Source organism: Euleptes europaea, chromosome 3 (assembly GCF_029931775.1).
Source record: "Euleptes europaea isolate rEulEur1 chromosome 3, rEulEur1.hap1, whole genome shotgun sequence".
Taxonomy (NCBI): domain Eukaryota; kingdom Metazoa; phylum Chordata; class Lepidosauria; order Squamata; family Sphaerodactylidae; genus Euleptes; species Euleptes europaea.
In genome coordinates, this window is record NC_079314.1 from 7515089 (window position 1) to 7568412 (window position 53324).

General features: G+C 50.2%; 2 protein-coding genes across 3 annotated transcripts; one reads left to right on the top strand and one right to left on the bottom strand.

Annotated features, from left to right (window-relative positions):
• Positions 1–7239: 7239 nt before the first annotated feature.
• On the bottom strand, positions 7240–29510 carry STRN4 (striatin 4). Of its 2 annotated transcripts, XM_056846149.1 has the most exons (17): positions 29359–29510; positions 22817–22920; positions 22415–22488; positions 21831–21909; positions 21459–21659; positions 19900–20056; positions 17366–17516; positions 16135–16248; positions 15894–16009; positions 15545–15720; positions 14931–14978; positions 14300–14421; positions 13090–13257; positions 9766–9906; positions 8270–8368; positions 7826–7912; positions 7240–7426 (listed from the first exon to the last, which is right to left on the bottom strand). In XM_056846149.1, exons 2-17 carry the CDS (start codon positions 22843–22845, stop codon positions 7257–7259), a joined length of 1932 nt encoding a protein of 643 aa, XP_056702127.1. In that variant the 5' UTR covers positions 22846–22920; positions 29359–29510; the 3' UTR covers positions 7240–7256. The 2 variants fall into 2 exon arrangements, with proteins under 2 accessions (XP_056702127.1, XP_056702126.1); XM_056846148.1 differs by lacking the exon at positions 16135–16248 and having other exon boundaries at positions 29359–29473.
• Positions 29511–37326: 7816 nt separating this feature from the next.
• FKRP (fukutin related protein) lies at positions 37327–38924 on the top strand. The gene has a single exon (XM_056847070.1). It carries the CDS (start codon positions 37356–37358, stop codon positions 38865–38867), a length of 1512 nt encoding a protein of 503 aa, XP_056703048.1. The 5' UTR covers positions 37327–37355; the 3' UTR covers positions 38868–38924.
• The last annotated feature ends 14400 nt before the right edge of the window (positions 38925–53324 follow it).

Consider the following 53324-nt stretch of genomic DNA (forward strand, 5'->3'; position numbering starts at 1 on the left):
TCCCCAAGGTGTCAGTATGGGCCAACATAGTGAGGAACACTTGGCCCTGGCTTATAAAAAATTTGGAGCAGGCAAAGGAGAGATACAAGGCGCAGGCAGACAAACACAGGGTGCCCCAATGGGAATTAAAGGTCGGAGGGAAGGTTTACCTCTCCACCAAGAATCTCAGGTCTACGGCCGTGCAAGAAACTGAGTCAAACATTTGTGGGGCCGTTTCCAATCTCCCGGGTTATCAATGAGGTTACTGTGGAGTTGGAACTGCCGAAACCTTACAGGGGGTGCACCTAGTATTCTATGTGAGTCTGTTAAAACCCTTTATACTGGCACCGGAATGGCATCCTCAACCCGCAGCTGCGACCTCAATTATGGTACAAGGGAAACAGCACTTTGAGATCTCCAAGGTGTTAGATTCTCGGGTGCGAAGGGGCCAGCTGGAGTATCATGTGCATTGGGAACACCTGAACTCCAGCCACGATGAATGGGTGTCCGCTATGCACGTAAAGGCCCCCACCCTGGTGGCGGAATTTCATCGGCACTACCCCGCCAAACCGAGAAAACCCAGGGAGGGGGTCTTTGGGGAGGCGGAGTGTCAGCGAGGGCACCCAGTCGGGCCCTGGATAAGCAAGTTCCGTGTTCTCCCCACCCCCGCTCTCGTGGGAAAGTTCTCTTCAGTTTGGGAAGAAGGGACGAAGGCTGGAGGCAGTAATACTTCCACTTCAAAGCCTTCCTATTGTAAATCAACTATCTGTTCTCAAGGTGTCAATTCTGCCAGAAACCTGGCACCTCTAGAAGCTTGAAAGAACCCTGATGTTTTGCATTTCAAAGACTACGTGTAATCAATTCTAGTGTGTGTTCTCTATATAGCCTGTATCCTCCCCATCGGAATTCTGACCTTAAGTTAAGACCGTCTGACCCGTTTGCTTTTCTTAATAAAACTTTTAAAACTCTGCAACGTCTGGAGTGGAGTTTACTATTGCTGAAATGCAATGAGGTACTGAAGTCTGACAGGGTCCTGGCTGAGAAGTTCTGGTGGGGTTCAGAACTGAGAGAGGTCAGCCACAGTGTGTGCTCTCCCAGTTAGGTGTTTGTGCAAAGTCCCCCCCCCGCAGAACTAAGTGCCCTCTTGGTGCTTTTCCTGCCCCCACAGGCAGAGGTCTCTTTTCTGAAAAGAAAGGGGTCAGGCTTAGCCCCTCATTTGGCCCTCTCGGTTATTCCCACTCAGACAAATTGCATTTGGGAGGAGGGGGACAGATACTAATATTACAAGGAGAAAACAAGTTTTTTCCGAGAAAGGGGCAGCTGTGGGGCTTATCCAAAGAATCTTGGGCCACGTAAGGCATAGGGGACAACGGCTCTCCCCTCAAGCGGCTTTTCCTGGGCTGAATGTGAGAATTCTCACCCTGCTGGGTCCTCACATTCGCCATCCCCGCCCCACCCAGCTTTTTCCTCCTTGAAAGGAGGCCCGGCAGGTCTGACAACATTTCAGTTGCTCAGTTACGAAACACCTGGGGTGCCACCCTGGTTCTTCTCTGCTTATAGCCAGATGTCCACACAAGAAGGACATGATGTCCCCCTCACTCCTCAGGCAGTCAATGCTACATTATGAGTCCCTTTTTAAGGAGGAAAGCAGCCTACACATAAACAAAGAAGATGGTCACTGTTAGTTAAAAGAATGCTAGCTGGCAGGTAGCTGGATCTGCCAGGGGACGGGAGAGGCATCTTGCAGCCTGCAGATGCTACCAGGCCCTGGGGACTTCCTCTGTCCCAACCAAGGACACCCCCCTCTACAAACACACATTATAGGTCTCAACCCCCTTTCTTCTGCACAGGCCAACACCACCACCTCTCACAAATAAAGAGCTGAAATTCTCCACCAGTCAGGAGTCAACCTGAAAAGGGACAACCCAGGCCAAGCCCTCTTTCTGTCCCTAGTGGAGGAGACAGGTTTATAAGGACAGCAAAGGTCTCTGCAAGCAGCAGGCAAAACCACCCCCCTGGACCCTTCAGGCTTGCTTGCATTCAAAACATGGACTGCTTCAAAAGCAGATGCTGATAAAAAGAAATGGACCTCATCCCCCTGCGGCCCTCAAGTTTTTTATTTCCTCACCTGGGGCTACCTGCATCTCCCTTTGTTCCCCCAAGAACATGCACTAAACTGCCTTATACTGAATCAGACCCTGGTTCATCGAGCCAGTGTGGTGTACTGGTTAAGACTGGCGGACTCTAATGTGAAGAACCAGGTTTGATTCCCTGCTCCTCATGAGTGGCGGACTCTAATTTGGTGAACCGGGTTCAATTCCCCATTCCTCCACTTGAAGCCTGCTGGGTGACTTTGGCCTAGTCAGTTCTCTTAGAGCTCTCTCAGCCCTACCTACCTTACAGGGTGTCTATTGTGGGGAGGGGAAGGTGATTGTAAGCCAGTTTGTGATTCCTTAAGGTAGAGAAAATCAGGGTATAAAAACCAACTTTTTTAAAAAAAAGCTCAGTATTGTCTACTCATCAGCAGCTCTCTATGGTCTCAGGTGGAGGTTTTTTATGCCACCTACTGCCTGGTCCTATTTAATGGGAGATGCTGGGGATTGAACCTGGGACCTTCTGCATGAGCCACAGCCCCTCTGCTTAAGATTACCATCACAGAGGGGAAAGGCATACGTGAAAATAAGCCATACAGGGACGTGAACAGAAGTGATTGGGAGACTTTGAGGGGGCAGAAGGCGGTTTTAAGGGCTTCTCCTCCAGCCAGTGCCAAGAAACAGGCTGGGACCGGCCAAGGAAGAAAGGCTGGGTCTCACACACAGAACAGGCCCAAGTGTGGCCGGCCGTGCCCTCCGTTTGCAAGCTCAGAGCTGACATTGCTCTTCGTTGCAAACTGAGGGAGGGATGCACCTGCCTTTTGCTGTGTGCGGCCTAATTCTGGCTCCTCTCACCACAGAGGAGGAAAGCATGAAAGACTCTCCCTTCAGGACTAGAAACTTAAAACAGAGAGCCTGAGGCAGGACTGAAACTGCCTGGCCTTGGATGGGAATGTCAGGCAAAGTTAACCCCGCTTGCCTTGACTGTTAAAAAGACATGCCACTGCTAATGGCGGCTACAAAACATCTGCATGGGAGAAGCTAGCCCTCTTCCGTGGCTGCGGTGACGGGGTCCCCTCCCCCCGAATCCTGCAGCAAAGGTTGTGACAACCAGCCTCACCTCACAGCAGGCCTCCAGGATCAGACCTGGGGCTGGTGCCCTCCACACCATGTGGCACATGAACTGAAAAGCCCCCTTGTCTCTCTGCACAAGAACAGCCTTGTTTGAGCCCAGGACTGCAGGTGCTTCCCCCAGCAGCCTCCCCCCACCCCGACCAAGATTTCTCTCCAGCTGCTCCCTGAAGGCGTTTGGCTTGCAGAAGAAAGGAAAGCAAGTGGTGAGCGGCCAGCAGGAAACCAGTCTTCCTGGTTGGAGAGGTCCCCAAACTGTTTATTCTACACACACACACACACACACACACACACACACCTGAATCCTTCAGTTAAGCCTTCTGAGCGTGAAGCTGGCTGATCACGAAAGGCTGAAACAGAAGCTCACCTGCCTAGGGGCCCTTACACACTCCTTGGATTCCCCTACCCCATGAAGAAACCACCAGCAAGTTTACCAAGGGCCCCCCATAACCCAACAAGGAATGCAAAGAGCATAAAGGGGACAGACAGACAAAGGTGAAGTTCCCCTGATCAAGCCCCCAAAAGCCCTGCAAGAGATGGGGGCGAGGCGGGGGAAGTATTTCCCAGTCATCTGTCTTCTCCTGGCCCTCTCCCCCACCCCGGCCCCTTTCCTCTATTTGCATGCTTGAAATGAGAGCTTTCTGTTCATTACTCTGGGGACTCTGGTGGAAGCCTTGCTCCGTCACCCGGCCCTACTAACCTGCCCTGTACACTTGACGTGGGGGAGGGGGAGAGACACGCTGGAACAGCCAGCCCTTGCCTTGGAACAGAGCCAGCCCAAAAGACTGGGACAGCAGAGATGAGGGGGAATCAGTGGCACCTGGACACCCCCTACCCTTAAGAGAAGGCACAGGCCGGGAGAGAACAAGTTCAATGGTGCACAAACAGAATGTTTCTGCAGGAAAATACTGCTGCTTTTGGAAGACCCCTCCCCAGGCACAGCCCTTCCCCCTTTAAAAAAATAGGTATGAATCTAAGAAAAGCACTTCTGAGTCTAGGCACCATGTTCCTCCATCCCCAGTGAGAAAGGACAACTCGTTCCCCCCCCCCCAATCATTAAAGCTGTTGGCTTTTATTTCTAGGTAGATGTCCTGAGACTCCTTCTCCTCAAAACGTAAACCCTGTTGTCCTTGATGGCATTCCCATAACAATTTCAAATCAACAAGCCCAGTTTCCATTGTTGAAACAAACACGTTCACAGTCCCGCTGGGGTCCCCAGCTGGGGCTCCAAAGCCCTCTCTAGCTCTGCTGCCCCTTCGCCACCAGACCCCCCCCCTGCAAAGACCCCCCCGCTGAGAAGAGCTTCCACTCACCCTTCCTCAGGACCATCGCTGGGACAGGAAAACGCTGCCAAAACCCAACTCTTATTGCAAAGGGTTTTTAAAAATTATTATTATGAGACAATACCCCTCCCCCTTCAACATACAATTCAGTCTTGTGATTAAACAGGACAAATAAAAGAGAAAGGGGGGAGAAAGGAAGCTCAAATAAATATACAATAAAAAGCTAACTCTGGGTTGTTGTTTTTTCTTGAAGGCAAGAGTGCTCTTAAGTCGGGATAAATACAGCACACAAATACGGATGGGGACACAGGGAATAGGTGGGGGGAGTAGGGTGAAGTTTTAGAAGTGGTTGGTGGCGTTTGAGCCCCAAGACTTGGAAGGGGTGGAAAGAGGGAGGGAAAGAGAGAGAGAGAATCTAAGAATCCTGGCTGGGGGGCTCCCAAGAGCCAGAAAGAGCAGAAATGAGTGGGGGGGGGCTCTCTCCCTCCCCTGCTTCACCCCACCCCCTGCTTTAGCTCTGCTCAGCCCTGTTTTAAGAAAAAGAGGGAGGAAAAAAAGACCGTGGCTTGTAGAAACTATCACACAGTGATAACGTGATTGTGATTACTTCAGCAACAGCTCTTCAGGTGTGTGTGTGGGGTGTGTGTGTTTTTGTTTTGCAAATCCGAGTTCCCCTACTATACAAAATGTACAAAAAAAAGAGAAAGGGTCTTTTTGTCTCCAGCAGCAAAGCAAAAAAAAAGGGAGGGGGAGAAGAGAGGAAAAAGAAGGTGCTGGCAAAGGGAGAGAGGGCCCACGTTTGGCTTTTTAAAAACAGGAAGCCCACCTGGCCAGGAGACCGAGAAGAAACAGCTGTCTTTGCAAGCTGCCTCTCCTCGGTATGTCGTGTAACCGGCTCAGCTTTGTGTGAGGGTAGCCTGCTGTGGGGCTCCCCCTCCCCCCCAGCTCCTGCTGCCCTTTGCTTACAGGTACCACCAGAATGGCCCCAAAGAGTCCCCTGGCCACGAGGGCAGGAAGGCAGAAGCCTGAGAAGTCTGGCATTGCTGGGGTAGCAGAAACCAAACAAAGCCAGTGCCTCTGGCCAAAAGAGAGGGAAATTATGTAGGCCCCAAGCTGCAGTTGTGATTCAGGAATGGCGCAAGGTGCCCTTTGGCAGAGAGGGGAATCAAGTTATGGGGTGGTGGGGAGCAGGGAAGAGAGAGATTAATGCTGGTGGAGGCACCCAGAGGGAGGCTTGGAGCCAGAAGGGACTGATGTGATCAATGGCTTGAGAGGGGAAGAAGCCAGCCACTCCCCGCCCCAAAGGACTGCATGGCATGTGGGGCTCAGGCATTCCTACCTCCCCCCGTCCCCCATCAAAGCAAGAAGATCTGACTGCCATTATAGGCCCCCCTCTGGGCACAAGACTCTTGGAAGTAGGAGTGGGGGCAGAACTTCTTGACACACACACACACACACACCCGCAAAACATTCTGCCCCAGCAGAAGCTGGCCAAGATGGTCTGCATCCGCAAGTGAACCCTAAGTTCACCAGGAACGAGTTCCGTCTGATGATTCTGGCTCCTGCCCCGCTTCCCAATCCTTCCCACGCTCTCCGACATCTTCCTGCTCACTTTGAATAGCTGTCAGCGACTGGGGAGGCTGAAGGCTCAGACCAGGCTTGCGACGGGCTACTAACTTGCTTGCCGGTCAAGGCTGGCTCTCCCATCCACTTGCTAATGGTGCCGTCTCCTTCTCCCTCCCCCCTTCCCTGAGGGTGAAAGAGGAACAGAGGCAGGAGGAAGCTTTCCCACCTGACAGAAGTAAAGGGGGGGGAGATGCCAACACACCCATGCTGGTGGTCATGCATGCTGCAGCCATTGGGTGGGGGAGGAGAGAGATTCCTCAAGAGGGATGCATGTGGAGTGGGCAGAAGAGGCATGAACACAAAACAGAGGAGGGAAACAGACATGGTAGCCCTTTGGCCTCCAAAGCGGCACCAGGTTCCCCCACCATCCCAAGAAATCCAGGTTGGTCCCCACCGACCCTCGGTGGCTGCAGCCTGCTGGTCCTGGAACACGGGAGAGGGGCTGTCTTGCTCGCATCTTGTCCCTCCTTCGGCTCGGGTGAGGGAATTTTGCCAGGAGACAGAGTTCTGGATTGCAGCTTGACAAGGGACATGCACCGGCCAGGCGTCCTTCTGCGCTAGACCTACAGGGTATTCCTTCCACAACACACTATGTCACCCGCCCTTCCCAACCAGCTGCAATTGGTGATTTAAAAAATACAAAATAGTCACAGGCCCAAGAGGCGGTAGGGGGAATGCGGGGGTTTCCAACACCTTTGCCTGAGGCAGTACATGAAAGCGAGCATTCAGGAAGCTTGCCGCAAGCCCTTCCCAGACATCCCAGCCCCTGCAACAATCCAGGAGGATTTTCCGCTCTGCTTCCCAAGCTGGGAAATAAAAACCAGGCAACCTTGAAATGAGCGGAAAATATTTTCAGTGCTGGTTGGAAAGGTGAGCCCGAGACCAAGGAGGGGCTGCCTTTCCCATCCTAGCCACCGCTGTCCAGCAGGGGTCAGTCCTGAGCTCAGACGGAGATGGCGCAAGGTGCCCTTTGGCAGAGAGAGGAAGCGTTAGCACCACTGGCTGGGCCAGAGAACAAGGGAGAGGCGTATCAGCGACACACCTATGGGGAGGAGAGAAAGAGACCGTGAGGGACCCCCCCAAGATGCCCCGAAAGCCACACGCCACCCCAGCACATGGCTCACCTGCGGGCCATGGCCCCTTCTCATATGAAGACCTTGGCGAGGGCGTCAGCCCCAGCACTGGCGATCAGGGCCTTGCTGGGGTGGAAGGCCACATCGTGGATGGCTTCCTCGTGCTTCTTGCGGTGGGCTGTGATCTCCTGCATGCAGGTCTTGTTGTCCAGGTTCCACAGTCGAAGGGAGCAGTCGTGGCCTGGCAAAGAGGGAGGGAATGGCGGAGTTAGCGGGCGGGTGGGCACAAAGTTCCCCTAACAGCTCCGTGGCAGCCCTTTCGGGGGTATTTGCATAAGTGGTCCCAAGGAGTGCTCAACCTACTTGGGAGCTAGGAGAGAAGCAAGCGCTACAGAGCAACTGGCGATGAAGGGGGGGGGGAAGGAATTTCCAGCCTCTCCCCAAGAGAATCAGAGGGTAGCCACCAAATTCCACCGCAAGTGTCATTAATTCATTTGTTCATTCATTCACACACAAACCCCTTTGTCTGCCCCTGGACCCTGAAATTTGGGGCCCAAACTGTGCCACAAGGGGACGGATTCAGCCCAGGGGCTTCCGGTTGCTGACAGAAAAATTCCCAGTGAACAGGAAAGGGACTTACTCCCTGACATAAGAAAGACTCCGTTGGGATCCGCAGCAAGACAGGTGACGGCGTCTAGGTGAGCCACCATGGAGTGTACAACTTTTCCTGAATAGGGAGAGAATTTTAAATATTTATATATTTTTATATTTTTATATATATATATATATCTCATAGTAGTCACAACAGTTCAACACATTGCGCAACTCCTGGCAAGTTATTTTGGGAGAAGCCCATTGGAGGGGGGTCCTGTTGTCATCATCCGGGAAGGCAGGACATTAAATTTATAACAAAATAAATAAGGCTACCCACACAGCTTCAGGCAAAGGAGCAAAGCAATGGTGGTAAGATGTGGGGGGCTCCTTCTTGCAAAGAAAACCAAGGCTGCTCCTTTTCCCCCACAGATGAATAAGAGAAAGGCCACACAACTGCAAAGCCCCTCCCTGACCCCAATTCAGGTCTCACCTGTCCGATTGTCTAGGAAGCGGATGCCTCGGTCATCATGGGCTGTGATCGTGACCGGCTGGGTCGGGTGGCTCACGACTTGGTTGATCTGACTGACTCCTGTTTTGAGGGGAGGAGGAGAGGGGTTTGAACGCAAGTCCCAGAGAAGCTCACGTTTGCTGGAAGCCTGCTTTCAGATGTCGGTGATGATTGACAGAATCAGATGTAACGCAAGAGGGAGATTCAAGAGAACTCGAAAGCACCCCCTTAGGGTGACTCCTACCCGCTGTGATGCAGCTTCCAGCTGGGGGTGCTTTCGAGTTCTCTCGAATCTCCCTCTTGCGTTACATCTGATTCTGCGATCGTCACCGACATCCCAAGCCCAACTCCGCCTCCCATAATGCTTCTACCCTCTGCCAACAAGATTCAGCCTCTTCCCGAGTTCGCAAGTGACAAAGTGCATTCTTCACTCTTGCCCACACCGGCTCCCCTGTCCTCCCCCCACTTGATCCTACAACAGGGAACCCCATTCAAGCAGGGGCTTCTTTCCCATTTCATTATCTCTATCTATGGCAGCGACATTAATGGAGTCTGGAAAGATAACTAGCAAACAAAGAGCTGCACAGCAGGGGGCCCCTTTCCGAGCCCTGGTGGTAGAGAAAACAGCACCACTTAATTTGTAGTTATCAATGACCACCTGGGGAATATAAGCCTGGCCTTCCAAACTCCAAGCATGCCCCCAGGGTCACTCCCCATCACTCCTCTCTTAAAATCAGGGCTGCAGAAAGACCCTACAGACCCCTGGAAAACGTTCCCCCCACCTCCATTTAATGGAAGGGGCGGGAGAGGGCAGAATTTAATGAACGAAGTCCTCTCTAGGAATCCAGTTACTCACGGGCAGCTCATTCCTGAGCTTTGCGGCGGCAAGAGACAGTGTAGCCGAGGAGCCTCCGTGGCACCTCCAAAGAGGTATGCCAGCTACCAAAAGGCTAGAAAAAGCCTTTTATAATTTAAAATGTTTTAAAATGGGGCATTTTTCCCAATGGAGAACAGTGAGGCTGCACCAGGAAAAATCTTGCGCAGCAACGCTGTTTTGGAGGGGGGCGTTCCCGGGCTGGAAAGGGTTAATAGGTAGCCTACCAACAGCCCCACCCCTGGAACGCCCCAGGAATGCCTCCCAGGACGCTGGCACGAGCACTTACACCAACAGGATGCCAGCAGGAGGCTGAGCCAGTATCCCTGGGCCGCGCCAGTCCTGGGGCACTGCCGAAAGTGGCACTATGCTGGCATCTGTGCCACTTTGCACAGCACAAGTGGCACAAACACCAGTGTAGGGGGGTGGTTGCCTCTTAAGCCCGTTTGGCCCCCAAGCTCAGGAATGAGCTCTTCAACTCTCACCAGAAAGTATTGCAAATACTCTTGGCCAGTGCTGTGAGTTCAGGAGCAGAGAACCTGGCCCGGGGCTGCGGCCACCTCCTCCCGCTCTTATGCTCGGCGTTTCCTAAGCCCCAACTCACCACTGGCTGGTCTAGATTCCAAGGTCAGGATGGGACAGGTGGCCTCCATGTCGTAGAGAATGGCATCACCCGTCTGGAAGGCAGCCACAGCATGCGCAGGGTCGGTGCTGGAGAACGTGACAGAGGTCGGGATTCCGTTGTCTGCAGAAGGGAATGATGGAGACGAGTATCTGGACAAGGGCTCTGGCTGTGTCCCAATGCTCACACGGTGCCGCCCTCACTGTGGCGGTAAGTAGTGCTTTGAGAGAGCCAGTGGGCTGTAATGGTTAGAGTGTCGACTAGAATCTGGGAGACCCAGGTTCGAATCCCCACTTTGCTGTGGAAGCTTGCTGGGTGACGTACTCTCAGCCTAGCCTACTTCACAGGGTAGTTGTGAGGATAAAATGGAGAGAACACTGTGTAAGCTGCTTTGAGTCATCACTGGGGAGGAAAATGGGGTATAAATGAAGTAAAATCAATGAACGGATGACTTTCTCTTATGTTCTCTCCATACCACTTCTTTCCATACCACTTGTGATGCTGAAAAAAGCCTCCATTTTAATCTGGAGGATTTACAGACACCTCTGCCCCATTTTGCTCCATCTCCTGAATAAGGTACCTCTTGTTACATCACAGGAAAAGATCCAGGGCAGGAAAATAAAGAGGCCCCATCTCCGGGTCGGGTCACACTGCCATGAGATCTTAGCCCAACCACATTTTTCGGTCTTACTAGGAACTGTTGCTGTTGGACTGAAAGGCTATTATCCTGTATTGTACTCACGGGAAAGTTTTTTATCATAATTTTAATCTGCTTTGGATCCCTGTAAGAAAGGCCAACTACAAATGAAAAATGATAATAATACTGCTGGCACAGTTCAGGTGGCGAATGCCTCACTGCATTTGTTAGCGTGCGGCTTGGCTCACCCACTCGAGTCATCTGGGCTCATCTTAAGCACTTTCTAGAGAATAGTCACCGTGGCCATCAGCAACGTCCCTCTGTGGCCTCTTCCTGTGGCACACCAGATTTCTGATGAGAAAGGAGAGCAACCCCCCCTTGAGCAACTAGCAGGGCACGAGCCCCAAAACATCAGAAATGTAATGGGGGGGGCAGCAAACTGCCACATGAACAGCTACTGAATAAGAATTGTATTTGGATGACCTTAAAAAAATACCTTTTTATTCCTGGCAGATTGCTACCAGGGCTTAAATTTAATAAATTGCCTGAGCGGCATATTTTGATAAAGTTGCTGTCTGCAATTATGAGCGCATGTTTTTAGAAATTTTTTTTTGGGGGTGTGTGTGTGGGAGGAACAAATAAGGAACAATTGCTTGAAATAAAGACACAGGTGGCAAGCCAAGATAGAGGAAGAGGAGTATCCTGTGAAAACTGCAGCCCTCTCTCCTGGCCTAGAAAGTCAAGATTAGAGTGAAACTGAGTACTCCAGGCAGCAAGCGGCTTCCGGTATGATCAACTGTACTCCGAGGGGGTGGGGAGAGGGAGACAAAAGCATTTCTCCATGGCAGGGTACTACACAACAGGAGACAGAACCTAGTGCTGGGTTGGGGGTTTTTTGTGGGGAGGGCAGATAATGTGAGCAAGAACCTTTCTTTTCCAAGAGAAAAAATTAAATAGCTCCAAATATTGTCTCTGGACAAGGAAACAGAGTGCCTGATTTCCAACAGGAACTATTCAATAGTGAAAAAGTTGTAACCAGCCATGGTGGCCCACGCAACATCCAAAACAAAAACTTTTATTATTCGGGAACACCGAAACGACACAGAACATAGCATAATCTTATTGGAAACTTCAATTTCAGCTGAGAGAGAGAGAGAGACAGAGAGGCCATTTACGCATGGGAGGTTTTGCCTTGGATTTGCCGCTGTCTAGATGCACATTTTCCCCATCCAAATTCTCAAAACTCTGCATGGGGGCTTAGTTTTGAGAATTCAGATGGGAAAAATGTGCATCTATTGAGCGGCAAATCAAAACCTCCCATGCGTAAATGGACAGAGAGAAGGATTTGGTCAAGAGGATGGAAAAAGGCCCCAGGAAACAACTGCTTGCAGCACAGATGGTAAAACTGTTCAGTTTGGCTTCAAGTGACACCAGCTCCAGTTTATCTCAGTAACAGAAAAAGTCTACCGGGGGCTCCCTTCGGCTCCCAGCCTTCAAAGAGAACAGTACTACTTGCCTAGGTTGCTGACTGACATTTGGGTTTTTTTTTTCCAACAGGAAGACGCCCTCCCCAGTATTTAGTTCCTCTGCGCAGGAGGAGAGTGCTGTAATCTAAATGATGGTTTTATTTATTCATTTATTTAATTCCTTTGATTACGTTACCAGCAGTCCCAAATTGTGATTCTAAATTTTGGGTTTTAAAATTATTTTATGTATTTTATTCTATGAACTGTATGTATATCATAAGCTAATTAATAAATAATAAGAAAGGCAGCTAATTAATAAATAAATGCCAACAGCCATTCAAAACACCATGCTGGCATTGCACAACCAGCTCTTTTAAGTTCGTTACTTAAAAATTTTGCTTCCCCACAACAATTAAAAAAATTAAACTTTTTTTGCAACAGCTGGCCTAATGAAGAGTTCCAGCAAGCTCTAAAGCTTGCACAATGTTTTGTGTCATTTTGGTTACTCCCCCCTCCCACCCCCGCAAAAAACCCACCCCACACTAGCCTGTGCTGGCCGACCTGCTGAGCGCCAGGTTTGGTTTCTCACTCTGCACCTCTCCGTTACTGCTTGGGAAATCAGCAGAGTTGCTTTGGCCAGAGGTGGGGGGGAGGAGTGGGGGGGAGATGGATACAACTACAACGCTGCCTCCAGCTCTGGGGGGGAAAGCTACATTTGAGAGAAGTCACCAGATCAAAAGGCACGTGCCCCCTCTACTGTTCATACCAAAGAGCCACAGCCAGGTAATGGCTCTTTGGTATTAAAACAAATGGAAACACCACAGAACAGCAAGCAAGCTTTGGAGTAACATGGAACTGTTCATCAGGCCAGATGTCTGGGTCAAACAAGGGTGAAGGGGTGTTTCAGTGCAGACATAGGACTTTTCCATCATTCTGTTTGTATGGTCTTAAGAATATAGGTGCAGCGGACCAATAGTGCAAACCTTCGCAGGGTTATACCAGTCTCAGCCCACTGAAATCAGTGGGCTTAGACTGGTGACCACACTGCTGAATTGGATAAAGGTGGCACTCAATCCCACCCCCACCCCTTTTGTCGTTCTTTGTACTCTGGCCTGATGACAAGGTCTGGGAAACTTAAAACGCTGCCTCAAGCCGCAGCCAGCCACTGGACCAATTGGAGGTGGCTTCTCCAGCCTAACTCACCACTCCCCGTGCTGTAGGTGCTGAGGCAGGAAGCGCTGCTGCTTGGGTCCCAGATCCTGACGGTGCCATCAGCCGAGCAGGACGCCAGACGGTTCTTGGAGGGGCTGAACGCCAGGCCCCAGACGGCATCCGTGTGGCCATCCAGGACATTGCTGAGCACGCTCGGATCTACTCCAGAAACAAACCCACACAAAGAGACAAAATCAGTGCCTAGGACTGCCAACCTCCGGGGGGGGGGGGGCTGGAGCTCTCCCAGAATTACATGTAATCTCCAGGCTATAGAGATCAGTTCCCCTGGAAGAAATGGCAGCTTCAAAGTGCGAACTCTAGATCCTCGCTGAGCTTCCGTCCCTCCACAAACTCCCCTCTCTCCAGGTTCTGCGCCCAAATCTCCAGGAATTTCTCATCTGAGTCAGCAACCATAACATCGCCTAGACCTCTCGTTTATTCTTCCTTTTAAAACATTTACAGTCCATCTGCCTTCCCTTTAAAAAGAAGCCCGAGGCAAAATTACATCCCCTGTAGGTGATACAATTACATGGTGCGCAGGAGGCATCAATCCCTCAGTGCTAACACTCAAGAGAAGTAGCCAAACACTCTGAGAATTGGCCAAAAATCACTGTGGCTCTTTGTGAAATTAAACGCATGGGCTGTGAAGGGGTCCGCCACTGGCTGGGTGGGGGGTAAATACTGGAAGCCAGCACAGGGGGCGATGCCACTGCTACACTGACTACTATCTCAGAAACCACGTTAAAATCCAAGCGGTTGGATGGCAGCAAGTTACCTCCTCTCTGGGCCCTTCCTCCCAAGGAAGCTGTGATGATGAAGGCGGCAGTATTTAAAATACCAGCCATTACAAACTCTGCCCCCCCCATCCTACACTCAGGCATTCCTTCCCCATTCCTCTCAGTGCTTGACCTAACATTCTTCCCTGGGATTAGAAAGAGTCTAAACCAGATCTGGAGAGACCAGGCTAGCCTGACCTCATCAGATCTCAGCAGTTAAGCAAGGTCAGCCCTGGTTAGACCACCAAGGAAGTTCAGGGTCGGTATGCGGAGGCAGGCAATGGGCAAACCACCTCCAAACGTCTCTTGCCTTGAAACCCCTATGGGGTCGCCATAAATTGGCTGTGACTTGATGGCACTTTCCACCACCGCCACCCAGGATGACAAGTCATGGCTGCTGCAGAATGCCCGTCCATCTTGCCTACCGTAACCGTCGTACGGGTCCATGCCCAGATCCGGGATCCTCCAGCAACGGATCCTCGTGTCTGTTCCTCCGCTGTAGCAGTATTCGCTGTTGCTGCCCATGGCAACCGACAGCACCGGGCCCCTAATGGGGAACAACGACAAGTGCAGGAGAAGCATTTACTTCCGTGCTTAACAAGGAGCTCCTTCCAGCTGCAGCAGTGGCTTTCAAGTCATGTCCCGGGCAAGCTCAGAACTCTTTGGAAGCACATAAGAAGTCCCTCGGAGATAAACATCCCCGAAAGGCAGCTGACTGACCTCAGCCCCCGCCCCAAGCGCAGGAGAGTCCCTGCTGTGCTCCAGGCCATGTGCTCGATTCAAGCCAGCCCAACAAGCAAGGCACGCTTCAGAACGTGACCTGGAATCCCCTGTAAATACGCAGGGCTTCCTGTGGCAGGCTAGTCAACCGGGAAAGGGTTTCTTCAACACAAGAACTCGGGAAAGCTGTGCTACAGAAAGCAAACTGTGGTCATGGCCCAGGGGACCAATCCGCCACACTCTCCTTGATGGCCAAGTTCCTGCCGCTCGTCTAAGCTCCTCTGGGCCAGGGAGGAATTAATGCGGTCCACTCTCAACACCCTTTCCTATACACACCTGTGAGCCCTGAATGCATAGACGGGTTCCACGTCCAGTGCTGCATTCCTGTAACAACAGAGAAGGAAAAGGAATAAGGAAAACCGAAATGGGCAACTGGACTTTTTTTTTTTATGTGATCTGCACACATACAAACATCCCACTCTCACACGGGCCTTCAGGAAGCCCGCAAAATGAAGGCCGTGGCCCCCACGTCTGTCACAGTCCTAAGTGGTACTCAAGAGGCACACTGCCTCTGGTCAGGGCCATGGCTTGACCTGCCTTCCGTGGCTTTCTCTAGATGGCTTTTTTTTAAATGCTAAAGCTACATGTTGTGGCATTTCCATCTTCCTTCCTCTATGGTATGAATACATTTATCTAACTGGTGATGCCAAGGGTCAACCCTGGGACTTACTGAATGGCAAGTCACATGTTCTGCTGCCAAGCCAGCCACCCTCCTCTACCTCAGATGTGCACACCACACACTAGAGATTTCAACCAATCTGTCACTCCTCGCAAACCCAGGGGCATGCAGTTCTGCAGGAGTCGTCTGGATCATTTTCAGGCTGGCTGTTCCAGCCACCGTGACTGCCTGGCCAAACCGCATCTAAAGACAGGAAGTGCTCAAGACTCACTTTTTGGCAGCAACCGTCTTCTGGAGGTTCCACAGCTTCAGCGTGCCATCCTCCGAGGCAGTGATGAGGGCAGACTCCACATGGTGGAACACCAGGGCTCGGATGCCGTCGTAATGGCTCCGTAGGGTGAATTTGGGGTTCCAGGTCTTTTTAAAGGAATCTTTGCTGTCAGAAAGCTGGGGGGGGGATTAGAATGATGAACCATTTTGGGGTGCTCCATGTGAACCCTCCCCTCCGTCTGCCCTGTGGGCTCATGAACTTTCCCCTCCCTTCATCGGTTACCACCACTGCAACTGGACGAGCAGGTGGAAAGAAGTGACTGACAGCTCTCAAAGCCACGGCTACTCACATCACAGCTGAGTTCGTTGTCGTTGGTGACGGTCAAGTCAGCAAGGTCGCCCAAGCTGACCTCTCCTCCGCCGATGGTGTCCATGATGAACACGTCCGAGGAAAAGCCCAGGGACCCTGCGACAGGGAGAGGAAAGAGCCGTTCAGGAGGGTAGCAGCCGTGCAGGCTGGAGGGTGTGCAGAGGGGATTCTGACTACAGCCCAAGGGGCACAAAGCAAAAAAGGCAAAGCCAAGCCGTCACCTTCATGAGACCTAGGCTGGCTGGAGATGGCCGACGGCATGGATGGCTTAGGAGGAAGCCCATCAACATCTCTGAGGTCAGCAAGCATCCCTTGCAGCTTCACCCGGCGGGTTTCTGCAGGAAAGAAGCAGCGGGTTTGGGGGGAAATTAGATCAAATCTTGCCAGGTACAAATTCGCAAAGCAGGTTAGGGACAAAACACAGAACTCTTAACACATGACAAGTTGTAAGCTCCTGCTGAGAAGTGACACACATCCACTGTGTGTAGTAGCTAAGGGTGTAGTAGCTAAGGGTGTTTGGACTCAGATCTGGAAGAACCAGGTTCGAATACTCGCCCGTCCAATGGAAGCTCACTGGGTGACCTTGGACCAGTCACACTCTCTCAATCTAACCTACTTCACAGGGTTGTTGTGAGGATAATACACAGGAGAGGAGAATGATGTGAGCCGCTTTGGGGGAAAGGCAGGGTAGAAATAAATTAAATAAATACAATGGACTCTGGAAATTTTTCATGACAGTGTTCCAAAAGTGTTCTAATAGCCATCTTCAAGTACTTGAAGGGCTGTCATATAGAGGATGGTGCTGAGTTGTTTTCTGTTACCCCAGAAGGCCGGACCAGAACCAACGGGTTGAAACTGAGTCAAAAGACTTTCCGGCTAAACATTAGGAAGAACTTTCTAACAGTTAGAGCGGTTCCTCAGTGGAACAGGCTTCCTCAGGAGGTGGTAAGCTCTCCTTCCCTGGAGGTTTTTAAGCAGAGGCTAGATGGCCATCTGTCAGCAATGCTGATTCTATGACCTTAGGCAGATCATGAGAGGGAGGGCAGGAAGGTTTGCATCAGTGTTTGGCTCTCGTGGACCTCTCTTGCATGCTCAGGGTAATGCCGATTGCCACTTTGGGGTTAGGAAGCAATTTTCCTCCAGGCCAGATTGGCCAGAGATCCTACAGGGTTGGGGTTTTTGTTTTGTTTTTTGCCATCTTCTGGGCGTGGAGTAGGGGTCACTGGGAGTGTGGGGGGGGAGTGAGTTGTGAATTTCCTGCATTGTGCAGGGGGTTGGACTAGATGACCCTGGTGGTCCCTTCCAACTCTATGATTCTAGAGTTCCCCACCCCCAACCCCCTCACAGCTCCCTGGGACACGAGCAAGAGAAATCCCCACATAGGGCAATGGGAAAGTTTCGGGGGGGGGGGGTGAAGCACAGAGGAAGACCCAACTCCTGCCCTGTTGTTACCAAGCTCTTTTCCATCTCCAGCATGCCGCGTATCCCCGGACCCATCGCTGTTCTCCCCGGAGCCCAAGAAGTCAAACTCGCTCAGGGCATCCTCGGAGTCCTCGTCCTCATCTTCGTCCTCCACTTCTGGCATGAGGGGCTTGTTAGTGAGCTGGAGAAAGGGAGAACGGCAGAGCCTGGCTGAATGTCCCTCATGCGTCCAGAAGGACAGCACCTCCCTGCAGCTACAGGAAATGAGCTCTCTCACCATGTGGCTCAGCAGAACGATGGACCTGCAGGTAGCAGGAAGCGACCTGCGGTCCAACATGTCCGAAAAACAACAGTGCAAGGAAAAAGAACCAGGATCTCTAACCCACTGGACTCCACGGCTTCCAGAGTTCAGATTAGAAGCTACAAGTGCACTGTGCTCAGATGTCCTGAGCAAACTGGAGTTTGTTCATCACAGGCACAAGCCCGGCCTCATTAAGACCTTCTACCCAGGCTTTTAACTTAAAAGACTTCTATTTGTTTTGCTGTGTTACAGCCTGCTTCTTGCCTGAGGTCTGTTTTATAAATATTTTAATGGAGTTTTTAAATGGGTTTGTTTTCATATTGTGGAAGAAAAAAGGAGGGGAATAAAACCCAATCTAAAAACAAAAGCTGGGTACCAAGGTTGGGTGAAAGGAAAATATATATAAGTCTATGTATAAATACTGAAAGTATAATTTATTAGAAGTGCTATATTAAAGTTAAAATTATTTAAAAGCATTAAAACAGCACAATGGCATTTCCTGAGGTTGATAACTATAACCACATACAAAACGCGTTTCGGCCTCTGGGGCCTTCATCAGTGGTTAATTAAAACCCTTTGTAAACCTGCACACATTTACAGAAATACATTAATGAATACAAATACAAACAGTTTAAGCCCAACCAGGCATGTGTATATGTTATAAATTCTATTCTCAATTACTCAAACATCTGGTATAATGGGTTCTTGTTGTAATACTGGTTAGTATGTCTCTCAAATACTGTGTGTGCAGGTATCAACCTAGTTTACTATACTTTCAGTATTTATACATAGACTTATATATATATTTTCCTTTCACCCAACCTTGGGTACCCAGCTTTTGTTTTCATATTGAACACACGAAGCTGCCTTATACTGCATCAGATCCCTGGTCCATCAAAGTCAGTCTTGTCTACTCAGACCAGCTGTGGATCTCCAGGGTCCCAGGTAGAGGTCGTTCCCATCACCTACTTGCCTAGTCCCTTTAACTAGAGATGCTAAGGATTGAACCTGGGACCTTCTGCATGCCAAGCAGATGCTCTACAACTTAGCCACGGCCCCTCCCCTAATATTGATAATTCATGACTATTTTTTATGGTACCGTTTTTACTTGTAAGCTGTCTTGAGCAAGACTCTGCAGGTGGCATCAAAATTGCCAAAGTAAGTGACTGGAGAAAATAATGTTAATGTGTTTTGTTATGTCTGTTTCCATTTTTTAAATGATCTTATTCTTTTTCTCTCTCTTTATTATTAATATTATATTATTATTGCTTATTGAAATGTATTAAATAAGGGGAAAGTAGAATATTAAAATAATGACTTATAAGGATTAGAAAATATTAATACAAAGGAGAGACCAGATATTTGTAGGGATGGAAGAAGTCGGTGAGGAAGTCAATTATAATTAATTATATTTAATACTGAAGACATACACCTAATAATTCTTTAATTTTTTATCGATTCAAAGATTGGTACATAGATTGGTACATGTCAAATGAGATGTATAGCAATTATTGAAAAATAATAAAAATATATATTAAAAAAAATTGCCCAAGTAAGACAGAAGTCTCAAACCTGTTAGTGATGATGGCCACATGCAGATGCCTTCACAAGGTGGTGGTTCATTCACTTTAACAAAAAAAGCCTGATTGCTGGGAAAGAAACAGACTTCAAGCTGCCTGCATTTAGATCAGTGGTTCCCAACTTTTTTTGACCAGGGACCACTAGGACTTTTTTGTTCGGTGCAGGGACCCCAAGGTTCAAAATAAAAATTCCGAGAATTTGAAAATAAACTTTAATCATAACTGTTAGTTAAACATTAAACTTTGAATAATATTTGAATATATATATTTTATAATAGAGAACTTTTAATTGAAAATATTAATTTATTATGGGTTTATAACTTTGTTTCGTGGACCTTAATTTAGTTCTCGCGGACCCCTGGGGGTCCACGGACCCCTGGTTGGGAACCAGTGATTTAGATGCTGTGCCAGACAGCGCTTTAGATTCTCTCCCCTAGTGTGATACTACAATACGAAACCGGACAATTAACCCGGTTTGTGCTGGTCATGAGCAAACTCCAGTTAGTTGGTCATGTCTGAACTGAGACACAGACTCCAAAACCCACCGCTTTAAGCCACTATCTACAAATTCTTTTCAGGAAACTGAGTGTCTCCCAATGGCCTGGACCTCTGCCTCTGGATTCCCTGTGTCAGGCATGTTTTCTCAGTTTGTGAGGAGGGGGAATGGGGGAGGGAGGGGGCACCTTGACTCTCTGCTTCTTGTGTTGCCGCTGCGTCTCAAGGGGCATGCTTTCCAAATCTTCCTCTTCATCACTGTCATCTTCTTCGCAGCCTTGCAAGAAGGGGATCTTCTCCATCACCGTGTTGCTAAGCCGGTTCTTTGCCTCCTTCCCAGCGTTCCTGCCGGTGGGAAAATTAAGACTAGTTGACCCTCTGGAGCCCCACTGTGGGGCCCATGGGTCTCTTGTGAAGAAAAGGGAAGGAAAAGCACCCTTGCTGATCAGAGACTGAACAGAAATGAAGGGACATGAACTTAAGTTAGAGGGGCTGAAAAGAAATCCCCAAGAAGTGGGAGGGAGGTCTAATCCAACATGGCTATTCCTGAGCCTAGAGCTCCTCAACAACAGACATCAGGGGTTTGTGGAGCTCATTCATGAAGCTACCTTATCCTGCATCAGACCCTTGGTCGATTATGGTCAGCACTGTTTACTCAGACGGGCAGCAGCTCTCCAGTCAGAGGTCTTGCCCATCACCTACTACCACTTAATCCTTTTAACTGGAGACACTGGGGGCTGATCTTTTCATGGCAAGCAGATTCTCTACCACTGAGCTGCGGCCCCTCCATGAAGCGTCCAGCACAAAGTCCCAAAGCCTTCCCTGGTCAAAGAGAGGACCCCACCCTGCCCAGTATTGCTCACTCTATTACTAGCCAGAAACCACAAAGGTCTAAGTAGCATGTTACACAGCCTGAACACCTCGTCCAAAACTTAGAACTGCTATTGGTCATGAAACACTATGAGAAGCTTTTCGATAATTATAAAAAAACCCTTCTCAGACAGGATCGGGACCTTTTGCTTACAGACTCTGGAAGGAAATGTATCCCACTTTATGCAAGAATCAAACTCCCAGCTGAATTTGAACTTCTGCACTATTTTTGTATGCTGATGGTTCCCAAACTGAGGTGGTCTCATATGACAGCACACTGCAAAGTACTGCCTCCAGCTCAGATGAAAGGTAGTCTCCTTCAGACACCTCCAGAACAGCGTCTTTGCGACTGTCCCTTACTGGTGGCTGGTTCATGATCACAAATCTTTTTTTACTGCCCAAAACATGCCACAGCCAGGGAGAAATTTCTGGTGGCTGCTAAAATACTCAGCTACTGAGGATGCTCACAAATTAAGGTTATTTTTAAGTGGCTATAGCAAGGACTGCACAGCTGACATGGCTAAATTTAGTTTTACCATTGTTTCTGTTTCTTAAATTCTTATGGTGTATGGCCTAGGAGCTATTAAACCTTAATAAAGATGCACTATGAATGCAAGTGGGTGTTGCTCTTTCCTTGTAACCTTCTGGTGGAAGCCCTGTGTACCTGGTACAGGAATGTAAAGCAGAAACGTGTTCGATGCAACACTAGGAGCACAAGTGAAGACTGCCTTGCGGGCTGCACTGCCTCTTTCCCCAGAGAATGGGCCAGGAAGCGCGAGGAGGTCTGCAGGAAGCGCAGGACTAGGCCGGCCAGAAGGAAGAGCCCCTCCCTCCCTCCACAGATAGAAAGAGGAAGTGCACAGGGAAAGCCACTCACCTTTTGATCTGCTCCTCTATCTGCTTGACAAGGAGGGATTCACCCCCGTTGAGCCCAGCAGGACCAGAGGCGGGGCTGGTGCCCAAGCTGCTGGGTTCAGCAGCGCCGTTCAACTCCATGGAGCAGCGGCCCAGCAGGGAGCGAACTCGCTTGGAGCGCATGTCCAGGATGGTGTCCGTGTAGCCCACTTCTTCCAGGTACCTGGGGAGACCACGCACAAGACTCAGACTTTCAATTCCATGTAAGGGTCAGCAACTAGCAAACCCAGGGCCAAATCCATCCCAAGGGCCACCAGCTCATTGCTCATGGCCGCCACCCTCTTCCCGCACCACTCGCCCACCGGATTTCAGCCCTGAAAATTTCTGTACTTACTGGCGGAGGAGCTGGCGCCCCTCTTTCCACATGAACTGGTTGCTTTCCAAGGACATGGGCTCTGCTGGCCCATTGGACACTAAGGGAAAAAGAAACGGCTTTCTAGTGGGCTGGGTGGACTGGTGAGAGGACCTTGTGAGCCTCAAGTCTCAGAGAAAAGCAAACCCTGCTTTTGCAAAACAATGGAGGGCCTAGAAAAGCTCCAGAAGTAACTTCCAGTTACATTATATAGGAAGATAAGAGTCAGGCAACTGACCCATCTAGGCCAGTATCGTCTGCTTTGTCAGATAGTCCCCCGCCCCCAAGCTCTGGCCTCCAAATCCCTTTTTAACGAGAGATGCCATAGACTGAACGTGGGACCTTCTCTGTATAAAGCAAAGCACGTGCTCTACCCACAAACTCTAACCCCATCCCTAGGCTCAAGCCAAAGCCTTCCTATCCCTGCCTCCCTCCCTCTTCCAGTGGTTCACTGCTCTTCACTGCCAAATGGGGCCCAATGCTCATGTACCCAGCACCACACTTCTCGCCATCCCAGTTGAACCACCAGGACCTCAGGGGAGTCTGGCACATCACAAGTCCCATACCTGGTTCTAACACGTCTGGCTTCTTTTCCCCTTGGTTTGGTTCAGTCCCAAATTTCAGCTTGTGATACTTTGACCTGGAATGAGAGAGCAAACCTTACCGACTATTGACAGAAACAAATGCAGCAGTGAACCTTTGGCATTTTTACAGCAGAAGACCTCAAAGAACGTGGCCATGTCTAGACGGCCCTCGGAAACGAGAGGGAAGTACAGAGGCTCTCTCTATCACGCCCCGAATTCTATCCCCCTTCGGAATATGGATCTTGGCTCCCAGTCCTAACGATCCAGGTACAGTCACGAAGAGACCAAATCTCTGGGTACTTTTGCTTCTGAAGATGCAGCCTAAGACACATCTGATGCCATGACACTGACACCCCACACCCAGAGGCAGGAAACACCACTCACCTTTCCTGCTTCAAAGCGTATTCCAACATCTTTATCCTCCGCACGAGATCAGTCTTGAGGTTTTCTTGGCCCTTCCTCTCCCCCTGGAGAAAGGCCACCTGGGCCTGGAGGGAACAAGAACCAAAGGTTAGGGACGTGGGATTATGACAACACACATACACACGGCTTGCCAGACACATGGCAAACCAGAATATGGCGGAAAACAAGAACTAGGTTTGGGAAGCTGAACCTCAGTTATGTCCACACAGGCACTTTCAGCCACATGTCACAGAATAAAAACTGACTCTCCTCTACCTGAGAGTGCCTCTCCCCACACCCCCATCTGCTGACTGTCACAGAGCAAAAGATGCAAAGGGAAGTGGAAAGGAAGTCTGGCTAGGAGGACAGCCTTTCATAGTGCCTATTAACAGGACTGCACCCTGCAAAGAGGCACAGAAAATGGACAGCCAAGAAGGCACAGCAGCCGTGGACTGGGAAGCCGAGAGACAGAAGATGAGTAAGAAAAACTTTCACAGGACGGGTAACGGGAAGAGGGGGCAGACACTCAGGAATGAATCACATGCAGTGATCCAAAACAAAAACATTTTAAAAAAAGACACACCAAGCAGGTCCTTGGCAGCAGCTTGCTTACTAAACTAGTTAAGCCACATCCACGCCATCTCTAGAGTGATATGGCTGGGAATCAGGAGTTCCATGCTCTTTCACAATATGCCTCAAGCTGAATGACAGATGCAGAGAGGCCTGGCCACAGCTGCTGAGCCCCCCCCCCAGTACACGTGTGAAACACCAGAGCAGAAAGTGTGCCTTAGCTGCATAAGCAGAGCTGCTCTCTTCCTAAGGAGAAGAACATTATTATCCCAATAGTTCCTCACTCTGTACAGAAAGGAAACCAGTAAGAGGGTGGCATTTCACAGAAGCAAGGGGAAGGGCCGTGGCAGAGTGTAAGATTCTCTGCTTAGGATGCAGGAGGTCCCAGGTTCAATCCCCGGCATCCCCAGTTAAGGGGACCAGGCAGTAGGTGACATGAAAGATCTCTGCCTGAGACCCTGAAGAGCCACTGCTGGCCTGAGTAGGCAATACTACCCTTGATGGACCAAGGGTCTGCCTCAGTATAAGGCAGCTTCATGCATATGTTTTTGCTTGCTGCTCACCTCTAGTGATAGCTGCACTCTATCATCACAAATTCACACATGATGTGGCAGGCAAATCTTGCTTCCTGGCTCAATTCAGGAGGCTTCAGAGTTGATATTTACCAAAGCGCTTTTTAAAAAACAGACCATACACTAAGAATAGTACTTAAATGTGTGGAAGACTTTCCTAGGCCTTTGTTACCGGTAACACTGATGCAGAGATCCATAGGTACATCTAAGAGCCCTGCTGGATCAGTCCAGTGGTCCACCTAATCCAGCATCCTGTCTCACACAGTGGCCAACCAGTTCCTCAGGGCATACAGGCCGAGGCCTTCCCCTGATAAGAACATCAGAAGAGCCCTGCTGGATCAGACCAGTGGTCCATCTAGTCCAGCATCCTCTCTCACAAGAGTGGCAAATCAGTTCCATTGGAGGTCCAGCAACAGAGAATAGAGGCCGAGGCCTTCCCCTGATGTTGCCTCCTGTCACTGGGATTTAGAGGTTTACTGCCTCTGAATGTGGAGGTTCCCTTTACTCACCCTGGCTAGTAGCCACTGAGACCTCTACTCCATGGATGTGTCTTATCCCTTTTTAAATCCCTCTATGCCTGTGGCCGTCACCACATTCTCTGGCAGCAAATTCCATATTTTACTTACTTTGTAAAGAAGTATTTCCATTGAATCTACTGCCCATCAACTTCACTGGATACCCTCGAGTTGTAGTAATTTAGGAGAGGAAGAAAAAGTTCTCTTTGTCAACTCTCTCCACCCCATGCATAATTTTATTATGCCCCACTTAATCCAGGCCCAGAATCCATCCCTATCATGCCCCACTTAATCCAAGCCCAGAAAGAAGCATGTTCTAGCTGCAAAATCCCCCCAGTCACGCCTGATCACCCATCTCCTCCACACAAAGCCCACTCCTCCAATAACCTTCTTGATGAATCTCATGCCCCCCCACACACATACACCATTAATATTTTTCTCCTCATCTCTGCACAGACAAATGCTACAAAAATAGGCAAATCTATTTATTCCAGAGTACTGGAGGCAGCTTGAAAGAGAAATTATTTTTAACATTTTCCATGCCAATGCTGCTTTTTGACTTTGGCTTGTTCTTGTGGTGTGCTTCCCACTTCCCACTTTCTCCTCGGGTGAGCAGCTTTTCACACCGTTTTTCAAAAATCTGCTACACTGCAGGCAACAGCGGGTCAAGAGATATCTGCCCATGGGAAGTTAAAAAACTTCCCTAAAAGCTATTTTCTGCTTCCAGTCATCCTTATCTGGATGCAGTTAAGACTGCCATGGGTCAAAGTGTTCCACTGGTAGGAAATGGATCCACTGAGAAGCACTTACAGCAGGAGAAAAGAATCATAGAACCATAGAGTTGGAAGGGGCCATACAGGCCATCTAGTCCAACCTCCTGCTTAATGCAGGATCAGCCTGGAGTATCTCTTGTCCAGCCTCTGCTTAAAGACTATAGAATCCTTTACCATCTCAACAGATTTTGGTTATACTAATTTCAAGACAATATCTGTATCAGGATCTATAACCCAGATTCCTCAAGGAAGTTCATGATGGCAACAGCCACCAGGATTGATACAGAAATCAAAGGTATACTGCTTCTGCATATGGAAGTGCTAATTTCAGCTAATCATTACTAGCAACCTAGATGTCTCTCTCCTCTGACTCATTTAATCCATTTTAAAGCCATTTACCTGCACCTGTCCATGGCCATCAAGAGACCATGTTTTCCTAACAGTTATTTACACTTTGCCCAAAGAACAACCATCCCTCAATTCTATAAGATGCCCCCCTAGGTCAGAGAGATGCCCCTGTCCATCATCCCACATTGCTTTGATTGCAGACAGAGCACAGTTTTTAAAGACAGCTGAAAACAGTTCAGAGAGAGGCACTGTTTCCCATGGCAGGTTCACTCATCGCTTCTGTCCTTCTGTCACCCCTGGTCAAGCGAGATTTCGAAACAACACAGGAACTGGTTCACCAGAAGTGAAAGTGGGATGAATACACACAGACCACAAGCAGAAACTCCTCTTTCAACCCACCATCAGCTCTCCCAAGAGAAATAATCTCTTTCTTACCTCTGTTCTTCGGCCTTAACCATCTTTTTTCCAAATGCTGAAACACACAATGCCACACCTGCTCCATCCCCAACTGCTAAGAAGGAACAGCTGTTTTCCCAACACCTGGCACTGACAGGTTGTCCCATTTGCTAGTGGACAGGTGGTGGCAAAACCCACCCACCCACTCACACACACCCCACCTCCACGGAAGATGGAGATGCATGCCTCCAATTGCTGCCTAATGGCTGTCAGTTATGCAGAAACAGGTTTGGAGAAGGGGGTGGTAATAGCACAGTAACAGGTTTATATCCCCCAGCATGCAAGGGACAGTCATCTCCTCTCCTGCTCACTCCCAGAGGAAGGGACCGACCATCCTCTACATACACTACCAGAAGTGCCACAGAATACGTCCATCTTCCCAGAAAAGATCGCAGGGCACCCCTGAGTCGTGGAGGCTTCAAGCACCTGATGCCTCCAACAGGCTCTCAATGACTGGAAGCATCTCATCCATACCCCCTTCCCCATTTGATGGCTAAATAACTGGCAAATACACCATGGCTGACCTGAAACAATTAATGCCTTAGATACACTTATTTGGAAGCAAGTTTCACTGACACCTCTTATTCTTTAGGGCCAACATAAACAAAATTCTAGGTCATCGCCCAAAATTGCTTTGGATGGGGAGGCGGGGCAACCCCCCTATCAAAAAGACTCACTCTCTAGATATAAATATCCCCCTCACACAAACACACATGTGCATGCTCAGAAAAACAGCTGATTGCTAACCTCTATTGTCTGGAGGTCAGAAGTTACCTATGCCATATAAAGATAATATAGAACACATGAACAACAGTCCCAGGGGGTATCTTGTTATGATTTCAAGAAAGGCAGGAAGTTTTTGAAATATTTCCTCCATCTCTAGCCAAAGCCCCCTCTTAAAGGTGAGGGGTTGCAGCATCCCACTTGCATAAGGCATGGGTAGAGGAGGGGAGTGGAATCAAGGTATTAATGATCACCTTTGTTGAAGGTGGGAGGTTCACAACTAAAGGTGTATTTTATGCACACGCTCCCCAAAAGAATGCCTGTCGAATCTTAGGATAACTACAGTAAAACTGACTTGGAAGCAGCCTAGACCCAATCGTGGGACTCTGAGGTACTGCAAAGGAAGCAGTGGTGCGGTCTCCACGCTGGCCAAGATGAGCCTGCTGAGATTGAGACTAGGGTTATCCAAACCCTGTACATTTGGAGGGCGAAGGAGCATAACCCTAAGCTTCCACTCCATTCAGAGCATGATACAGACAGGGTTGAGGCACCAACTTTCCCAGCCCTCAATCAGAGGGAGCAGGCCCAATTCTGTCTCTCAGGAGACATCTTCCTGGTCCTTCATTGGGTGGGTGGCTGCTTCCATTTGGGATGGGGGAGAGTGGAACTCAAAGTTGGTCATCTACACACACTCCTCCACACAACGGGGTTCGCAACACAGGACTTCAGCCGCATACTCTCCTAAACAAGAGCATTCTCTATAGCAGGTCCGACACTTGGGAAGGCCCTACGCATCAGTAGGCAGAGGCTATTATGACGGGCTAACTTCTGTAGGGCGCACAAGAGACTTATTTCAGAAAGCCTACTTGGGAGGCAGATGGAAGGCTGGTTTTGCTGGCAGAGGGCTGTAGGGGATTCGTGGAGAAAAGCGGCTGCTTGGAATTGAAGTCTTATTCAACTGTTACACAACTCTGCTTGCAACCTGGCATTGCTATGAGTCCACAGAGAAAAGCAGGGTACAAATATTAAAATAAAGCAAGCACACCTCCCTGATTCTATGGAGCAATAGCGATCCTGCCTACAAGATGAACGACTTCCACCCTGTGTGTCTGGTTCCTTCTCTCCTTTATAAAATGGATGTTGGGATCAAGCACTATTTAGGTGTTTATCTAAACATTTTTATCCCATCCTTCTTTCAAGATTTCGGGGGGGGCACACACTGTTCTTCCTCATTACATCCAGCCCCCCACCCAAATAAGTCAAGCTAAGTCAGAGTGACTGGCCCAGGAAGGAATATGAACCTGGACAGGAAGTATGTTATGTGATCTTGGGCCAGTCACTCTTTCTCAGCCTCACCTTTGTTGCTGTGAGGATAAAACTGGAAAAGAGGAGGATATCCACTGCCCCTGAGCTCCTTAAAGGCAGTGCAGGGTTTTTTTAAATATATACATTCCACCTAGAAACAGCATCCCAAGGCAATAGGTAATTGCTGTAGCAGGGAATGAGTCTGGGTAGAAATCCTTGAAATGAGAATGGGGGGGGGGGTATGACAATGTTCCCATTTCCACCTGTGAGATGGGTATGAGAGAGACTGTGGCTCCCCCTCCCCCAACAGCCTCACATTACAGACCCAGATTCAGGTCTCCATTCTGCCACTCAGATCACCGGGACACCTTGAGCCAAGCCCTTTCTCTCAGCTTAACCTACCTCATAGGATTGTTGTGAGGACAGAACAATAAGAAGAGTGAACCACACCTGTCAGAGTTCCTTGGAAGAAGGGTGGGATTTAAAAAAAAATTTCAGATTAAACAGCCAGAAATAAGCTGTCCTGAGCCCAACCTGGCTGGGGAAGGGCAGGGTATAAAATGGAGTAAAAAAATAAATGTATCATGACACTCCCATGGATACCCCACTTTTGGGGTGGAAGAAAAAGGAATCAGCCACACTGAGGGAAGGGGAATGGAGGGGCACTACTTACCTAACCTGTGGGAGGGGGGGGCTTGGTGGGAAAAGCCCTCCCCCCCCCCAAGCTCCGCTATTTATGGGGATAAACGCAACTGCCCATTTTAGACGAAGCCCAAAGCTAAGGCTGCCAACACAGGGTTGGAAAATTCCTGCAGATTTGGGATTGGAGCCTCAGAAGGGCAGGGGTTTGGGGGGGGGCGCTTCAGTGAGGCCTAATGCCACAGAGCCCACCCAAGGTGCCATTTTCCCCGGAGGAACTGACCTCGGTCGTATGGAGCTCAGCTATCATCCCGGGAGATCTCCTGGGTGTTGGCAACCACAGCCTCAGCCCATACTGGGGGGGCCCCCACCCCCAATCAACGAGGCCTGTCTGCCCGTAGGGGAGAGCACCTTTACCGGAAAAGGGGGGGCTCCATCTCAAACTAATCTTCTGGGGGGTGAGAATTGGGAGGGGGGGTCTCTCCCCCCTCACCAGAGTCCCGTCGACCACCGTTCCCCTCAAGATGGCGACGGCAGGAGGGGGAGGAGGGACAGGAGACCCCCCACACACACACACACAGGGGAAATACGCCGGTAATTCCACCCCCCCTTCCCCGGTGCACCTGGAGCTCGGCCTTCTCCGCCTCCCAGCGGCTCTTCTCGGCCTCGAAGCGCGCCCACTCGTGCTGTATGAAGTGCAGGATGCCCGGCAGGCTGAGCTCCCCGCGGCCCGGCGGCGGCGGCTGCTGCGGCGGCGGCTGCGAGGGCAGCGGCGGCGGCTGAGGCGGCTGGTCCCCCGCCGCAAAGCCCGGCCCCGAGGCCTGCCCGGCCCGCGCCGCCGCAACCACCGCCCGCTCGGCCTCCATCATCGACAGCAGCGGCGGAGGCGGCGGCGGAGGCTGCTGCTGCTGCCACATAGTGAGCCCGCCGCGGTGGGGCGGGGAACGCGGGGGGGGGGGCGGAGAGGCGGCCCCGGTCTGCCAGCGAAGACGGAGGAAGGACGGAGGGGCGCGGGGGGGGGACTTCCTGCCAAATAAGGAGCCGGCCAGGAAGTGCGGCCTAGTCCGCCGCCGCCGCTATTACTACGAAGACGAGGAGCGGGGCCTAGCGGCGAAGGGTAGGAGGCGGGGTTGCCATGGCGACGCGAGGTGAGGGGGGGGCCCGACTCGCTCCCGCCGGGGCTGCCCCCGTCCACTCAGGACAGGCCGGCGGATTGGAGAGGGAGGGGTTGCCATGGCGACGGAGCGGCGCGGTTCATCCTCCCTCCGAGATTTAGAACGCGGGGCGAGGGCCGTCTCCGTGGCAACGGGGCCTAGCAAGCGGTGGGGCAGCCCCTTCAGCCACCCCCACCTTTAGGAGAGACAGGCTTGCCATAGGTGGGGCCCCCCTCCAAAATAAGTGACCCCTCCATCTGTTCCCCGCCCCCACTTCCCTAAATATGGACAGAACTGTAATTTGGAGAGGTTCAGGGGTCCAGAAGGAGCAAGGGTTGCCATAGCGATGACCGCCTCCCGCGCAGAAATTTATTTTTATTCACCTGGCTCCCTGAGACTCAAGGCAAAATGCGCCTATTTGTATTCCCCTCCCCCTCAAGATTCTCCCCCCCTCTTTGTAAACTCACAACAACCCCGTAAGGTAGGGGAGACTGAGAAGAACACGGGCCCAGGGTCACCCTACCAAGCTTTAGGGCCAAGTGAGGATTTGAACCCGCTTCCAGCCACCACGCTGCTACTGGTCTCAACAGTTGTGTTCGCACATAGTTGGATACCGGGGCGGTGTTACACTATGGCAGTAATCTGTAGCTGGGTTTTCCCATGCGGACAAAGACGCTCCACTTGCAAACTGTTGCTGTAGTTCATAGCCAACAACCTGGGGGTGCAGCAAAGAACAGGCAACTGCAAAGGCATTCTGGTTAGGCCCTGCAGCCTTAGCAAAAATTTAGGGGGTGGGAAGGGTGTCAGAATGGGGCTTGGCCCCAAATTGTGGATGGAATGGTCGCTGGAGCTTCAGCTCTGGCACCTTTTTCCTGGGACACCCAAGGACATTATAACCAGTACAGCGCAGCGGAGTGTGCGCACGGAGGCCATGAATCTGAGCACCTGCTTTGCATGCAGGACTCTGCATGTTCAGTCCACAGCAGCACCTGCAGTTAAAGGATCTTCTGTGAAGAAAGACTTTTCTCTGGCTGAGCCCCTGCCTGGGAGAAGAGCCCATACTGTGATCTAAGGCAGTCTCAGACTCGTCCATAGCTTGATATTACCCCATCCCCAATACGTAGAAGGACAGCGCCTAAAAATGTAGGAGATGTTGGAAATACTTTTTTCCTCTGGAGAGCCTCAGCCAGATACTCCAGGGCTAAATGGACCAATGATCTGACTCTGTGCAAGGCATTTAGGGAATTAATGTGCTGCCTCTCCAGAGACCCACTCATTAGATTATTGCCAAGGGAAGATACCTTTAGCTCAATGGTAGAGTGCTTTGCATACTAAGGGTCCTAAGTTCAAGGGTCGCAGATAACACGAGATTCCCTTGTTTGGGTTCTGGATTACTTACCAGATAATACCTGAGTTTGTTTAAGAATCATAAGGGGCCATACAGGCCATCTAGTCCAACCCCCTGCTCAATGCAGGATCAGCCTAGAGCATCCCTGACAAGTGTTCGTCCAGATGCTGCTTGAAGACTGCCAGCGAGGGGGAGCTCACCTCATGTGCCAGATATTCAATCAATATTAATATGATTTTAGATCTGCCTTCTCACATTAGAAACAGGTCTCTTATTTCTTAAAGCAGTGGGAATTCAGGGTGATTTTGGTTTTTTGTTTCTAAAGAAAAGTGTGAGTGTACCCTAATGGTGTACACAGTATGACCCTTGGTGAGTTGGTGGTGGTAAATCAAGTCACAAATATGCCTAGTGAGCTAGCTAAGAAACTCATTGGGAAGTATCTGTCAGATATCCAGTGGCCAATCAGAAGCTCTGCTGGAACCACCTGACCATACCTGCATTCTAAAATAAACTTGGGGGACGCTAGGAAAAGTGTACACAGGTACCGTGGTGCCCGCAGGCACCATGTTGGAGACCCCTGGACTGGTGTGGCGGCAAAATGAATCTTTTTGTTGCAGAACCAAAGAGACAGGGTTGGTGACGGTCCTTGTGCCTCTCTCTCATGTTCCATTTGCTTTTCAGCTGGATGAATGTTGCCTCTGTTGACACCCGCAGATAATTCAGGCCTGCCTCTCCATAACAGGTCTGGCTGTGACTGAAAGAGAAGGCCAGCAAGGTGAGTGTTGCTTAGGGGGCTGGAGTGACTTCCAGTATTATCAGTGAACTCATTCAGTTTCTATCACTTCACATCCCAAAACAGTAGGGGGAGGTAACAACCCTGAGAGCTGGATCCCACTGATTCATCCTGCTAACGGGGATCATAGGATTAAAAAGTTGGAAGGGGCCTAAAGATTATCCAGTCCAACCCCCTGCATCATGCAGAATGGCCTAAAGCATCCCTGACAAACAATCATCCATCCTCTGCTTCAACACCTCCATGGAGGGAGAGCCAACAACATCCCTGGGTAATCAGTTCCACCTTATTGTTAACAATGCTTTCTCCTGGCACAAGAGGTCTTCCTCTCTGCCATGGGGCGGGGCATGGCTCAGAGGGAGAGCATCTGCTTGGCATGCAGATGGACCCAGGTTCAATCCACAGTATTTCCAACGTAAAGATCAGGCCATCGGTGATGTGAAAGACCTCCACCAGCTGGGAAGCTGCTGCCAGTTAAGAGTATGCAGTATTACCTTGATAGACCAGCAGCCTGACTCAGTAGAAGGCTGATCCTGGGACGTTTGAACCTTGAATCCAACTTAGTAACCTGGCAGTTGCTTTCTAGGCCCCCGGACGCATGAAGCAGTCTTCATGGGCAGCCCCCCTATATAACATATGATGGTGGTCTATCATACTAATGGTTACTGGCCCTCTTTCCAGTGTTGTGTATGTGTTTAGCTGAATTATGTTATAATTACATAGTTTAAACTATCTTTTTGCTTAAATGTTTTAATATTTTTTAACGTGTGCTGCCTTGTGGAACCTGATCAGGGGGGAAAGGGCATAAAAACAGTTCAAATAAATAAATAATCTAGCTCAGATGCTGCCAGAACACGCCAAGATTACCCCGCACAGGTGGTACCCAGTCCTACACTACCACAGGATTCTTGCCGGTGAGCCTAGATCCGCCAGGGGTGAGCAAATTTCCCTCACACCACAATGCCCCCCCCCCATGTTTCACTTTTTACCCTTGGAAATGGATGGCACCAATTCACATGTCTTGCAGAAAGCAGCGCTGGAGCGGGTCCCAAACCCTGGTAGCCTCAACTGTTCAGAATCGAGACAGTGTCTCCCTGCAGAGCCCCTCCTTCTGCGTGGCCCCTTCCCGGGCTTCGCGTGACAGAATGTCGGGAACTGGCCTTTATGGAGAGGGAGATCCTGGCAATTAACTTTGTTATTGGAAAAAAGCGGGGAACAAAGAGAGCTGTGTTTTCTGCCATCTCGCCCCGTGCAAGGGAGGCTTTATTCCTTCGTGGCTTCCCACAAAAGGAGGATGGACGGAGGCGGGAAAGGGGGGGGTTGCAGAGAGATTCTTGTTCCTTTTGAAAACAGAAGCCTTGATTCCTCTGGGGAAATGAGCAGGCTTGATCTAAACAAGATTAAAATATAGCGGCCCCTACCCGCCCATCTGCCACACCAGGAAGATTGGTGGTTATTTAATTTTGTTTTATTTAATTTTGTTTTAAAAAACATACGTTGAGGGGTTGCCTTCATTAGTGCTGCGCTTTCGTTTGGCTTCCCTGCTCAGGGTTGTGGAAGCCAGTGGCTATTTTCTGTCCTTGGCTCCACCGTTCTCAGAGCAACACCTGGGCTAGGAAATTGATAAACCCACATTTGTGAATTCTGTTCTCTGACTCTCACACACGCTCAAAAAAACCAGTCCATGTTCTGCATCAGGAAAGGCAAACACTGTACGCAAGAAGGTTCGCCTTCAGGGAAGAATCTTCTTGCAGCTTAGATTTGGGGCGGTTGGGTTTTGCCTTCTCTGGAAGCCTAATGCTTGTGTTCAAGCTACCCAGGAGGTTACTTTCTGCAAGAACCCTTCTTCTCTTTGGGTTGTCTAGAGCAGTAATCCTGCTAGAGAACTGCAATGACATGAGAGCAGAGAGTTTAAAGACCAGTGAGTTCACAGAGGAGGCTGCCCACTGGGTCTCTACATGACCTACTGGTCAGGCGTTGCATTTTTCTACTCTGCCTGCACTTGGTTAGTTATGTGCATTACATGAGATTGTGTCATTGATCTCTCTTGCTGCAGAGGGACAGTAGAACCACCCACTCTGACGGATTACATTTATTTAATTAATTTAGGACTTCAAAGGAGGTTTGCCCTGCCCAAAGAGCACAGTCTCTCTTCCTCCCAATCAGAAGGCAAGCCCCAGATCAGTGACTCATGCTGAGACACAGGAAGCGGGCTCCTCCAATGCCAGGTAATTATGCACTTTGATAGCAAACCACCTTGGACAACATTCTGTGCCTTTCATTTTAATTTAATTAGATACAGCATTGGTCAGGCCACAGCTGCAGTTCTGTGTGCAGTTCTGGAGGCCCCACTTCAAAAAGGATGTGAACCGAATCAAGTGGTTGCAGAGGAAAGCAACTAGGACCGTGTTGGCGAACCTATGGCACGCGTGCCACTTCCGGCACGCGTAGCCCTCTGCCGGCACGCGTGGTTCCTCCAAGCCGCTGGCCTTTCTGGCTCTGCCCCTCCCCGGATGGGGGAGGCTGTAGCCCAGGGGTGGGGAACCTCCGACATCACTGGCGGTGGCCCCCGGACTCTCCCACAGAAGCCGCCGCCATTGCCGCCGCTGGAGGGAGCGTGCGCGGCCGGCCAGGCGGGTGGGAGAGCGGGGAACAGAAGCCGGGCGCCCACACTCGGCATGGCCAGCGGCTTCTGGCGCCCTCTGGGCCTGTGCGGACAGAGGGGCGTGGCTGGCTGGTGGGCACGAAGGAGGCGCCCTCTGCCCCACTTTGCTCGCCTCTCGCCGCATCCCCCCCTTGGGGCAGGCCGGCCAGGTGGGAGATCCCCTCCGGGCGGGGGGCTTAGGGGCCTGGGCAAGGCAGGCAGGCAGAGAGGGGCAGTGAGCTAGGCTGGGCTCCCTCCCTCCTTCCTTCCCTCTGCGCCAGACGGGCCTCCTTTCCACCGGAGCTCCACTCTGAAAGGGGTGGGTGGAGGCGGTGACGGCGAGGCCCAGCTGGGCGGGGGATCCTCCTCCTGCTGCTGCTCAACCCGGGCACGTGGGAGGTGGCCGGGGGGGCCCAGCCCCGTGCACAGGCGAAGGGCACGGTGGCAGGGCTGGTGGCTGGCGAGCCACTGGGCGGGAAGTCAGGCGGAGGCTCTGGGGTGCCTCCTTCCCCTCCCTCGCTGGCGACGGGCCAGGCTGGGTTGGGGCAGCTGTCAGCAGGGCAGGACGCCGAGCCTCCGCGGGAAGGGAAGGGTCTCCCAGCGCCCCGTGCGCTGCGGGCTGTTCTGCACACGTGCCCCCCTTCTCTGCTGGGGGCTGAGGGAGGAGGGGTGTGTGTGTGTGTGAGAGAGAGAGAGAGAGAAGCGGGAAGGCTTTCCTGTCTCTGGCCATTCGTGCATGGGATGTTTTGCCTTGGATTTGCTGCTCTGTAGATGCACTTTTTCCCCATCCAAATTCTCAAAACTCATCAGTAAGTCCCCATGCAGAGTTTTGAGAATCCGGATGGGGAAAATGTGCATCTGGAGAGTGGCAAATCCAAGGCAAAACCTCCCATGCATAAATGGCCTCTTTCTTTCTCTGTCTCCCTCTGTCCTTTTCTTTCCCTACTTTTCTTTCTCTCCCTCGCTTCATTTCTTGCTTTCTTGCTTTCTTGCTTTCTTGCTTTCTTTCTTGCTTTCTTTCTTGCTTTCTTGCTTTCTTGCTTTCTTTCTTTCTTTCTTTCTTTCTTTCTCTCTCTCCCTCCCTCCCTCCCTCCCTCCCTCCCTCCCTCCCTTCCCTTCTTTCCTTCCTTCCTTCCTTCCTTCCTTCCTTCCTTCCTTCCTTCCTTCTTTCCCTCCAGCGGCTTCTCCGGCGCCTTCTGGGTCTGTGTGGGCGGAGGGGCGTGCAGTCCTATTCCACCTTTGAAGTGCCCACAAGCCATCCTCCAAACACCTTTCCATTTGTCTTGATATGTAGAGAGAAAACACTAAGGAACTAGTTGCCAATCTCCAGGTACTAGCTGGCGATCTCCTGCTATTACAAGTGATCTCCAGCCAATAGACATCAGTTCCCCTGAAGAAAATGGCCACTTTGGCAATTGGACTCTATGGCACTGAAGTCCCTCCCCAAACCCCATCCTCCTCAGGCGCCACCCCAAAAACCTCCCACTCATGGCGAAGAGGAACTTGGCAACCCTAGCCTCTCCCTCTGGGCCCCCTCTGGGGGTGGTATTCAGGTTAAATTGCCGCATTGGCACTCGGCAATAAATAAGTGGGTTTTCGGTTGCAGTTTGGGCACTCGGTCTCTAAAAGGTTCGCCATCACTGAACTAGGATGATCAGGGGCTTGGAGACCAAGCCCTACGAGGAAAGACCGAGGGACTTGGGAATGTTCAGTCTGGAGAAGAGGAGGTTGAGGGGGGACATGATTGCACTCTGTAAGTATTTGAAGGACTGTCACTTAGAGGAGGGCAGGGAGCTATTCCTATTGTCAGCAGAGGATTGCAATAATGGGTATAAATTGCAGGCGGAGAGGTATTAGGAAAAAGTTTTTTACAGTAAGTTGTTGGACAGTAGAATCAGCTACCTAGGGAGGTGGTGAGCTCCACCTCACTGCCAGTTCATAAGCAGAGGCTGGACAAACACTTGTCAGGGGATGTTCTAGGCTGATCCCGCATTGAGCAGGGGTTTGGGCTAGATGGCCTGTATGGCCCCTTCCAACTGTATGATTCTGATTCAGGAAAATAATACCTCGACTATCAGAAGCTTAGGATATTGGCATGGGGGAAATGGTTTACGAATCGGTGGGAGAATGGTCTTTCCCTTAATCAGGTTTGTCTTTATTGTTGTTACCTGCCCTGAGTCTGGCCTTGGCCAGGGAGGGCTGGTTAGAAATTTAATTAAGAATAATAATAAGAATAATAACAACAACAACAGCTGTGCTGCCTTCCAGTTCTGTGATTTAGATCAAGGTTCCCCAATGTTGTGCCCACAGGCAGCATGGCATCGGCCAACACCTTTCCTGGCGCCTGCCAAGTGTTTATTGAAATGAGTGGGGCCAAATGGGACTCCTGCCCAGTTGGCCATTGTGTGGTTGGCTCCCTGTCCTGCAGTGGTCATTTTGTGGTCGTGCCCACCACCCTGTCTCAGAATTCCAAAGGTGCCTACAAGCGCAAAAAGATTGGGGACCCCTGAATTATATTGTCCTTCAGGTGCACTGCAGATATGAGCACCGTTGCCAGGTTCTTTTTAATTGTTTCTTCTCTGTGGGTAACCAGGTGGACTAGATTTGGATGGGTCTAGAACCGCAGGACCCTTCATGGTCCAGAGACCGGCGCCCCGTAACGTCCTCCCGGCCCTTGCAAGATGCGTGTCACCTTCTGCCAGGCCGTGCTTGCTGTTGCCATAGCATTTAACCTGCTGGTCCTCTACTACATCTCGCGGCTGCAGCAGCACGTCCTACACCGCCACAGGGACCACACGCAGCCGAGCTCCCGTCAGCAGGTCAGTCCCTTGAGGCCTGGTGTGACCGTCCTCATCAGGGAGTTCGAAGATTTCGAAAACTACGTTCCCGACGTGGTGCGGTCTTTCCTGAAACAGGAACCGGACCTGCCCGTTGTGGTGGCAGCAGACCACTTGCCGTACCCTCCCATGGTTCTCCCTCCCTCTCCCAACGTCCAGGCGATCCTTCTCAAACCGACCCCCGACCAGCCCCCCCAAGTATTCAGGCCCGAGATCTACGTGAGAACGGAACACGTAGCCCTGGTGCCCGATGGGGTGAAGACAGATTTGACATCTCAGCTGGAAAGGATGCTGGAAGAGTTCAAGGCCAGCCAAAGCAAGGCGGAGATGGTTGCGGCTCCCGTACACTCCATGGCCCCTCTCCGGTGCCTGAACCTCCGGGTCAGCCTTAAAGAGTGGACGGCCGAGTACTCAGCGGCTCCTCCTTCCTCCAAACTCTGCACAGCCTTGAGAGGGGAGGCTGTTCTCCTTCTCCGCACCAAGGACCTCTTCAACCTCTCCACACCCTTGGCCAAACCCTTGCTGACCTCCCTCTTCATCCAGACCTCCCTGCGGGGGTGGGCGGTCCGCATCCTCGACGTCTCTTTCTTGACGCTTCACCAGCCTTTGCTCACCTCCTCCCACAACCAGTGGAAGGCCGACAACCTTGCCAGATCCAACCGGCTACAGCTTTTCCGGGATTTTGGAATCAAGCGGGTAATCCTGGAGGACAGGAAGGAGCAGTGGTTTGGGTGCGGCAAGGAGACCCCGCGGTGCTTTGGAACCATCCACGATGACACCCCGGAATACCTCTACCAAAACCGCTGGACCCCGCCCTGCTGCCTCAAAGCGTTGAGGGAAACCTCCAAATACGTAATCAACATCTTGGAGACGTCCGGGGTACGGTACTGGCTGGAAGGGGGGACACTCCTCGGGGCGGCCCGTTATCACGACATTATCCCGTGGGACTATGATGTCGATCTAGGCATCTACCTGGAGGACATCCCCAACTGCGAGCTGCTCAGGAACGCCGATTCAGGCTCCATTGTCGACGAGAAGGGCTTTGTCTGGGAGAAAGCCATCGAGGGGGACTTCTACCGAGTGCAGTACAGTGAACACAACCACTTGCATGTCGACCTGTGGCCCTTCTACCCCAAGAATGGTGTGATGACCAAGGATACCTGGATGGACCACCGGCAGGATATTGAGTTCCCCGAACACTTCCTGAAGCCCTTGGTCCCCATCCAGTTTGCTGGCTTCCTGGCACTTGCTCCCAACGATTACCGGGGCTTTCTGGAGCTGAAGTTTGGAGAAGGGGTGATTGAAAACCCTGAATATCCCAACCCAGCACTGAAGAGAATGGAGAAGGAAAACTGAATAGGAGCTTTTGACAGTCTGGGCCTTAAAGGGAGAGACTCTTGAGTATCTCAGAGCTAAGACTTTCCCCTTTCTTGAATATTGTATGTGTGTGTAAAGTGCCATCAAGTTGCAGCCAACTTGGTTAGATGGCCATCTGTCAGCAATGCTGATTCTGTGACCTTAGGCAGATGATGAGAGGGAGGGCATCTTGGCCATCTTCTGGTCACTAGGGGTGTGGAGGGGTGGGGAGGTAGTTGTGAATTTCCTGCATTGTGCAGGGGGTTGGACTTGATGGCCCTGGTGGTCCCTTCCAACTCTGTGATTCTATGATACAGCAACCCCGTAGGGTTCTCAAGGCAACAGACGATCAATGTGGTTTGCCATTGACTGCCTTTGTGTAGCAATCCTGGACTTCCCTGTTGGTCTCCCATCCAAGCACAAGCCAAGGCCGACCCTTCTTAGCTTCCAAGATCGGGCTCGCCTGGGCTGTCCAGGTCAGGGCTTCTTGAATGTTAATTGCATACAATCCATGGTGCGGTCAGATGTTTGTACCTGCCTGTTGCCAGAAGCAAAACTCCTGTACAGGGTGAGATGTTTGCAGCAAGGAAAAATTTCAGGGTCAGAGTACTGAATGTGCACAAGGATTGCCTTTGCCCGAACAGGCCATATATCCACGCAATCTGGTGTCCTGTTTCCAAAAGATGCCTCCAGGAAGGGCACAAAGGTGATAGCTTTTGTCTGTCTTATTATCTCCCTCTTATTACAGGTAAACTGCCTCTGCACACAACAGACATGTTTGGTAAAATTAAGAGGGACCGCTGTTGCAACAAACTGCAGGCTGCCTTTAACAAGAGTTTGCTGTGGCAGCCACGGGAAACGTTTGATGCAGACACCACGTTATTTCAGGCAGAACCACACAGCAAAGCAAAACAACACCAGAAGTAACTCATTTCCTCCGTTATTTTGAGGGGGGGGAAACCCTTTAGGATTTTGCCCTGACCTGGATGGCCCAGGCCGACCTGATTTTGTCAGATCTTAGAAGCTAAGCAGGGTCAGTCTTGGTTAGTACTTGGATGAGAGACCTCCAAGGAAGTCCAGGGTCGTAACAGGGAGGCAGGCAATGGCAAACCACCCCTGAACGTCTCTTGCCTTCAAACCCCTACGGGGTTGCCATAAGTCAACGGCAACTTAATGGCACTTTCCACCACCACTTCAGGATTTAGTGCACGCACATACACACGCACACACACAAAATTACCTAGAAAGAAGGGTTTTGATCAGGAGATTGCGCACAAGTGGGAAGGTGGCTCTGCGGGAGCAAATCCGAAAATGGGGCGGGCCCTGCCGGGAGACACACCAGCTCAAGGAGGGAAGAGGCCGGCTGCAGTAGCTGCCAAGGCACTGGAGAGCTCTCCTCAGAAAGTGTTGCTCATGAAACTCTTGAGGGGCATCTTTTGAAGCAGGGAAGCCAGGGCCATTCCCTGCACATGGACACGCACCCTTCCGATTGTCAAGAAACAAAGACTTGGGAGGAATGGTATTGAACACATGAACACAGGAAGCTGCCTTCTACTGGATCAGACTCCCCTTGGTCCATCAAAGTCAGTCTTGTCTACTCAGACCGGCAGCGGCTATCCAGGGTCTCAGGCAGGGGTCTTTTCACATCACCTACTTGTCTAGTCCCTACTGTTCTAGCTTTCTACTTGCAAGGAGCTCATTTTCCCTCAAAGGGCTACATTCAGAAATGTGACATGCATGTAGTGAGAACGCTCCACCTGTAGTTGTCAGAATCAGGTGTTTACCTGTAGCATCCCAAAAGCAAACACACTCAGGCAGGTGATCCTGAAGCAGTATACTTTATTAGGAGCAAAAAGGTAAAAATAAGAACTGACTGTATAGAAACAGAGGAAAGCTGCTAATGACCCCATTAGGGAAAGCATAAGCTTAAAAGCACTTTAGCCACAAAAGTGAACCAGTGAGGTAAAGCCGAGATAAGAGTTCTCATGAAGCGTAGACCAAACAACTAGGCAGCTGTGGGAAGCCGGACAGAGGGAAGTGTACACAGTATTTACAGGCATGAGAACCAAGGTCTTTTGAAGCAGCCAGAGCCAGGCCTGAACCAGCAAAGGCCTGACAGAGTAATGTCAAGGGATCAGGCCTGACCCAGCAAAGGCCTGACAGTAGTCTGGGTGGCAGGGCCTACTCTGCCTTCTCATTTGGCTGCACGTGTTGATCCAGCTCTTTGCCCTGTGCTGTGGGGAAAGGACAGGAGGATTTCAGGTCATTCTGCATAAACCTTTGCTGCTTCACCTCACTGGGAGCTGTGACAGCCTGTAAACACTGGGTTATCACATGAGGATGATGGCATGAAAGGTCTTTTATGACACACACACACACCCCGGTCTAAAACTACTGTGTTTTAAAACAATTAAAATTATAAAAGGAAATCTGTGGGTTATTAACATTTAACTTGGCAAACTTTATGTTCCTTTCTTTTTCGTGACCCCAAAGGAAAAGAGTCAACAAATGGCACTATAAAGCCAAAGTAAAAAATTAACCTGGTTGAATGCTGGAATTCTTTGTTTCCGAATGCCCAGTGTTTTCTTTGGCAAGGGTTGACATGAGAGCCAGAAGAACCAGTCTATTCCCTGGTTCTCGTGCACTCTGCACTGTTTCCTTACATGTCGGGGGCATCTGCACAGTGGCTCTGAAGGGGAGGGCGTCATACAGGTCATCCCTGTGCCCATCTGTGCCGTACACCCCACAGACAGCCCTTACTGGCCCTTTGTCCACCATTATCATCATCATCATCAATTTCTATCCCGGTTTCCCCAGCCGAAGCCAGGCTCAGGGCAGGTAACAACATTAAAACCAGCCTACAGGCACGATAAATATTCATTAAAACACACCTATCACAAAAACAATCGTAAATATCATTTAAAAGCAGCAGGTGATGCTAAAAAAAAGATGGTTACTGCATATCACATTTGGGGCCACGGTGGGACCACACAGTGTATGTGGCAGAATTCGCATTTGGTGCAGGAACAAAGGGACTTTGTTTCTTCAGGAAACACGGCTTTTTCTCTTTCCACTTTTCTACTGCTGTGCGAGAAGTCCTGTGCAGGTCTCATCTCGGTTCACCTCGTCACTGGCTGTTTCCTTACAGCTGTTAGCAACACAGAGTTTCCATTGTATTGTTTTCGCAAGGAGAGGTTTTACGTTCCCAGTCACAAAACAGCAGCACCTTTAAAACAAAAGAGAAGCCTTCGTGCGGCTCAGGTGCTTGGGTCAGGGCCCGGCGTCTCATGGGTCGCTGGAGGTGAACAGGCTGAGTAGCTGCCAGGCCTTGGGCTGTACAGGGGCCTGAAAGAAAGTGGGTTCTGCTACGGTGGAAGCATCGTAGAACATTTTCATGCACTGCACTAGAAATGCCTTTCAGTCAGGAAAGCACAGTGTTTGTTTTTTAAAGATTTGGGCAATCCGCTGGTTAATCAAAATACAGCATTCAGCTTGCTAAACAAAGTTGAACAGTTCTTAAGATCAAGCAGGTGAGAAAGCAGAAAGGAAAGTATCCATGCGAGAGCTGGAATTGATTCTTGACAAGGTGCTAGATGTGAGGATTTGTCACACTTAGAGCACATCACTGGTTGTGGGCAGGATTCACTGTAACAAAAGTAAAGGAACAATTGGTGCAAGGGAAATAATATTTTAATACGCTCTGGGACCCCAACGCGTTTCGCGTAAGCTTCTTCGGGGGGGATTGTTTTTACTTCAGCGTAGTAGAACTGATCCCCCCGAAGAAGTAGTAGTAGAACTGATCCCCCCGAAGAAGCTTACACGAAACACGTTGGGGGTCCCAGAGCTTATTAAAATATTATTTCCCTTCACTTTTGTTTGGGTGCGGCCCCCTCTTTTCTTCCAGGATTCACTATACTTCTGGCCTCCGTTTTAATGGGGGGGCATCATAGAAAAGTCAATCTCACAGCAACACATTGTGTTAAACGGAATGGGGACCTGAAGAGCTTGGCCAGAAAGAGGGGAGCATCCGCCATTGTTTTTTATCCCAAAGGTGAGAAATCCAGGTCAGAATCCTGAACATCTTGCTTTCACCTTAGACCCAAAGAACTCTACCTCCGCTGTGATTTCCTTATCTTTGATTACTACTGCCTCCATCGATAAAGGTCTCACAATCCACGTATTCATCTCATGGTGTTCCAAACCAAGTAATCCACCGATAAAACGTGTCATAGAAAATGTGTCCTGAATGAGATAATCAGTAAGTGGATGCTTCTGTTAGGTCACCTCCAGTAGCGTTATCAGTTTTAAGGACCCGGAGACATCATTAGCCTGAATTCCGCTAATAGGTAAATCTGGAGCTTGCAAACAAGCTGGTGACTTTGTTTTGAATTATGAGAATATAGGTATATCTAATTCCCAACTGTGACCCCTATCTGCAGATAGGGGGCACCACCACCAAGTTTGCAGGAAAATATGCAAACAAACAATTTAAAGGGGTTTTAAATTCTCCCCCAAAATAAAAAAGCACTTGCCTCAGGCTGCTGGCACCGGTGCAGCCCAGGAGCTGCGCTGAGCCCAGCAGAGGCCTTGGCACGCCTGCCCAGAACAGTCTGGCATCATACCCTGCTGAGATCGCTTCCCTCCCCAAACCTTGCCCTCCCCAGGCTCCGCCCCCAAATCTCCAGGAATTTCCCAACCTGGGGATGGAAACTCTAAGAGGGAACTGATCTCTGTATCTGGGAGATCTGTTGTGATTCTGGGAGAGCTCCAGGTCCCACCTGGAGGTTGGCAACCCTAGGCGAGAAGGAAGCAGGAGAAGGAGAGGCTCTGGGGACTTTCAGGGAAGGGAAACAGGAAATGGTGAGGAAATGAGATGCCTCCCTCAAGTCTTGCAGGTTCCCACCTGCTTTCTATATTTCCTTCATGTGAGAGGTTCAGCTGATTGACCTCTGTGAGGGAGGGGGAAATCTGCAAGATAGGCCGGTTTTAGAATTAATGTACAGTTTGTCCTCTCGTTGCCTGAAATCCATGCCCTTTAACATTACACACCCGGGAACACGCGGCCATTTCTTCTCTCAGTTCCAACACATGGTTGGAAACCTTCCCCCAAACAAACATCTGCCCGGAACCAAGGTACACTGATTTTGGCTCAAACTGCTTCACACAATAATCCGGAAGGTCCGCAGTTTGTACCTCTGCCTCAGATACCTGGAACAATTTTAAGCTGCTTCAGAGCAGACACTGATGAGACGGGGGTGGGGGGAGATCTTCACAGCCGAAGCAAATCAGTGAAATGCATGGGGGCAAACGTGGCCCAGGGAACATTTAGCAAATACAGAGAACAGAGTGGTTGGAGGCTTAGAGAACAATTGAGGGAGGGCAGGAGTTAAAACTTCAGGGGTGTCCAGAGATCAAAAAAGGAAGAGAGGCAAAAAAAACTTTTGCCTTCTTGGTACACTACAGCAAAGAAGGAATCTGGTGCCGGTTAAATACATTCCACTGGTTCCTAAAGCTTCCTTTGGCTCCCTAGATTTGGAATAGCCCTATGAAGAGAAAGCCACACAATCTTAGCCCCGTTGCTATACTCCTATTTATATACTTGCTTATACCCCACCTTCTCCCCTGTAGGGACCCAAAGTTATTTACATTGTTCTCCTCTCCTCCACTGTTATCCTCACAACAACCCTGTGAGGGAGGTTAGGATGAGAGAGTGTAACTGGCTCAAGGTCGCTCAGCGAGCTTCCATGGCATGAGTGGGGTTTCAAACCTGGGTCTCCCAGATCATAGCCTGGTACTCTAACTATGCCGGGTTGCCCAGTAGGCCTATTCACAGTGGAATAAAGGGACAACATGGATGGTTATCAGAACCATGTTAGCCTGTTACCACCCCCTGCCCTGCCAAAAGGGCTAAGGAGCCCCTGGTTCCTTCTTTCAGTTGCTGTCATCACAGAAAGAGTAGAAAAGAGCAAGAGTCCAGTAGCCCCTTAAAGACTAGCAAAATTTCTGGCAGGGTAGGAGCTGTGGCTCACAAAAGCTCCTACCCTGCCAGAAATTTTGTCAAGTCTTTTAGGTGCTCCTGGACTCTTGCTCTTTTCTACTTCTAGAGACAAGCACGGCTGCCCATCATGATATATCACAGAAGGAGGTGCAACATAAGATCCCTTTTCTCTGTTTTACTTCCCCTCTGGTTCAGCACAAAGGGAGGATGGAAGGAAGCAAAGGTCCCCTTTCTAGGAAGAGAAACAAGCTGGCAGAAAAGGCAGCATCTCACTTGCAGGAAACAGATGGAACTGGAAAGGAAGTGAGATTCTTTCCCAATTTGGCTTGGGAAGGACTGAGGCTCAGCTCCAGCGATAAGTATTGAGTTTGTGGTAGCAGAACTAGCCCTTCCTTGCATGTGGCTAGGGTTGCCAACCTCCTGGCGTTGGCTGGAGATCTGGGATTACAACTGATCTCCAGGCAATAGAGATCAGTTCCCCTGGAGAAAATGGCTGCTTTGGAAGGTGGTCTCTATGGCATTATACCCTGCTGAGGTCCTTCCCCTTCCCAAACCCTGTCCTCCTCAGACTCCGCCCCCAAATCGCCAGGAATTTCCTTAACCAGTTGGCAACCAGGCTTGTGGCCCATTTCTTTACCATGTACTGTCAGATTCTGGCCAGAAGAGGGCAGCACCGTTTGCCTTCAGATATCTTTGCAAGCAGATACAGCTTTTCAATCATGACACAGCCTGGAAAAACTGAGAAATACTTGATGCTACCAGCATATTGAGAGGCGCTTGGACTCGTGTACCTGGATGGCCCGGCACAAAGCAGCAGAAGCCTGTAGCTGCCGGCTGAGAAAGGTCACACTTGTTTTACAATATCTGACCCTGAGGAAAAGCTAAACCCAGTTCTGGAAAATGACTGCACTAAACCCCTCCAAGTCAACAGGCGGGGCTGGATTTAAATGCCCTCAATGATTGGCCTTGGGTGGTCAGTTTTTTTGCATCCATTTTATTACAGTCAAATGCTGTGAGCTTTTCCCTAGGGTTGCCAACCACCAGGTAGTAGCCAACCTCCAGGTAGTAGCTGGAGATTTCTTGCTCTTACAACTGATCTCCAGCCGATAGAGACCAGTTCACCTGGAGAAAATGGCCGCTTTGGCCATTGGCCTCTATGGCATTGAAGCCCCTCCCCAAACCCCACCCTCCTCAGGCTCTGCCCCAAAAATCTCCAGGCATTTCCCAACCCAGAGCTGGCAACCCTACTTTCCCCCCATGTAATTTGTAGTACTGAATGCCTTAAATCAACAAGCTGAAGCTGAATCAAATTTCTGCCAGTCATGCCGTCTCAGAGTGACACGGCCCCTGGCGCCATGGGTTTTATTTTATTTTATTTTAGATTTATGACCCATTCCATCCTCTTCTGGGCAATTAAGAGCAATTTCAAAGGCATCAATCGCTGCTCCCAAAGGGCTCGCGTTGAGTAAACAAAGAGGCTTCTGTGGCATCCACCTCACTCGACCTTACCTACTTTGCTGGACGGTGGCCCTCCTGGGACTCACCCACGAGCCTTTGTTACCCAAGCGGCAAAGATTATTTTAACTGTAGCTGTCAAGGGCTGAATTTGGGATCTTATGCACACATTACGGCTCTTCCACGTAGCAAAGAGTCAGGGTGGGGGTCGTGGCTTATTCCAGATGGAGAGAGCCAGCGTGGTGTAGTGCGGTGGTTTGGAGCAGTGGACTGAATGTGGGGGTATATGATACGTGGTGGTCCAATCCATATTTTGGGGTGCAGAGCTTGTGAATTGTCCTCAAAATCATTCAGGAACTAGGAAATGTGAATAAGGAACTGGGAATAAGGAACGAACTGGGAATAAGGAACCAACTTCCTGCAGTGGACTCTAATCTGGAGAACCAGGTTTGATTCCCCACTCCTCCACACGAGTGGCGGAGGCTAATCTGGTGAACCAGGTTGGTTCCCCACTCCTGCGCATGAAGCCAGCTGGGTGACCTTGGGCTAGTCACAGCTCTCTTAGAGCTCTCTCAGCCCCACCTACCTCACAGGGTGTCTGTTGTGGGGAGGGGAAAGGAAGGTGATTGTAAGCCGGTTTGATTCTTCCTTAAGTGGTAGAGAAAGTCGGCAACTAAAAACCAACTCCTCTTCTTCTCCTTGCCTGCCATCACCCCTTCCAGCTGGCAGTGGCTCTCCCAATAGCCCGTTTGAAACTTGAACGCCTCCCCCCCCCCATGCAAAATATAGAGCCACAGCCTGTCCCTTAGGACCGAACACATAAAGCCACCTGATGGCCGGACCAGCCGTCTGCCCGCAGGATGCCCGCCCTCTGCCACTGGGGCCCCAGCCTCCCCTTCATGCCTCCGTGAGAGAGTGAAGGCAGCGACCCTCCTTTGCCTGGCTGCCCTTGGTTGCCAACCCAACCCTTGCTGCATACCAGCTTCTTTTGCTCTGCCAGGCCTACGCGGAGCAAAGCCACAGACGAAGGCAAGCAGGGGCAAGTCGCAGAGTACAGCAGATCCCGTTCCTCAAAGGCCTTTCTTGTACCTTTCCTTTCCTTTGTTGGGAGAACAGACTGGCGACCATCCAGCAGCTCAACCCCCGCTTGCTGCTCAGCCCACGGGAACCGTGTCGGGACAGGCCAAGGAGGGGAGTAGGGTTGCCAGCCTCCAGCTGGGGCCTGGAGGTCTAGAGAACTGGCGTGGTGTAGTGGTTAAGAGTATCAGACTGGTATCTGGGAGACCCGGGTTCGAATCCCCACTCGTGCCACGGAAGCTCACTGGGTGACCTTGGGCCAGTCACACTCCTGACAGAAACACAGTAGCTGAGCCACACCGACGGTGCACTACCGGGTACGGAGAGTACAGGGCCCCAACTAATTACAATATCTGAATAATTTATTACAAGTAAATATTAAATATGTATATATGATGCTGGTTACATGAAATTAAAAGTCCTGTTTCAAACTGTAATCCTTTTTTTGAGTTAAACAGTTCACAGAAAACCTCCTGGCAAGGAGTCAATTTTTTCCCTCTGCTCTGTAACTTTCCTCTTCTCTGTTCTGTGATCTCTCTCAAAGGAAAATTCTTGGCAATTGAATCAATAAACTGCCTTCTCAGAATCTTGTGCTCCAAAGTAATAAATCTCAATGCATTGTCCTCATTGGAATAAATAATCATTATAGATACAGCTTTAATATTTACTTGTTATAATAAATTGCTAAGATATTGTTTTGGTTATTTGGTGCCCTATAGCCGGTCACACTCCCTCCGCCTAACCTACCTCACAGGGTTGTTGTGAGGATAAAATGGAGGGAAGGAGAACAACGTAAGCTGCTTTAGGTCACATGAGGTCATTCAGATTTGTGTCGCTGTGACTCTCTAGTCCAGGGGTCCCCAGCATGGTGCCCGCCAATTCCTTTCCTGGCATCTGCCACGTGGGTGGGGCTGGGGGGACTTTCGCCCCGCAGGGCTTCTGGTTGGCTGTGGAGATTTTTGAAGAGTTGCTTTAGCAGCAGCTGCCACCGCAGCTCAAAGATCTTCTCTGCATGAGTGAAGGTGAGCTCCTTGTGTACAAGAAAATATTTCTCAATATGTTAATTTTTAAAGGCATCCTGTTAAACCAGTGGTTCCAAACCTTTTTTTGACCAGGGACCACTAGGACTTTTTTGTTCGGTGCAGGGACCCCAAGGTTCAAAATTAAAATTCCGAGAATTCGAAAATAAACTTTAATCATAACTGTTAGTTAAACATTCAACTTAGAATAATATTTGAATATATATTTTTATAATAGATAACTTTTAATTGAAAATATTAATTTATTATGGGTTTATAACTTTGTTTCACGGACCTTAATTTAGTTCTCGCGGACCCCTGGTTGGGAACCAGTGTGTTAAACAGAACTTCTATTGGAAATGCTGTAGAGGTATTATTAGAGCTACGCATGACTTCACTCCCTAATATTTTGTGGTTGGCCCTGTCTCCTGTGACACGTAGGGGTGCCAGCTCTGGGCTGGGGATTTCCTGGAGATTTGTGGGTGGAGCCTGGGTGGGGCGGGGTTTGGGGAGGGGAAGAACCTCAGCAGGTATAACGCTATAAAGTCCACCTTCCAAAGCGTCCATTTTCTCCAGGGGAACTGATCTCTATTGCCTGGAGATCAGCTGTAATCCCAGAAGATCTCCTCCAGAGGTGCCCGCATGCTCAAAAACACTGGAGACCCCGGCTGTTCCAACGCCCCAGGACGGAAACAAAATGTAGACACTCTGCCCCACACCTGCATAATCTCACCCTCAAAGCAGGGAAGTGCCGTGACCTCCCCTTTACTTGCGCAAGAGCCATGCTTGGGTCTCCCCCACTCAGCCCCACTTCGTCGCAAAAAGGAGCCTTGTATAGAGGTTGCTCTTCTGAGAGTTGTAGACCCATTAAAAGGAAGAGCTAAAGAAGACAGGGGAACACCCATTTTTCATTAGACAGAAATCAGCCGTGTTGGTCTGCAGTAGAACAGCTGGATTTGAGACCGGTAGCATCTTAAGAGTTCAACAAGATTTTGAGGGTATAAGCTTTCAAGAATCAAACAAAGGGATCTGACAAAGTATCTGACGAAGGGAGCTTTGACTCTCGAAAGCTTACACACACACCCATAAATCTTGTTGTCTAAGGTGCTTCTGGACTCAAATCTTGGCCTTGGGACAAGCTGTGGAAGATGCCAGAGATTCAAATTCTGTGGATCAAGACCGCTTAACGGAGATGTTAAGAGATGCCCATTTTGCACATAAGATGCTTAGAGGGCGGCATCTTGGGGTAGGCTCCCCCCTAGGGTTGCCAACGTCCAGGTGGTGGCAGGAGACCTCCTGCTATTATAACTGATCTCCAGCCAATAGAGATCAGTTCACCTGGAGAAAATGGTGGTTTTGGCTATTGGACTCTATGGCATTGAAGTCCCTCCCAAACCCCACCTTTCTCAGGCTCCGCCCCAAAAACCTCCTGCCAGTTGCGAAGAGCGACCTGGCATCCTGTTGGGTATTAGAGAGCGAGCTTTGTTACATGTCAGACAGTTAAAGGGTTAATATTGTAACTGACCATTTGGTCAGTGTAGTGGCCATTGCAGTCGTGCCCGAGGGTCACGTATACAACTATCTTGCATGTTCAACTGCTTTCGATTTCTTTGTTAGAAGAGAAAGTAGTTGATCACTTTTCTTCTTGCTTGACTGCTGAACAGGCAGGATGGAGAGAGGCTCTCCTTTTGCTAAGGGTGCCTACTCGTAAGTAAGCTTAGTGCCTTGCCAAAGGTTTTGGCAAGTATAGGAAACAGAATGTAGACAGATATTATTTGTTTTGTATCCCAGTGACTTTTTCCCTACCCTGAGTTAGAGTAAAGATTGTTTTACTTCAAGACAAATGCGTCTTGCCTCTTTTGTGCGTGTGTGTGATCTCAATTCTCATAGTTCAAGAGGAACGATCCAATCCCTCTGATTTGGTAGCAGATAAATTAAATATCGGGGTTCCCTTTACAGGAACTGGGGCCCCGATTCCCCAATACATCCCTACTCCCCCCTCCCCCGTCCATGCTTATTTATGTCCAACGTGCCAACTTAAGGGTCAGCCTCTATTGCAAGTAGAAGTACTTCTCTGGGGCAGGAAGAGAACCAGACTTGATAAACCAGCATCTCTCTCACCCCCCACCCATCTTGTGCCTGCACGTTCTGACCCAAAGAATTGCCCAAGGCCCAGTTCTCACAACACAACCTTCTTGAATAGTTGGGAGCCGATGACACCAGCCGCTTGCATGGACGTACATCTTTGCACGTTTACTTCCCAAGGGTCAGTAGTCTGAGGCTCTGACACGGTTGCATCCGGGGAATAGGCAGCTGGGAGAAAAGACCAACAGGAGGCGGAAGGTCAGCACTGGAGGGTCAGAACCCAGGGAGAAGCGGAGCCTGCACCCACACAGTCCAAATCCTGAGCTCTGCTTTAAAGCATGCAGATTTTTTTTTAAATTGCAAGCCTTTGCAACCGGGCATGAATTACTCTGGTTTTGCCACCTTCTGGAGAGGCAGAGACCCTGAGAGACTCCCCCGAAGCCCTCCCCTTAAAACGTTATTAAGGCCTTTATTCGAGCCAGCGTTGCGGTTAAACCGGACGTTTGTATTTGATTTAAATTTATTTCTGTACTTGATTTTAACTGTTTTCTTGTTGAATCCAATTTGTGTCTACTTGATTGTAATGGACTTTGGCTATATACAATAAATCTGTACGTGCGTGTGTGTGTGTGTGTGTGTGTGTGTGTGTGTGTGTGTGAAGTGCCGTCAAGTCGCTTCCGACTCATGGCGACCCTATGAATGAAAGTCCTCCAAAATGTCCTATCTTTGACAGCCTTGCTCCGATCTTGCAAATTGAAGGCTGTGGCTTCCTTTATTGAGTCAATCCATCTCTTGTTGGGTCTTCCTCTTTTCCTGCTGCCCTCCACTTTTCCTAGCATGACTGTCTTTTCCAGTGACTCGTCATCTCACGCAGAATGTATCACAAGACTCGGAGCTGGGCTTCCTGAGAATCGGGGCTTTCCAGTTTCCCTCTGGTTCAACCTTTAATTCCAACACAGCCTCTCTCTCCCCGTAAGACATAGCTCTCAAGGCTGGCTCCAGCCGAAAGACGCAATCCCGCACCTTCCAATTCTGCAGCCTCTTCGTGCCTCACCTGCAGCTCTGATCCTGGGGGTTGCCTTGGCAATAGTTGCCAGGGAACCTGTAGCACGAGCCCTTTTTAGAGTGCCAATATTTATATATTCTGTTCCATGCCAATAGCCTCAGCACTCTGAAAGAACATGCAAGCTGTTCTTGGGCAAAAGGGCAGGGCGCTCCAATGACTGGCAGCAAGCAGAGAAACTCGATACCAGTTCCTCTACACACACACACACAACACACCCAAAGCTGTACGTATCCTGTGCTCAATTGATAGGTGCTTTGAGTTATGCTTCTTTCCCTGGACACCACATTTAGGGAATTACAGGTTTCAATTTTTAAAGAATGAAAGTTTCTAGATCTCATGGTTATACCGGTTATCTCAGAAGCCAGGAAAAGCCCGGTCATCCAGAGGACGGCACTGCATTCCTTCTCATCCCTCCATGGTAGCTTGTGAGGACATGTGTGCGTGTGTGCGAAGTGCCTTCAAGCCGCTTCCAACTCCTGGCGACTCTATGAATCAATGTCCTCCAAAACATCAGATGGTTAACAGCCTGGTGTAGTGGTTAACCAGAGCCAGCATGGTGTAGTGGTTATGAGTTGTGGTTTGGAGCGGTGGAGTCTGATCTGGAGAACTGGGTTTGATTCCCCACTCCTCCACATGAGCGGCGGAGGCTAATCTGGTTAACTGGATTTGTTTCCCCACTCCTACACATGAAGCCAGCTGGGTGACCTTGGGCAAGTCACATTCTCTCAGCCCCACCTACCTCACAGGGTGTCTGTTGTGAAGAAGGGAAGGTGATTGTAAGCCAGTTTGAGTCTCCCTTAAGTGGTAGAGAAAGTTGGCATATAAAAACCAACTCTTCTTCTTGCCCAGGTCCTGCAAACTGAGGGCTGTGGCTTCCTTTATAGAGTCAACCCATCTCGTGTCGGGTCTTCCTCTTTTCCTTCAACGTTTCCTAGCATGACTGTCTTTTCCAGTGACTCTTGTCTTCTCACGTGAGGACATAATTATTGCTAATTTGGTTTTAAACACAAACTAGGCAACCGATTCCCATATTGGATTCTGACGGAGCTTTCCTTACCCAGAAGCTAACAGGAGCCAACTGGCTTTAAAGGGAAGCCCCTTCATGGTGAGAAGAGGGATCGCTGGCACCTGTGTGGTCAGTGGATAGATCTCACTTCCACGGCCACCACAAGGTCCAAGGAAGAAAACAGGGCCACGGTACAGTCTGGGAGGAGGGCGAGAGGGGCCGAAGCCTAATTCGTTTACCAGCAATTGGCTTTGCAGAACCTCTTCTCAAACTAAAACTCATTCTCCTCTTTTGTGGACCGGGGACCTGATCTACTATGGCGGAGAATGGTGAGCCGAACGGGTTGCCGGGCAAGGAACAGCCCGGAGTACCTGAAAAGCCCGACTAGCAGAAGGAGCCCGACCCCGGGGTTCGTCCCAAGGGTGAGGAATGCCCGAGGGGAGAACGCCCGGTGGGGGACCTGCGAGGCAGTCCGGACTTTCGCCTGAGCTCTTGGTTGGACTCACCTCGGGCTTGCATGACTTCTGGGGCTGACGCCTGCCGGCGACACCCGGCAATTTCGGGGTTTCCTGAGGACCTGTGGGGTCCAGTGACTGCGGCGCAAGTGGGAAGAGGAATGCCAACACCTCCTGCATCAGAATCGAGAGCTGGAGGAACAGCTTACAACGATGCGCGGGTTTATGCAGGACATATGGCTGGAAATGGATGAGCTACGACGCGCTCGTGTGCCCGACCAGCCAGCAGGGCTGCC

What these genes read in the sequence shown, in the direction of transcription:
- STRN4 (XM_056846149.1), bottom strand. Translation starts at nt 22,845, where the DNA reads ATGTTGGAATACGCTTTGAAGCAGGAAAG. An exon ending in ATAGAGGAGCAGATCAAAAG is followed by an intron (nt 20,057 to 21,458) that starts GTGAGTGGCTTT and finishes TCCCACCGGCAG; the next exon opens with GAACGCTGGGAAGGAGGCAA. An exon ending in ACAACGAACTCAGCTGTGAT is followed by an intron (nt 15,721 to 15,893) that starts GTGAGTAGCCGT and finishes TCCCCCCCCCAG; the next exon opens with CTTTCTGACAGCAAAGATTC.
- FKRP (XM_056847070.1), top strand. Translation starts at nt 37,356, where the DNA reads ATGCGTGTCACCTTCTGCCAGGCCGTGCTTGCTGTTGCCATAGCATTT.